General features: G+C 37.0%; 1 protein-coding gene across 1 annotated transcript; it reads left to right on the top strand.

Annotated features, from left to right (window-relative positions):
* The first annotated feature begins 55752 nt into the window (after positions 1–55752).
* LOC141676762 (uncharacterized) lies at positions 55753–56420 on the top strand. The gene is made up of 2 exons (XM_074482473.1): positions 55753–56064; positions 56142–56420. Exons 1-2 carry the CDS (start codon positions 55872–55874, stop codon positions 56261–56263), a joined length of 315 nt encoding a protein of 104 aa, XP_074338574.1. The 5' UTR covers positions 55753–55871; the 3' UTR covers positions 56264–56420.
* Positions 56421–72089: the final 15669 nt, after the last annotated feature.

The raw sequence follows: 72089 nt of genomic DNA, 5'->3' as shown, positions 1-72089 counted from the left end.
TAAAATTATCTAACAGTCCAAAAATTATCAGAAAAATATCACAATTATCTATATTTTATTCTGTACATATAATAATTCAAATACTCAAATAATATCACATATAAACACCCAAACATCAATTTCAATTATCAGATAATCCACCAAAAATTCACATAAACCAAAAATTCACATAAAATTCACATAAATAATTCCAAATAATTATAATAATAATATTTCAAAATAGGGGATATTACACTTTGCCCTTTGCATTGAGGCAGTTGTATGCACCAGGTTCAGCATCCTCTCAGCTTCCTCATTGCCCTGCCCAGGTAGAGTGTGATAAGCTAGAACAGGATGAGTAAATGTCTCAGCATCCAAAGAGATAGAATCTATAACAACTTGATATTCTTGCTGAAATAATCTCTCTTTTTCTGCTTCACTGATATCCATTGACTCACTAGCAATGGCTTCCATCCTTATAACTCTTGTACCTGCATTTCTATCATGTTCTCTCTTTTGTTGCATCAAGGGTTCCCCTTGGCTCACCACCCTCACACCCTCACCTTCACCTACTAAGGTGGAATTCCTCTCACTCTCTTTTGCCAAGCTAGAAGAAATAGCCTGCATTTGTTCACTCTCTAACTTATTTCTCCTTTTGCCTGGGAGCAACCCAGCCTCTAACTTATTTCACTCTCTTCCCTCAGTCCTAAGAGTGATTGTACTACTACTAACTCATCTACACTTGTAACAATTGTTGAAAATTCAGTGTGTATAGTGAGTACCGACGGATTAGAAATATCCATCGGGGTAGTAGTTAGATTAGTCGATGGATGACTGCTGTTAGGCACATTTGTCGGGATACAATCACTAACCGGCGGATGAAAAATATCCATCGAAATAGAAGAAATAAATGAATTTGGAGTGGCGACTATTGTAGACTCTGTGCAGACTGATGAAAATTTGGGCACAAATGTCTCAATAGATCCTGAAAGAATTGGAAAGTGAGCCAACAAATCATCCAAAATATGATGCTCACTTGCACTAGATTTTGGCTTCCCTAACAGAGTTAAAGAAGGGGAATCAGGAATTGATGTGTTGATCATATCCACATCCAGAGAATTTATGGGAGAGTTTTGTGTTTGTGGTGCTTCTATTACTAAAGATTTTGGTTGTGACTCCACATTTATTGGAGTCACATCAAATTGACTTTGAGATGGTGCAGTGCCTGAGTCTTTAGCTTCAGTTTGCACTGTGTGTGTTCCATGTGCATCCCCAGTTGGTTTAGATTTCTTCTTTCTAGCATATGTTTGGGGTGAGCTAGTGTCCCTTACCATTTTGGCATGTTCTTGGCTGAGAGCTTTGTTCAATAGCTACATCTTTTTGGGAGGATACAACTAGAAATAAGTTTAAGTCATTTTTAAGCACTGTAGTTTGTTGGGAAACTGCAGTGTGGCTAGGCTGGGAAACACTCACCTCTCCAACCTTATCCTTAGGGCTTCTTCGATGTTCACCATGTCCCTCACCTAACTCACTCACCTTCACACTCCCTTCTTGGTGTTTGGTATATTTTGCAACTGGTTTCTTTTGAGAGAAACCAGAGGGGTTTTCTTTGATTTGGTTTCTGAGTTTTTATTTTGGTGGCTTGGGTAGGTATTTGTTTGGTTATTGACACAGATTTCATGGCCACACTCAAGGGCAAAGAAATTTGAGAAGTTGGAAGAGTGGAGACAGTGGTGCTTACCTCACTTACCTGAGGGCCCTCCATGAATGGAAAATAAATGAGGGGCACCTCTTTGTGATGGCTTTCTCTGTTAAGATCTGCAATTATTCTTCTTTCTTGAACCCAACAATCCAGTTTGTTGGTTGGGTTCTCAACAACAATATTCTTAATAAGATGGTTAGCAAGAATCATAAAGAATATAGCATAGTAAATATTTTTATTTCCCTTTTAATTTCCCCTAACTTGTAACCTAACTCAAACATTATGATGTCACTGAAATTATAATACTAATCAGTAACTAGCATAAAAAGCATGTTAAGCATGGTAGTGTTCACAGAATCAAAATTGTTCGCTTTACCAGAAAATTCCTTGGTAACTACATCACATAAATATCTCCATTCTTTTCTAAGAACTAGCCTTCTAATCTCACTTAGCTTAGTGGCAGGAAGAGCATAGCCAATAGAATTAAGCATGGTGACTAAATTAGCATCTTTGTGTGGTTCTAGTAGTAGTATTCTCAGGAATTTTAAAGCAAGCTTGAATTGTGTCACTGTTAATGCAGAATTGTTTACCTTTAAGAATGAAAGTTATGGTTTAGTCAGTAGACTGGTATATAGCAGTTGTCCATATCTCCTCCACAACTTCACAGTAGATTGTGGGTGATTTTAGCATAGCATAACTAAGTTTGCAACCCTTCACAAAGTCCATCATTTTGTGAAAATCTTCAGAAGCCGAAATCTCCTTGTTCACAAGAGCTGCGGAATTGTTTTCTCATAGATGAATCCAGACTGAGACATGATTTTGACTACTGGTGCCATTGTTAAGTGAGGAAATTTGCAGAGAGGGAGAGTATTTGCTTAGGAGGAGAAGAGAGTTAGAGAAATTCGATTTGAGAATGATAAAAGAAAATAATGAAAATGAATTTTGCTTTTATACTATCTCAGAAATAAACTGTCAAAAGTAATAAAGTGAAATAAAGTAATCAATCAAAATAGCCTAAAATAGACAGTTTAAAATATAATAAACTATCAAAATTCTGTCAATTATCCATCGTGGTATACTTACAGACAGTAAGTATATCTGATGGATAATGTTCAGAGTTTTAACGGCTAAGATTGAGACAATTCGACGGATGAGGATAAAATAGTTATCCGTCGGGTATAAAATAATCCAGAAAAGTAATTGATTTTTATTAAGATATTCTATTTCGACGGATGATCAAACTCGATGGATAATGAGCATCCATCGAGATGTAAATTTTGACTTAGCCAAAATTTCATCTAAAACAGAAAAGTCAACTAAGTTTATGGCTGCATCATAGCTTGCAAAATTATCAGAAAGGATTCAAGAATAATTAAGCATACCTAACTCAATTACCAACCTAGAAAAGGTGGATTCATCAAGTGGCTTGGTAAAGATATCTGCAAGCTGCTTTTCACTTGGAACAAAATGAAGTTCCACAGTACCATTCATCACATGTTCCCTAATGAAGTGGTACTTGATTTTGAACTGGATTTTTAGTGATGTCAATTGCACTTGTGTTTTCATAGAGAATAGGAATTCTGTCCACTTGTAGACCATAGTCCAACACTTGGTTTTTCATCCATAAAATCTGTGCACAGCAACTACCAGCAGCAATATATTCAGCTTCAGCTGTAGAAGTAGAAACTGAATTTTGCTTTTTACTGAACCAGGACACAAGCTTGTTCCCTAGAAATTGACAGGTTCATGTTGTACTTTTTCTATCTATTTTACAACCTGCATAATCTGCATCTGAATAACCAGTTAGATCAAAGCCAGAATCTCTAGGGTACCAAATGCTAAGTTTTGGTGTTCCCTTGAGATATTTGAAAATTCTCTTAATAGCTACTAAGTGAGATTCTCTAGGATCAGCCTGAAATCTAGAACAAAGACAAGTAGCAAACATTATATCTGGCCTACTGACTGTTAAGTACAAAAGTGAACCAACCATGCCTCTATAGCTTGAAATATCCACAGACTTTTCAGTAGTGTTTAATTCAAGCTTAGTTACAGTGACCATGGGAGTTTTTGCAGATGTGCAATCCATTAGATCAAACTTCTTTAAAAGATCATAAATATATTTGGTTTGACTAATGAATATTCCATCACTAACTTGCTTAACTTGTAAACCAAGAAAGTAAGTTAGTTCTCCCATCATGCTCAATTCATACTTACTTTGCATCAATTTGGAAAACTTTTTGCAAAGTTTTTCATCTGTAGAGCCAAATATAATATCATCTACATAAATTTGAACAAGTATACTAGAGCCATTAACATTTCTAAAGAATAAAGTTTTATCAACAGTGTTGTGAATATGTTGTGTACTTGATGATTACCAAAATAAAACATCTAAGTAGATTTTACTTAGTGAAATAATGTAGCACTCGACGGATAAGAATTATAGTCCCGACGGATAATTCATTATAGTCCCGACGGATGATTAACTTATTATCCATCGAGTGAGTAGCTTATGTAATAATAAGTTTGTAGCACAGTGTTGTATGCACCTTTGTATAGAATCTGAAGTAGCATATAAGTCATGTTGACTTTAACTAGATATGCAGAATAGGTTGATTAACTGTACATAAGCAATGTCTTGTAATTCTGTATAAGTGAAATGAAGTTAAGTGCCAAAATAGCTACCAACGGATGCTTAACAAAGCTTTGACGGATGATCAAATGACTATCAATGGATGTTTAACATAGCAGTCGACGGATGATCAATTAAGTCATCGACGGATGATCTGAAAGTTGACTGATGATCATATCAAGATTCAAACATCAGTTGAACAGTGAAAGCTGACACACAGCCGTTGAGTTGGATACAAGTACACTGTGGAAGCCCATTAACTGGGTAATAGAGGATGAAAAGCAGCAAAGATCAAGATTGTTAGATTTTATATTTGTTCAGTTCTTTTGACTTTGTATTCTTGGTAATATATAAACCAAGAGAGTAGCAAATAGAAAAATAACTGAGATAGCTAAGAAACAACAACAGAGAAATCTTTGTAAGCACTATCTTTAGCATTTCCTGTGTTTTTAGCAGTTCTATTTTGTAAGCAGCTGTGAGCATCTTTGCACACAGAGTTCTCTCGATATATTAAATATATCTCTGGTGGAATTGTTTAAATCCACCAGAAAGTTTTTAAAGCCTCTTGTTTTTAATTACTTATGTTTTGATTCATTCAAGTTTACATTCCGCATTGTGCTAATCAAAACAAATATATCCATAATTGAGTTGAACATTTTTATTTCAAGAAAAAGGTTCAAGAATTCCATTCAACCCCCCTTCTGTAATTCTTGCTATATTGTTAAGGGACTAACAATTGGTATCAGAGCAAGCTCTTAATCTACAAAGAGTTTAAAGATCAAAACAATTCAGCAAGATGAACAAGAAAGATGTTGGAGTCAAGATTCCTTTTCTTGATAAAGATAATTACCATCATTGGAAGGTAAAGATGCATCTTCATATGCTTTCTCAAGATGAGGCCTATGTGGATTACATAGAAAGAGGCCCTCATGTTCCTATGAGAGCTGCAACAGGAAATGAACCATCTGTTCCAAAGCCAAGGCATGAATGGTCTGATCCTGATATTGAACAAGTCAGGAAAGATAAAAAGGCCATGAACATTCTGTTCAATGGTGTTGATGCAGACATGTTTGATAACATCATCAACTGCAAGACTACCAAGGAAGTTTGGGACACAATACAGATAATCTGTGATGGTACTGAGCAAGTAAGAGAAAATAAAATGCAGCTCCTGATTCAGCAATATGAGCATTTTCACAATAAAGAAAGTGAGTCACTCACTGACATTTTTAGTAGATTTAAAAGCTACTAAATGCTCTTAAATTGCATGGAAGAGTCTATCAGACTAAAGACTCCAATCTGAAATTTCTCAGATCTCTTCCAAAGGAATGGAAACCAATGACAGTCTCATTAAGAAACTCACAAGATTATAAGGAGTTTACTTTGGAGAGACTGTATGGAATTCTGAAGACCTATGAGCTTGAGATAGAGCAGGATGAAAGAATGGAGAGAGGAAAGAAGAAAGGAGGATCCATTGCACTAGTGGCTGAACTGGAAAAGGAGAAGGAAGTGGAATCAACTTCAAAGGCCTGTGAAAGCAATGGTAAAGGGCTAGCTGCAGAAAGTGAAGATTCATTGAGCCAAGATGACATGGAGGACATTGATGAGCACCTAGCATTCCTTTCAAGAAGATTCTCCAAGCTCAAGTTCAAGAAGAACTTTGGAGCTGCCAAGCCAAATAGAAACATGGTGGATAAATCAAAATTCAAGTGTTTCAAATGCGGCTTAGCAGGGCATTTTGCAAATGAGTGTAGAAAGTCAAATTCCAGTAAGAAAAGATTTAAGTCTGTGGATTATAAGCAAAAATACTTTGATCTACTCAAACAGAAGGAAAGGGCTTTTATTACACAAGAGAATGACTGGGCAGCTGAGGGTTTGGATGAAGATGAGGATGTCAGCTATGTCAATCTAGCCCTTATGGCCAAGTCTGATGAAACAGAGACAAGTTCCTCAAGCAATCAGGTAATCACTACAAACCTTGCACATTTATCTAAAGCTGAGTGTAATGATGCAATAAATGACCTGTCTACAGAATTTTATCATTTGCGTGTTACACTTAAGTCCCTCACTAAAGAAAATACTAAAATCAAAGAAAACAACTTGTTTTTGAGTGAGAGGAATAATGTGCTTGAGTCTCAGTTTGTTGAGTTTGAGAAACTAAAAATTGAGTGTAGAATTGCCAAGGAAGAATTAACTGAGTCCTTGAAAAAGGAAGAAATTTTAAAGAAGCAGCTCGATCGTGAACAGGAGGTGATTAAAGCATGGAAAACATCCAGAGATGTTCATGCTCAAATCACCAAGATTCAAGGAATTGAGTCTTTTTGTGATGAAGCCTGGAAAAAGAATAAGGAGAAACTAGAACCTATTTTGGTAGATGGATTGCTGACAGATGTAGACTCGACGGATGATGAGAACTATCCATCGGATAACAAAAAGTGTTATCCGTTGAATGATAAAAATCCTCATCCGTCGGCTGTGAGCAAACCCATTAGCAAAGCCAAATTAACCAAGCTAAATGAAAAGTATGGGTCTATTTCCAAGAACTTTGTTTCAGGAGAGTCAAGTCAAGCCAAGAAAGGGAAGAAGACTAATGTTGGTCACATGACTGTCAAACAGTTAAGTGACAGACTTGAGAAGATAGAGGTAAAAACAGAGACTAAAAGGAAAAACAATAGGAATGGTAAAGTAGGGATTAACAAACATAATAACCACACACCTGACAAATATGCTCCTAGAAAAATCTGTATCAAATGTGGTAGTGTAAATCATTTGTCTGTTAATTATAAATCTGCCATGCCTACTCCCATGTCTGTTCAGCCTCAATTCTCTAACATGAATGCCATGCCTCCCATGCCTGTTAATGCTATGCCTACACAGAACATGAATGCACAGTTTGCTAATATGCCATTTGCACCTAATCCATATTATGCTGCATACAATATGCCTCAAATGCCATTTAGCATGCCTTACTGGAATAACATGTTTACACCAAGCATGCCATTTCCTGTTAGCCATAACATGCATGATAATTCTGTTGCATCTAGTGGTTTCAAAGGCCCAACCCAAATGACTAAGGAAGAATCTGAAATTCCTAAGTCAAATGAGTTAAGACCTAAGAAACAGAAGAAGAGAGCTAACAAGGCAGGACCCAAGGAAACTTGGGTACCAAAATCAACTTGATTTGATTTTGATGTGTGCAGGGAAACAGAAGGAATCTTTGGTACTTGGATAGTGGTTGTTCAAGACACATGACTGGTGATTCTACCCTGCTCACAGAGTTTGAAGAGAGAGATGGCCCAAGTATCACTTTTGGAGATGACAGCAAAGGTTATACTGTGGGATATGGCTTGATTTCAAAGGACAATGTCATCATTGAAGAGGTTGCCTTAGTGGATGGTCTCAAACACAATATGTTGAGTATCAGCCAGCTTTGTGATAAAGGCAACTCAGTAACCTTCAGCAAAGAAACCTGTGTTGTGATTAATAATCAAAATAACAAAGTGGTTCTCACTGGTGTGAGAAGAGGAAATGTGTATCTAGCTGACTTCAACTCAACTAAAGCAGAATCTGTAACTTGTCTTCTCAGTAAAGCAAGTCAAGATGAAAGTTGGCTATGGCACAAGAAGCTATCCCATTTGAACTTCAAGATCATGAATGAGCTGGTAAAGAAAGAGCTAGTTAGAGGCATTCCTATGGTGGAGTTTACAAAGGATGGACTATGTGATGCCTCCCAAAAAGGGAAGCAGATTAAAGCATCATTCAGGAAGAAACTTGATTCAGCAATTGAAGAGCCTCTACAACTGCTTCCTATGGATTTGTTTGGACCAGTCAATATATTGTCAATCTCAAAGAAAAGATTTTGCCTAGTAATTGTAGATGATTTCTCAAAGTTCTCTTGGACCTATTTTCTAAAGTCCAAGGATGAAGCTAGTGAAATCATCATCAATCACATAAGGCAAGTTAACAATCATCCTGATTTCAAAGTTAGAAGAATCAGGAGTGATAATGGAACTGAGTTCAAGAACTATGTCATGAGAGCATTTTGTGAGGAAAATGGAATCTTGCATGAGTTTTCAGCAGCAAGGACGAGTAGTGGAAAGAAAGAATAGATCACTTATTGAAGCTGCAAGGACAATGCTTGAAGAATCAAAACTACCAACATACTTCTGGGCTGAAGCTGTAAACACTGCATGCTACACTCAGAACATCTCTCTGATTAATCAAGCAAGATGCATGACACCTTATCAATTGTTCAAGAACAAGAAGCCAACTCTGAACTTTCTTCATGTCTTTGGATGTAAATGCTATATTCTGAGAAATCAAACTGATCAAAATGGGAAGTTTAATGCTAAAGCAGATGAAGGAATTTTTGTTGGATATGCTGTTGGTAAAGCATATAGAGTCTACAATCTAAGAACCAACATTGTTGTTGAATCTATACATGTTGTGTTTGATGATAAAAAGATTGAAGGACTAAAAGATGGAGATTACCATGAGAGCCTCAAATTCGACAATATTGAGATGGTCAGTGATGAAAGTGATGATGAGAGTGATCAAGTAACAGTGTCTAAGGATAATGCAGACAAATCTACTACAAATGAAGCACAAAACTCAACATCCGTCGAGTTACATAATGCTTCATCCATCGGAAGGTAATCTATATTATCCGTCGGGAGACAACCTGCCTCATCCGTCGGTACTCAAAATTCATCATCCGTCGGGTTATCAAAAGGAGCAGGAAGTCGAGGCAGATCACCCATAGAAAGCACCCCAATCTCAAATCAAAGATCCACAAACTCTGGGGGAGTTTCTAGCAATCAAAACTCAATCACACATCAAGACAACATTGAGGTCTCTTCATCTAGGGCTAATCTACCTCAACCAAGAAAATGGACAAAAGATCACCCCTTTGAACTGATTATTGGTGATGTTTCTTCCAAAGTTCAAACCAGGAGAGCAACTCAAGAAGAATGTCTATACAGCAGCTTCCTGTCTAAGGAAGAACCAAAGAAGGTAGAAGAAGCCTTGTTAGATCCTGATTGCATTTTAGCTATGCAGGAGGAGCTAAACCAATTTGAAAGGAATAAAGTATGGAAGCTGGTACCCAATCCTAAAGGAAAGAATCCAATAGACACCAAATGGGTATTCAGAAACAAGATGGATGAAAATGGCATAGTAGTAAGGAACAAAGCAAGATTGGTTGCTAAAGGCTATTGTCAGCAAGAAGGAATAGATTTTGATGAAACATTTGCACCTGTTGCAAGACTTGAAGCCATCAGAATCTTCTTAGCCTATGCAGCCCATGCCAATTTCAAGGTCTATCAAATGGATGTCAAAAGTGCCTTTCTGAATGGAGATTTGGAGGAAGAAGTGTATGTAAGTCAACCTCCTGGCTTTGAAGATCCAAATTTCCCAGAGTATGTCTATTATCTACTGAAAGCACTTTATGGACTGAAGCAAGCACCTAGAGCCTGGTATGACACTTTATCAAAGTTCCTTTTGGAAAATCACTTCACAAGAGGTACTGTAGATAAAACTTTATTTTTCAGAAATGTGAATGGCTCTAGCATACTTGTTCAAATTTATGTAGATGATATTATTTTTGGCTCTACAGATGAGAAACTTTGTAAAAAGTTTGCCAAACTGATGCAAAGCAAGTATGAAATGAGTATGATGGGAGAACTAACTTACTTTCTTGGTTTAAAAGTTAAGCAAGTTAGTGATGGAATATTCATTAGTCAAACTAAATATATTTTTGATCTTTTAAAGAAGTTTGATCTAATGGATTGCACATCTGCAAAAACTCGCATAGCCACTGCAACTAAGCTTGAACTAAACACTACTGAAAAGTCTGTGGATATTTCAAGTTATAGAGGCATGGTTGGCTCACTTCTGTACTTAACAGCTAGTAGGCCAGATATAATGTTTGCTACATGTTTGTGTGCTAGATTTCAGGCTGATCCTAGAGAGTCTCATTTGATAGCTATTAAGAGAATTTTCAGATATCTCAAAGGAACACCAAACATTGGCATTTGGTATCCTAGAGATTCTGGTTTTGATCTAACTGGTTATTCAGATGCAGATTATGCAGGTTGCAGAATTGATAGAAAAAGCACAACAGGAACCTGTCAATTTTTAGGAGACAAGCTTGTGTCCTGGTTCAGTAAAAAGCAAAATTCAGTTTCTACTTCTACAGCTGAAGCTGAATATATTGCTGCTGGCAGTTGCTGTGCACAGATTTTATGGATGAAAAATTAATTGCTAGACTATGGTTTGTAAGTTGAAAGGATTCCTATTTTCCTGTGACAACACAAGTGCAATTGCCATCACTGAAAATCCAGTGCAACATTCAAGGATAAAGCATATAGACATCAAGTACCATTTCATAAGGGAACATGTAATGAATGGTACTGTAGAGTTACATTTTGTTCCAAGTGAGAAGCAACTTACAGATATTTTTACCAAACCACTGGATGAATCCACCTTTTCTAGGTTGGTAAGTGAGTTAGGTATGCTTAATTACTCTTGAATTTATCTGAATTATTTTGCAAGTTGAAAAGTAGCCAGAAATTTAACTGATTTTTAGTCTTGGATGAAAATTTTGGCTAAGTCAAAATTTGCATCTCGACGGATGACCATTATCCATCGAGTTAAGTCATCCGTCGATATACAAATTATAAATAAAAATCAATTACTTTTCTGGAGTATTTTAAAGCTCGACGGATATCAACTTATCCTCATCCGTCGAAGTGTCTAAATCTTAACCGTTAATTCCCTGAACATTATCCATCGAGTATACTTACAGTTTGTAAGCATTACACGACGGATAATGGGTAGAATTTTTACAGTTTATTTTAAAATGGCTATTTTAGACAATTTCTATTGGGTAATTTACTTCTCTTTATTATTTTTATCAGTTGATTTTGAGTAAAGTATAAAAGCTTATTTCATTCTAATCATTTTCTTTTATCATTCTCAAATTCAACTGTGTTACTTCATTCTCTCTCAAGCAAAAATCCTCTTTCTCTTCAAGCTTTTCTTCTCTAACAATGGCACCCGTAGTTAAGATCATGTCACAGACTGGGTTCATCTATGAGAAGAACAACTTAACTGCCTTGGTCAATAAGGGGATTCAGCAATATGAAGACTATCATAAGATGATGGACTTCGTGAACAACTGCAAGTTATGTTTTGCCATGCTGGAATCACCCACAATTTATTGTGAAGTTGTTGAGGAGATGTGGACAACATCAATCTATAACTCTACTGACAAAACCATCACTCTAACCATCAAAGGTAATGATTTCTGTATCAATAGTGATGTCATAAAAGCATGTTTCAAGATTCCTGATGATAATGCAACTGCACCACACACTGACACTGATATTGTCAATATGCTTAATTCCATTCATTATGCACTTCCTACTGCAAAACTAAGTGAAATTAGAAGACTAGGTCTTAGGAAGGAATGGAGTTACTTGTGTGATGTAGTAACTAAAGTCTTTTCTGGAAAAATCAGTAATTTTGATTCTGTGAACATTTCCATGCTTAACATGCTATACATGCTAGTTACAGACAAATATTACAATTTTAGTGACCTTGTTGTGTATGAGTTAGGTTTTAAACTAGGTGACTTAGCCAAAAGAGGAAAGAATATTTACTATGCTAGATTTTTTATGCTTTTGGCTAACCATCTTTGTCAAGAGATTGAACTTGAGAACCCAAACAACAAATTAGCTTGTTGGGTTCAAGAGAGAAGAATCATTGCAGACTTGAACAGAGCCAACCATCACAAGGATGTGCCAATGTTCTATTTTCCTGTAATGCTGACACCTCAGGTAAGTGAGGTAAGTTCATCCATACCCTCAACTATTCCAATCTCTTCTATTTCTTTGACTTCAGGCATAGCTATGGCAACTGTGACAATGACCAAACAGTTGCCTACCAAAGCTGCCAAAATGACTGCAATTTCTAAATCCAAATCAAAGAAAACCCCCTCTGGTATCTCTCAAAAGGTACCAGTTCAAAAATCTACCAAAGCCAAAGAGGGGAGTGTGAAGGAGGGTAAGATAGGTGAGGGAAGGGGTGAACATCAAAGAAACCCCAAGGATAAGGTTGGAGAGTTGAGTGAATCCCAGCCTAGCCATACTGCAGTTTCCCAACAAACTGTAGTGCTTAAAAAGGACAAAAGCTCACTTCTAGCTGCATCCTCCCAAAAGGATGTGGCTATTGAACAAAGCTTTCATCCAAGAGCACAGGCCAAGAGGGTTAGGGACACAAGCTCACACCAAACTTACACTAGAAAGAAGAAATCCAAAACAACTGGGGATACACAGGGCTCACACTTAGTGCAAACTGGTGCTAAAGACACAGTCCCTGCACCTTCTCAGATTCAGATTGATGTGGCTCCAATAAATGTGGAGTCACAGCCAAAATCTCTCATAATAGAAGCCACAGAAACACAATACTCACCAACTAACTCACTGGAAGTGGACATGATAAACACTTCAATTCCTGATTCCCCTTCTTTAACTCTGTTGGGGAAGCCAAAATCTAGTGCAAGTGAGCATCATCTTTTAGATGATTTGTTGGCTCACTTGCCAATTCTTTCTGATTCTATTGTGACATCTGTGCCTCAAATAACTTCAATCAACACAGAGTCAACAATAGTTTCTCTTCCCACCTCATTCATTTCTACTCTCTCGATGGATATTGCTCATCCATTGAGTAGTGATTGTATCCCGACGGATAAGCTTAACAGCAGTTATCCGTCGGATAGCTTTACCACTGACCCGACGGATATCACTTATCCGTCGAGTGTCTCTGCACAACTTCAAACTTCAATAATTTCAAGTGCAGAAGATTTGGTGGTAATACAATCACTCTTAGGACTAAGAGAGGAGAGTGCATTGAGTGAGAGGCTGGGTTACTCCCAGGAAAAAGGAGAGGAAAAGAGTGAATCTCAGCAATCCATTCATTCAGGATTGGCAAAAGTGAGTGAGAGGAGTCCCACCTTAGTAGGTGAAGGTGAGGGTGTGAGGGTGGGGAGCCAGGGTGAGACCCTGATGCAACAAAAGAGAGAATATGAGAGAAAGGCAGGTACTGGAGAAATAAGGATGAAACCAGCCATTGCTAGTGAGTCAATGATTGTGGATGATGCTGATAAGGAAAGACAATTTCAGCAACATTACAAAGCTGTAATTGATAACATTTCCTTGGATGTTGACATTTTTACTCTGGAATAACCCCAATTTTTGGAAATTTTTGAAACCCTTATGAATAGTGTTTTTGCTGAATGAGAAAACTTTTCATGCCCCACTATGTAGGGATTCTGTTATGGATATTCTGAGATTTTATTAGTACTCTATATGGTATATAAGTGTATGTAAAGATCGTCAGAATCCAATTCCGAATACTTTGATTTTTTTCCCGGAAAATCCACTAGATACGGAAAGAATTGAGTATAAGGTAACAGGGTAAAAAGGATTTAAATTAAAGGATTATAAGAGAGGATCATAAAAAGGAATATAATGTATTGAGAAAGGTTAAGGGAACCTAAGTAATAAGATCCCGGGTATGATCCCTCAAACGATAAACGAAAACGAAAGTTAAGCGAACCGTATAACAGATCAGCGGTTATTAGGCAAACAATTAGGAAGTTAATCAAAGAGATTAGAGGGGATGATGTCATCCAACCAATAAGAAGAGGACAAAGAGGGAAGGATGACACCACATGATGACATAAGCATGACAAAGGAAGGAAGGAAATGTGGTTGAATTAGAACCACACAAAGTTTAAGGCTAAAAAGGTAATTAACTAAAACAAAAACCAAAACTACATCCACCAAGCCAAGCAAATCATTTTTCATCAAAACAAAATTTTATTTTCATCACCAAGAATATTGCTCTCGGATTTTCCTAGTTTTCAAAGGGAAAATTTTCAAAATCCAAGATCCAAGCTTCCTAAATTGGTAAGATAATTCCCTAGTGTTCCTTATGCATAGTTATGGCTATATTATGAGTTTAAGCATCCCATTCATTCTCTATCTTCTCCAATAAATCAATGAAGAAGACAATGAATAGTGATTTCAAGGTTTTTAACTTGATTTTCTTGCTTTTCCTTTAAGAACCAAGCATTCATAAGACTCCTCAAGGCTTCCTAAGGCTTCCTAGCTACTCACACCACTTCAAGGAAGGTATATCATCTCCAAACTCTAGCTTTACTTTGTATATTAGGATGATTTTGGTTGATATGGTATTAGAGTAGCTTAGTGATTGTTGGTTTAGAGTTGGGTTGGAATGGTGGTGAATGGATTGTTGAAATCTTATGATTTGGTTAAAGAATGTAGTATAGTTTATATTCAAGTTTTAAGATTAAGTAAATTGATTATAATGAGTTGATTTGGGGCTGTTGTAATGTAGTTTGGATGGAGTTTTGATTGGGTTGTGAATTGGGGTTGAATTGTGGTGGATTTGGAATGGTTTAAATTTGGGAAATCGCGTAAACATAGCCGTCGTAATGTCCGATTTACTTTAGACTGCTTTTGTTCATAACATTAGGACCCGAGAACTCCCTGCTAGATTTTGACCATTGCCATGTTTAGATAGTTCATGTTACGAGCTTCGTTTTGATATGTAGTTCGTTTGATACCGATGTACGGTTTAGGAGAAACGACCGTTTTAAGTAACGGCGTTTCGCGAACAAAACATTTCCCCTCGCCTTACTTTGAAACATAGGTTAAAGACCTTAAAGGACTAATTGGAGTATGAAACAATTACGTTAAGTGGATTAGGCAGTTGGTAAGGTACTCGCGAAGGAATCGCCTTAAAACTCATAATGGTTAAATTATTAAAAATGGTGGAGCCGAGGGTACTCGAGTGACTTAAGAGAATCAGTAAGCGCAAAACGAGCGTTAGAGTCTGAGTTGGTTAGAGTATAGATTTACAAGTGACTTTGGTTTAATTCCAACTTACTTGTTGTTTATAGGTTACCAGACTCGTCCCGAGCCATTCGTAACCCTCAGTCGCTCAGGCAAGTTTTCTATCCGTTATACTGTTGTTGTGATGTATACACTTGTATATGCATTATCTTGTGATAGATGCATAATGGTTATTTAGCAAATTCTTGCGATATATTGTTGCATGTGATATGGTATATATGCATGCCTGTTTCATATTCTTGAAATATATATCTGTTGGTTCAGTTGATAATACCTATGCTAGAGAATAGCGGTTATTTGCATATACCCTTAGTATAGGGACCCCAAGGTGAAAACATTTTCTAAAACCGGGAGTCGAGGATCCCGAGTAGATTTTGTATATATATATATTTATATATATATGGTTATAGTTTTTAAAACTATTAATCGAATAAGGTTTATTCGATAACTTTATTTTATTAATGAATATTATCTTGAATATTCATTCGAGGACTTATGACTCCTTTATATTATTTATTGAATATTACTCAGATATTCATTTGAGGATGTATGACTCCTTTATTTTATTTAATGAATATTATTTATAATATTCATTCGAGGTATTATGACTCCGCTTATTATTTATTAATATTCTTTATTTTATTAAAGAATAATGTTCGATAATCAAACTTACTTTTGATATTCAAATAAAGATATTACTTTCGTATAAGTATATCTTTGATTATTTACTATTCATTTCAAGTATAAGTTTTCCAACTTCTACCTCAATTATTCTTTATGGGAATATTATTTAAATAATAATATTCATATATTTCTTTATAATGAGACTGATTTACTTTATTAAATCAGCATTATTCCAAACACTCTTTAAAGTGTTTTCAAGTCTTTAAAATAATTTTCAAAAGTTAGAGCGAATCCCAAAACTCATTTTTATATTTAAGATCTTCCTTTTAAAAAGGGGATTTAAATACTCGCTCAAAACCGGAGGGATCCGGCTCTATGGTGTATTTTATATTCGCAACAAGGTTGTTGTCTTGATAAAAGAGTTTTTGATTACTTACCCAACACTCGGGAAGTAAAATTCTTGGAACAAGTTAATCCATTAACAGGCATCACCTGGGAAATATCGGTGAGTTTTCCTTTCCAACTAGATACGACTTCTTGGTGGAGCCGTATCAACAAGTTTCTACTTGGGGAAAGTGGGGACGAGCTTTACGTTTCAGAGTCATGGATTTCATCTGAACTAGGAGTGGCGTAAGTGGTCGAGTAGCGCCGGCCCAGCCTTATTATATTGGCCCAAATGGCCTGGAAGTTCCGCTAAGGCGGTCCATTCCTTAGGAGTTCAGTGTTCGGTTGATAAGTAAATCCGACAGGTTCTCCTCTACATGTAGAAAATGGTGGGGTTGCACTACTACGACTGATCATCGTAAGTGGTCTTCTTGGCGCGGCAAACTCCCATAATGAGTTCATCATCCAATTGGATATTTCTGCAACACTACCCAGAGCACTTCGATAGAAAGGCTACGGTTGGGCGATTGTTGAGTGTTGGCAGGGTCAAGTTTTTTTAAATGATGTTTGCATCAAATGAAGTATCTCGTAACTTCATTATATTTTGATGATATTTTAAAAGATTTAATCTATTCAAATCTGGTCTTGTACTCTCATCTATGTGATTAACTTTTGAAACTAATTATAACTTGAACGGTGGTAGTTCAAGTAGTATTTGGAAAAGATATAAGTATATTGGAGTATCTTGTAACTTCACCGTTTTAAACTTATATCTAGTTAATGGTTGTCTTATGAATGACAGAGACTTCAGAAAAATGTTGAGACAAGGTTAGATATATGAGATCACCTTGCAACGATATTTTTTTTATACAGTTATAAACTGGAACTTTGTGTATATTATGCATGGAAGAGGACTTCCAAGATTTTGAAAAGTATATATGTATATATACTGAATATTTTGCGACTTCATCGCATTAAGATATCAAACTTGGTTCATTTCTTTTGACCAAGACTTTCATGAGTACTATGAGAAGGCTCATATATTGTTAATCATATTATATATTATTTTGGTGGGCTTGTTGCTCACCCTTGCCTTCTTCTTTCATCACACAACATCAGATAGACAAGATGAACAGGACCAAGCTCCCGATTCGCAAGCGGTTAGAAAACGTTCTGCAGTCTTCGGGAAGCGTTGATGCCGCTGTAGCTGAGGTAGGAACTACCAATAGGCTAGGCTTTCAACTTTTGATGTACCAGACTCATGTATAATATGAATTGTAATAATGGCAAAGAAAATGTAAATTTATCCAGAAAACCTTTTAAGGTGTATTGGCAGATAATTGTGGAATAAAATGACTTGTGATTATTTTTGGATGTTCATCTCTGAGACTATAACTTGTGGTGTGTGTGTTTATTGTGGGGTCACAGTACAGAGTAGTTGATTAATTATTAAGATTGGGTGTTATTAAGGAAAATGGAACTCGTGACAACCCGGATCCCCGACCCCGGATTTGGGGGTGATACATACTCACCCTGTTTCAGCCTATCAACTGTTGGTTGCTCAGGGCAATGTGGAGGCAGAGCAGACTTTGAATTTAGTGCACACCACAGAATCTCTTCAAAGAGATAAAGCTGCTGTGAACAGAATGCCTTCTCAAGCTGGAGAGCCATCTGAAGAATTTGGAGTAAATTCTGATGATGTTGACTCTGGTTCTTTGGATGGAAGCATGAACTTAGGGGGAGCTGAAGGCCCAAGTTCTGCTTTCAGTTTACCTAAATGGGCATGGGCAAAGGAATTTTCACCAGGGCAATTTGAGGTATCTTTGGTAAAACAAGTAATAGCTATTCAGCAGGCCCTTCAGGAAGCTTCAGATGCTGGTACCAAGGCTGTTCTTCAAGCTCACCTAGACTCCTTACATTTAATGAAGATCCAACACTCAAGACAGAATCTCAGTGTGGATGAATTGAAAAAGGATATAGCTGACTTAAAGACATATAACTCTGAGAAGCTGGATTCAATAATGCCATATGGTACCATGCATGATCTATTACTAAGATTAAGGAGAGAATCAGATTCTGACAAGAAGATAGCCAAGCTGGAGAACAGAGTTCAGGTTATTGAGAATTCAGTGGCTCTACTTCTTCAAAATCAACAGACTCAGACAAATCTTCTTATGCAACTGGCTAAAGCACAAGGCCTAACTCCTCTACTTGATGATAATAAAAAGGGGGAGAGAGAATCAAGTAAGGGGGAGAAAGGACCAACTGAGGGGGAGAAACTTCTAGTTCAAATCAGCAAAGTAATTGTACCTTCAATTACTATCTCCAAGCCACCAGTTGCAGATGGTATAGATCTTATAAATGCAGCAACAGCAAATTTGAAAGATGCTGATAAAGGAGAGTTGACTCTGATCAACTGGAAAAAGATTGATGAGGAAATACAGAAAAAGTTTCAATTAGTCAAGGAACCAGATCAGTCAGCCATCCATCACTCTCATGTCAAGCCAATCAATGTGAATGAGATGAGCATGAACTATCTGGAGAAAGAACAATCTTCCTGCATCAAGACTATAAAGGCTGAGATAATTATTAAACCAAGGGCAAACTATCCAAAGCTATCTTTGAAGAACCCTATGGATTCTGTGTATGAGACACCCAAGCCTGATGAAAAGAAGATTCTGTCAAGATCTATTCTCCTCTACAAAGATCCAGCTGATTCAGCCTCAAGAAAGAGAATTGCAAAGATATTCAGAAATGGGAAGGAAATTTGTGTGGTAGCTGGACATCCACAATTTGCTCATGCAAAGGAAGAAGAAAAAGCCAGATTGAAGTAGGAAAAGAGGCAAGCTTCTCTAGATGCAAAGATGTCTAAACAAAAGAAAGAACAGTTAGCTATCTTGGCCAAGCTACAGGCTGTGAATTCTTCTCAACAAATTCCCTCTCAACCATCTCAAGCTACTGAATCAGAGAAGAAGATTAAAAAACAGAAGAAATCCCCAAGAAAGAAAGAACTGGCTAAAAGAACAAAAAGAAAGTTGGATGTTATTGACAAGGAATTGGAAGATCAATTTCCAAAGGAATCCACTCAAGCTGAAACTCAAGCATCAAAGCCCTCTGTGGTGTTTGAAGACATAAGGGTGGTGGACCCCTACAGGAACATACATGGAGAGCCTATTGTTCCAAAGGATGAGCCAATAGAGTGGGATAAATTACCAATTCCTGACTTCAACTTGCCAATTCTTACTAAGCCAAGAAGGACAAAATCAAGGGCAGTCAAAAAAGTGAAGCTGTCACCTCTCAAATCCAAGTCAGTAGTCAAAACTCAACCCAAGGTCAACAGGGGAGACTACTTGTACTTGTGTGACATCAAAGAATTCTCAGATCTAAACCTTTATCTGGAGGAGCTGGATGAGGTAAGGGCAATTGATGCATACAGAAACCTACCTGAAAGGTTGGTGTTCAAGTACAAAGGGGAAGGGAGATTCAGTGGCCTCTTCACATGATACTTCAAGAAAGTCAAGCTGTGTTGATCAAAGTCTATTCATCCTTCAAGAAAAACTTTGGGTTCAATGTAACTGCAAGAAGATTAGTATTGAAGAAGATTGAAGAGCTAAGGAGTGTTAGAGCCAAAGATGCACTACCCAAAACTCTTATCATCCCATACACAGGGAGAAGAGTGCATCTAAGGCCCTACTGGCTGATGGAATTCATGGATGACAAGGGTGTGAGAAGATTCTTCAGATTAGAAGACCAATTGAGTATCTCTAGCAATGAGTCTCTCTTGGAAATGCAAGAAATGTTAGATCTCTCAGAATCTGATGAATTAGAATTCCACAGACAGCTCCAGAATCAAATTGAAGAAAACAACAGAAAGCTTGGAAGAAGATCCAGACCTTCAAGAAACTAGAAAAATCTGCTCAGACTAGAGGAGCATCTTGAACTGACTGTGAGCTAAACCTTGTACATTTTTGTTTAAATTGAAGCACTTTCAGTTTTATCTACTTATCTTTAAAGATATATGTTTAGGATGTTTTGTTATCATCAAGTATCTCTTAATTTATGGCTACAATTCCAGTAGACATAAATTGGGGGAGATTGTTGTGAATATGTTGTGTACTTGATGATTACCAAAATAAAACATCTAAGTAGATTTTACTTAGTGAAATAATGTAGCACTCGACGGATAAGAATTATAGTCCCGACGGATAATTCATTATAGTCCCGACGGATGATTAACTTATTATCCATCGAGTGAGTAGCTTATGTAATAATAAGTTTGTAGCACAGTTTTGTATGCACCTTTGTATAGAATCTGAAGTAGCATATAAGTCATGTTGACTTTAACTAGATATGCAGAATAGGTTGATTAACTGTACATAAGCAATGTCTTGTAATTCTGTATAAATGAAATGAAGTTAAGTGCCAAAATAGCTACCAACGGATGCTTAACAAAGCTTTGACGGATGATCAAATGACTATCAACGGATGTTTAACATAACAGTCGATGGATGATCAATTAAGTCATCGACGGATGATCTGAAAGTCGACTGATGATCATATCAAGATTCAAACATCAGTTGAACAGTGAAAGCTGACACACAGCCGTTGAGTTGGATACAAGTACACTGTGGAAGCCCATTAACTGGGTAATAGAGGACGAAAAGCAGCAAAGATCAAGACTGTTAGATTTTATATTTGTTCAGTTCTTTTGACTTTGTAATCTTGGTAATATATATACCAAGAGAGTAGCAAATAGAAAAATAACTGAGATAGCTAAGAAACAACAACAGAGAAATCTTTGTAAGCACTATCTTTAGCATTTCCTGTGTTTTTTGCAGTTCTATTTTGTAAGCAGCTGTGAGCATCTCTGCACACAGAGTTCTCTCGATATATTAAATATATCTCTGGTGGAATTGTTTAAATCCACCAGAAAGTTTTTAAAGCCTCTTATTTTTAATTACTTATGTTTTGATTCATTCAAGTTTACATTCCGCATTGTGCTAATCAAAACAAATATATCCATAATCGAGTTGAACATTTTTATTTGAAGAAAAAGGTTCAAGAATTCCATTCAACCCCCCTTTTGTAATTCTTGCTATATTGTTAAGGGACTAACAAACAGTACCTCTTGTGAAGTGATTTTCTAAGAGAAACTTTGATAAAGTGTCATACCAGGCTCTAGGTGCTTGCTTCAATCCATAAAGTACTTTCAATAGATAATAGACATATTCTGGAAAATTTGGATCTTTAAATCCAGGAGGCTGACTAACATAGACTTCCTCCTCCAAATCTCCATTCAGAAAGGCACTTTTGACATCCATTTGATAGACTTTGAAATTGGAATGGGCTACATAGGCTAAGAAATTTCTGATAGCCATTAGCAACCAATCTAGCTTTGTTCATGACAACTATACCATTTCATCTATCTTGTTTGTAACACCCCCAGATCCGGGGTCGGGGATCCGGGTTGTCACGGTATTTCTTTCCACAATATCACTTCACTTAATTAATAATAAATAACCTCATGCTGTGACCCCATACTAACACACACCACAACCCGTTATAGTCTCAGAGATGAAATTGAAATAAGTACAAGTCTTTGAATCCACCATTTAAAAGTTATTACAACCCAAAATGATTACTTGATAAATTTACAGTTAATTGCCATTATCTGCCATAAGTTATAAGTATACATAATTTGATTCTCAAAAGTAGATGGTCTGAACTACAATGGATCTACCTCTGCAGCTATAGCAGCTACAACATCATCGGGAAGACGCGGTACGCTTCCCACGCGCTTGCGCTGGGTCTGCTAGAGTCTGGCCATCTCTCCTAACTGTTGTTGTGTGATGAAAAAATAAAGCAAGAGTGAGCCTTACAGCTCGCAAGATAATACATAGTGATAACAATAATATAAGTATCTAAATGGATACTTACTAGAATCTTTATCGTGTGTAAGATAATTACTTACTAGATATAAGTAAAAACAAGGAATGAAGTTACCAATACTTCACTACACTTATATCCTTTATAAAGCTACTTGAACTACCACCGTTCAAAGTATTATAAGTTTTAAAAAAAAACATCCCATAGATGAGACCACAAGTTAAGACTTGAATAGATTCAATCTTTGAAATATTATTGAATGAAAAAAAGTTACGAGATACTTTATTTAGTCCCGATATATATATATCCACATATATATCTCTTTAAACATTTCCTGGAACCTCTGTTATGTAAAGTATGAACAGAGTTTGAAACATCCAATGAATTTTGGAAAGGAAAAGAATTTTGGCATAAACCAGATATCTTGCTGATCAGGCAAAGATACCAATAAGTAACCTTTTCTACTAGTAGATGGATGAATCCCCCACCGGTCATCACCCTGGCCACATAAGGACCTTGTGCTGGACCGCCACCCAGCCTCTTACGCGTTGATGGACTGCCACCCAGCCACTTACAGTTTCATAGACCGTACCCCGGCCTGTCGCTTATGCCGACTCAATTAGATGGGCTTACTTCCCGAACATTGGGTAAGTAATCAATTTATTTACCAAAACTGCAACCTCGTTGCGAATATAAAATACACCACAGAGCCGGATTCCCCAGGTTTTGAGCGAGTATTTAAATCCCCTTAAAAAAAGGAAGATCTTAAATATAAAAATGAGTTTTGGGATCCGCTCTGACTTTAAAAATCATTTTGAAGACTCGAAAACACTTTATAGAGTGTTTGGAGTAAAGCTGATTTAATGAAGTAAATCAGTCCCCAGAATATTTAGAAAATGACTGAATATTATTATTTAAATAATATTCCCATAAAGAATAATCTTTATAAAAATAATTGAAGTAGAAGTATTAAAACTTATACTTGAAACGAGTATTAAATAACCAAAGATATACTTATATGAAAGTATTATCTTTATTTGAATAATCGAAAATAAGTTTGATTATTGACACCTTATTCTTTAATAAAATAAAGAATATACCTCAGCAAATAATCGGAGTCATACATCCTCAAATGAATATTCAAATAATATTCATTAAATAATATAAACTGAGTCATAAGCCTTCGAATGAATATTCAATAATATCAATAAATAATATAAAGAGTCATAAGCCTTCGAATGAATATTCAAATAATATTCAAATAAATAAATAAAAGGAGTCATACGCCTTCGAATAATATTCGAAATAATATTCAATAATAAAATAAAGTTAAAGTTATCGAATAAATCTTATTCGATTAATAGTTTGGAAAACTATAACCATATATATATATATAAATATATATATATATATATATCCATATCCATATATACAAAATCTACTCGGGATCCTCGACTCCCGGTTTTAGAAAATATTTTCACCTTTGGGTCCCTATACTAAGGGTATATGCAAGTTACCGCTATTCTCTAGCATAGGTATTATCAACTGAACCAACAGATATATATTTCAAGAATATGAAACAGGCATGCATATATACCATATCACATGCTACAATATATCGCAAGAATTTGCTAAATAACCAATATGCATTTATCGCAAGATCATGCATATACAAATGTATACATCACAACAACAGTATAACGGATAGAATACTTGCCTGAGCGACTTGGGGTGATAAAAGGCTCGGGACGAGTCTGGTAACCTATAAACAACAAGTAAGTTGGAATTAAACCAAAATCACTTGTAAATCTATACTTTAACTAACTTAGACTCTAACGCTTGTTTTGCGCTCACTGATTTGCTTAAGTCACTCGGGTACCCTCGGCTCCACCATTTTTAATAATTTAACCTTTACGAGTTTTAAAGCGATTCCTTCGCGAGTGTCTTACCAACTGCCTAACACACTTACCATAAATGTTTCATACATTAATTAACTCTTTTTGGTCTTTAACCTATGTTTCAAAGTAAGGCGAGGGAAAAAGTTTCGTTCGCGAAATGCCGTTACTTGAAACGGTCGTTTCTCCTAAACCGTGCATCGGAATCGAACGAACTACATATCAAAATGAAGCTCGTAACATGAGCTATCTAATCATGGCAGTGGTCATAATCTAGCAGGGGGTTCTCGGGTCCTAATGCTATGCACAAAAACAGTCCAAAGAAAATCGGACGTTACGACGGCTATGTTTACGCGATTTCCCAATTTTAAACCATTCAAAACCAACCACAAACCAACCTCAAATCCAAAATACAACCAACATCCATCCTTATCACATCATAACAACCCCAACCAATTCAATTTAATCATTCATACTTATGCCTAAGCTTAACTTTAATCGTACTTAAGTTCTTTTAATCAAAACCATAACATTTACCATTTCATTTCGCTACCATATCAAATCCCAAACTCTAATCACAACAACAAGCTACAATAGCACCCTACTAATCAAAATCATCTTATAATATATAGGAATCTAGGGTTTGGAGATGGTATACCTTCCTTGAAGTGGTGGGAGGAGCTAGGAAGCCTTAAGAAGCTTTGAGAAGTCTTAGGAAAGCTTGGATCTTCAAGAAAAACAAGAAAACTTCAAGTTAAAGAACTTGAAAACACTATTCATAGTCTTCTTCTTTGATTAAATGAAGAAGATTGAGAAGGAATTAATGGCTTAAACTCATGATATATCCCTAACTAAGCATGAAGATGATTAGGGAATTTACTCACCAATTTAGGAAGCTTGGATCTTGGATTTTGAAAAATCTTGCCTTTAAAAAGTGAAAAAGCCGAGAGCAATGAAGAACTAATGCCTTGGTTTCTTTTTGTTTTGATGAAGAATGAATTATTTGGCTTGGTTGGTTGTAGTTTTGTATTTGATTTAGTCAATTACCTTCTTGCCCTTGAATTTGTGTGGTTACAAAGCCACCACACCTCCTTCCTTCCCATGTCATGCTTATGTCATCCTCATGATGTCATCCTCCCTTCCTTGTCCTCTTTCTATTGGTTGGATGACATCATTCCCACTAATCCCTTTGATTAACTTCCTAATCGTTTGCCTAATGACCGCTGATCTGTTATACGGTTCGCTTAACTTTCGTTCTCGTTTATCGTTTGAAGGATCATACCCAGGATCTTATTACTTAGGTTCCCTTAACCTTTCTCAATACATTATATTCCTTTTTATGATCCTTTATTATAATCCTTTAATTTAAATCCTTTTTATCCTGTTACCTTATACTCAATTCTCTCCGTATCTTGTAGATTTCCGGGAAAAACCAAAGTGTTCGGAATTGGATTCTGACGATCTTTACATACACTTATATACTTCATAGAGTACTAATAATATCCCAGAATATCCATAACAGAACCCCTACATAGTGTGGCGTGAAAAGTTTCTTCATTCAGCTAAAACACTATTCACAAGGGTTACAAAAAGTTGAAAATTTTGGGGTTATTACAGTCTCCCCTCCTTAAAAGGATTCCGTCCCGGAATCAAACAGAAAACAAATGGGGGTACTTTTCTAGCATTGTGCTCTCTAGTTCCCAAGTTGATTCTTCCACATTATGATTCTGCCATAGTACTCTGACTAGCTTGATCACTTTGTTCCGAAGCACCTGCTCCTTCTTATCCATAATCCTTACTGGCTTCTCCACGTAAGTTAGATCTGGCTGCATATCCACCTGCTCGTACTCCACTATGTGCCTGGCATCCCGATGATACCTCCTTAGCATTGACACATGGAACACATTATGAACTTGTTGCAAATTAGGGGGTAGGGCTAGCTCGTAAGCTAACTTTCCAATTCGTCTTAATATCTCAAAAGGTCCAATGTATCTTGGGCTTAGTTTTCTTTTCTTTCCGAACCTCATTAATCCCTTCCAAGGGGATACTTTCAACAGTACTAAGTCCCCTACTTCATATTCCTTGTCCTTTCGGGCTAGGTCTGCATATTTCTTCTGTCTGTCTTGGGCTGCTACAAGTCGCCCTCTGATAAGATCCACTATATCTTTGGTCCTTTGGACCACTTCGGGTCCGAGCATCTTCCGCTCTCCTACTTCATCCCAGTACAAGGGAGATCGACACCTTCTTCCGTACAGGGCCTCATAAGGCGGCATTCCGATGCTAGCATGAAAGCTATTGTTATAAGAAAACTCGATCAACGGCAAGTGATCATCCCAACTTCCTTTAAGGTCTATTGCACAGACTCTCAACATATCCTCTAGTGTCTGGATGGTCCTTTCACTCTGTCCATCCGTTTGGGGATGGTACGCGGTACTCATATTTAACTTGGTCCCCGCACATTCCTGAAAGCTCCTCCAAAATCTGGAGTTGAACCTGGGGTCTCGGTCTGAGACAATGGACGCTGGGACTCCATGTCGTGTCACTATTTCCTTAAGGTAAATGTCCACCAGTCTATCGACTGTGTATCTTTCATTGATAGGAATGAAATGAGCTGACTTTGTCAGTCGGTCTATAATTACCCAAATGGCGTCGTGATTGGCTTTCGTCCTTGGCAAGCCTACAACAAAATCCATCGCTATCTGTTCCCATTTCCATTCGGGAATCTCCAGGGGTCGCAAAAGTCCACTGGGTCTCTGGTGCTCTGCCTTTACTCTTTGGCAAGTCAAACACTTGTTTACCCATTCTGCTACGTCCCTCTTCATGTTGGGCCACCAGTAATATTCCTTCAAATCCCTATACATCTTGGTACTTCCCGGGTGAATGGAATACCTGGAACTATGGCTTTCATCCAAAATCTCATCTTTAAGTTCTTGAACATTCGGAACCCAAATTCGGTAGGAGTACCTCATTATCCCTTTATCATCTTTCTCAGTATGGATCTCCTCTCCAGTCATTGACTCTCTACCTTCATTCATTATTTTCTCCTGGCACAATCTGATCTTTTCCAATAACTCTGGCTGCATTGAGATCTCAAAAAGCTTTTCAGTTCCGGTTCCGGTTACCTTTACTTCTATTTCCATTCTCTCAAAATCCCTTATCAACTCTTCCGAAGTCGTTATCATTCTGAGTCTTTCCTTTCTACTAAGGGCATCAGCCACCACATTGGCTTTCCCTGGATGATAGAGAATCTCACAATCATAGTCCTTGATTAGTTCTAACCATCTCCTCTGGCGCATGTTGAGCTCTTTCTGCGTAAATATGTACTTGAGGCTCTTATGGTCTGTGAAAATCTCGCACTTCTCTCCATACAAGTAGTGCCTCCAAATTTTTAAAGCAAATACTATTGCCGCGAGCTCAAGGTCATGAGTAGGATATCTAACCTCGTATTCCTTCAGTTGTCTCGACGCATACGCAATAACTTTACCGTGCTGCATAAGCACACATCCTAATCCTTTGTGCGACGCGTCACTATATATCACAAAATCTCCTTTTTCCGTCCGGCAATGCCAATACCGGAGCCGTTATCAACCTTTTCTTTAATTCCTGAAAACTGTTCTCGCATTTCTCCGTCCATTCAAACTTCTCTGTCTTACGAGTAAGTCGTGTCAAAGGGGCTGCGATCTTCACAAAGTCCTGTACAAATCTTCGATAGTAGCCGGCCAATCCTATGAAACTCCTTACCTCTGTGGGTGTGGTTGGCCTTTCCCAATTTGAGACCGCCTCTATCTTGGAGGGGTCGACCAATACTCCTTCTTTATTGATCACATGTCCTAAAAACTGTACTTCATTCCGCCAGAATTCACACTTCGAGAATTTGGCATATAACTGCTCCTCTCTGAGTATTCCTAGAGCTATCCTCAAATGCTCTGCATGTTCTGCCTCAGTCCTTGAGTAGATCAAAATATCATCGATAAAAACTATCACACACTTGTCCAAGTACTTCTTAAATACTCTATTCATTAAATCCATGAAAGCCGCTGGGGCGTTGGTTAATCCAAAGGACATTACCAAGAACTCATAATGCCCATACCTGGTACGGAACGCTGTCTTGGAAATATCTTCGGGTTTAATCTTTAGTTGGTGATATCCAGTTCTCAGGTCGATCTTGGAAAAATAAACAGCATCCTTTAGCTGGTCAAACAGATCGTCTATTCTAGGCAATGGGTACCTGTTCTTTATGGTTAGCTTGTTCAACTCTCGATAGTCGATGCACAACCTCATGCTCCCATCTTTCTTCTTAACAAATAAAACTGGTGCTCCCCACGGAGACACACTGGGTCTTATCATACCCTTATCCAAGAGTTCCTGCAATTGGATAGCTAATTCCTTCATTTCTAACGGGGCTAACCGGTAAGGTGCTTTTGAAACTGGCGCCGTCCCTGGGGCCAACTCAATAGCAAATTCAATCACTCTATCGGGTGGTAATCCCGGAAGGTCTTGTGGGAATACATCTTCAAATTCGTTGACTACTGGAATATCTTGTAAGTTGGGCACCTCCTTCTGCGTGTCCACCACATAGGCTAGGCAGGCCTCACTTCCTTTTCGTAGCATCCTTTTGGCCTGAGCCATAGTCAAAAATTTCTGCGTCTGCCTCTTTCCTCTAAATATAACTTCTTTCTTCCCATGGATATTTAACTTAACTTTCTTCCCTTTACAGTCTATCTGAGCATCGTTGCTAGATAGCCAGTCCATTCCCAAAATCACATCAAACTCCCCTAATTTAAAAGGAATCAGATCAACACTGAAAGATTGCTCCCCTATGCCTATCTCACAGACGGGGTGAATCTGGTTTACAGGAATAATTTCATGATTGGCTATTTCTACTTGTAAGGGTTCTATCAAGGGTTCAGCCTTAAGTCTTAACTTACGCGCAAGGTCCTTTGATATAAAAGATTTAGTTGCTCCCGAATCAAATAAAACATTTGCACTGACTGAATTTAGAGAAAGGGTACCTGCTATCACATCTGAATCTTTCATAGCATCCTGGACTGTCATGTTGAAAGTCCTCGCAGTAGGTGGCTTATTGGAAGCAGCCCTGCTTGCTCCTGAAGCTGCTGGTTTGTTCATTGGGCATTCCCTCTTCCAATGACCTGGGCGTCCGCACTGATGACAAGTGGCGGTTGGAACGACGGCAGGGGTTGATGATGGGCACTTATTTGAGTAGTGGCCTTCCCGACCGTACTTAAAACAGGTTACTGGCTTTCCTTTACACTCCCCAGTGTGATTCCTTCCACATATGTTACAGGCTGGCAATGGGGGTCGAGACTGGTTGGAATAGGACATTCTTGACTTCTGGCCGCCCTGGCTCACACTCACACTCATTGGCCGCTTAAACCCAGTGTTCCTTCCTGGTAGGGACACTGCTCCTCGATTAAATCTAGTTGGGAAGCTCCTTCCTGCGGAACCTCCACCCATGCTCATACTTTTCCTCTTTATTCCTTTCTTCTCTCTTTCCTTCTGCATCTGTTCACTTTCGACTTCTACAATCGTTGCCTTTTGCACCTAGAGTGGCATAGTCCGTAAGCTCAAGGATTGCCACCCTATTCTGAATCCACGGTTTCAGTCCCTGCTGAAACCTCCTAGCTTTCTTTTCCTCGGTGCTCACAAACTCCGGCACAAACCTTGATAACTCAGTAAATTTCGCTTCGTACTCTGCTACAGACAAGTTATTCTACTTTAGCTCCAAGAACTTGAGCTCCATCTGGTTTTCCATAAACCTCGGGAAATACTTCCCCAGAAACAACTGACTAAATCTCTCCCAGGTTATAATAGCGTCTGTCTTCATATTTTTCTTGGCCTCCCACCAGTAGTTAGCTTCTCCTTTCAGAAGGTAGGTAGCAAATACAGTCTTCTGTGCCTCCTCGGTACTCAAAATCTCAAAAGATTTCTCCATTTCCTTTAACCATGCCCTTGCCTCAACTGGGTCGGCTGATCCGTGGAACTCAGGGGGCTTAAGGGACTTAAAAGCCCTGAAAGAGTTTGCCACTGCATTGTTACTTCCTTGAGGGGGTGGGTTGGGTTGACGTTCCAAATTCTGCCTTAGGAGTTGCATGAACTGGCTCATGGGATCCATGCCTGGGTTTGGTACTGGTTGCTCAACCTCGGTTTCTCCTTCTTCAGTCTCTATCTCAAATCCCTCAACATCATATGTTTCCTCTTCCTCTTCATATAGGGAGTCATCCTGTTCCACATAATCCTCATCTTCCTCTTCACTGTGTTCTTGGTTTCTATTGTCCTGATTATGGCTTCCCTGGTCCTCAGATCCAGGGTTCGCCCTAGTTCCAATCTTTCTTGGCGGCATGATTCTGATAATAATAAAAACAATTATTGGGAAAATTCAACGTTAGGTCACAATCATATACAACATTGTGCCTTGCACAGCTCTTATAATGGGGAGAACGTATATCGCAATTCTATTATTTTAAGAAAGTTCTAATACGAAGTGCAGTAATAATAATGATAAAAACAGTGATCCCGTCACTATGGAACTGAACCGAAAGGAAACAAATATATACATAATGCGAGAAATACATAGTTTGATCTGGTCAAAAGTATAACAGTGCTATAGTCATCTATCCCAAAAGTGATACACAAGAGTCTATCTGTCTAGTCAGAAAAAGGGATGCTATATACAAGTCAACTATCCCGGAAAATTGGCTCTTACTAAGGCCTCGGCTAACTAGACAACTAGACTATTCCATCATCAATCCTGAATCACACACCGGAGCGGGTCAGCTCCCAAACCCTTTCCATCGCACGACGGAAGATATAGTCGGCCTGCCGCCTGGAGATCCTACCATGCCTGTCCCCCTGGAGCGATCTGAGCCTCGCTCGGGATGTGAGCTCTATCCCCGTAAGCTCCCTCCTCAAGGATCGGGGTATAAAAGCCCTAGTCTCATAAGCTCGGGTACGCCTACCCGCCCTCTCTGTATCCAACTCCCTCCTGGCCTCATCTAGTCGGCCCTCGGCAACAGCCACTCGGGTCCTCAATACATCCTGAACATATCCATGAGCTAACGAAGACTGCCTGTGGGCAGGGTCAAGAGGTGGTGAATCCGGAGCCGCTGAGGGTGCCTCCTCGGTCTGCCTAGGCTCAGAAGTATGGGTCTCTGAGCTGTCATCATCAGGAATCCAAGATAGTGGTGGAGGGGTAGGGGCTCTGACCACCGGAAGTGTGGGTAATGGGATACCAGCATACACTACCATAGGTCCAACACGCTCCTCAGCTACTGGGACCTCATCTGGGTCCTCCTCATCTGGAATAGCAATAACCTCTGTCTCTGACTCCTCTGAGGGGTCCTCCTCATCTGAAATAGAAATGACCTCCGTCTCAGGCTCCTCTGAGGGGTCCTCCTCATCCTCCTCCATCTCAGGCTCCTCCTGATCCTCAACATCTAGCAATGCCTCATCATGCTCACGCTCGAACATCTCAGGGTCCTCTATCTCAGGCGCCTACACATTAAATGAGCTAAGTTACTATCATGATACTTATAAGGGTTCCCGTAAGGGTTTTAACTGTCAGCACTACTTTAAGTAGTCCGACCATGAACTTGGCAAGAGTTCTTATTATCTTTGTGAGTTTGTTATTATATCGACGCATCATCTCTGAGGTTTATAACGCTTAGCTCTGATACCATTTCTGTAACACCCCCAGATCCGGGGTCGGGGATCCGGGTTGTCACGGTCTTTCTTTCCACAATATCACTTCACTTAATTAATAATAAATAACCTCATGCTGTGACCCCATACTAACACACACCACAACCCGTTATAGTCTCAGAGATGAAATTGAAATAAGTACAAGTCTTTGAATCCACCATTTAAAAGTTATTACAACCCAAAATGATTACTTGATAAATTTACAGTTAATTGCCATTATCTGCCACAAGTTATAATTATACATAATTTGATTCTCAAAAGTAGATGGTCTGAACTACAATGGATCTACCTCTGCAGCTATAGCAGCTACAACATCATCGGGAAGACGCGGGACGCTTCCCACGCGCTTGATCTGGGTCTGCTGGAGTCTGGCCATCTCTCCTAACTGTTGTTGTGTGATGAAGAAATAAAGCAAGAGTGAGCCTTACAGCTCGCAAGATAATACATAGTGATAACAATAATATAAGTATCTAAATAGATACTTACTAGAATCTTTATCGTGTGTAAGATAATTACTTACTAGATATAAGTAAAAACAAGGAATGAAGTTACCAATACTTCACTACACTTATATCCTTTATAAAGCTACTTGAACTACCACCGTTCAAAGTATTATAAGTTTTAAAAAAAACATCCCATAGATGAGACCACAAGTTAAGACTTGAATAGATTCAATCTTTGAAATATTATTGAATGAAAAAAAGTTACGAGATACTTTATTTAGTCCCGATATATATATATCCACATATATATCTCTTTAAACATTTCCTGGAACCTCTGTTATGTAAAGTATGAACAGAGTTTGAAACATCCAATGAATTTTGGAAAGGAAAAGAATTTTGGCATAAACCAGATATCTTGCTGATCAGGCAAAGATACCAATAAGTAACCTTTTCTACTAGTAGATGGATGAATCCCCCACCGGTCATCACCCTGGCCACATAAGGACCTTGTGCTGGACCGCCACCCGGCTTCTTACGCGTTGATGGACTGCCACCCAGCCACTTACACTTTCATAGACCGTACCCCGGCCTGTCGCTTATGCCGACTCAATTAGATGGGCTTACTTCCCGAACATTGGGCAAGTAATCAATTCATTTACCAAAACTGCAACCTCGTTGCGAATATAAAATACACCACAGAGCCGGATTCCCTAGGTTTTGAGCGAGTATTTAAATCCCCTTAAAAAAGGAAGATATTAAATATAAAAATGAGTTTTGGGATCCGCTCTGACTTTAAAAATCATTTTGAAGACTCGAAAACACTTTATAGAGTGTTTGGAGTAAAGCTGATTTAATGAAGTAAATCAGTCCCCAGAATATTTAGAAAATGACTGAATATTATTATTTAAATAATATTCCCATAAAGAATAATCTTTATAAAAATAATTGAAGTAGAAGTATTAAAACTTATACTTGAAACGAGTATTAAATAACCAAAGATATACTTATATGAAAGTATTATCTTTATTTGAATAATCGAAAATAAGTTTGATTATTGACACCTTATTCTTTAATAAAATAAAGAATATACCTCAGCAAATAATCGGAGTCATAGATCCTCAAATGAATATTCAAATAATATTCATTAAATAATATAAACTGAGTCATAAGCCTTCGAATGAATATTCAAATAATATTCAATAAATAATATAAAAGAGTCATAAGCCTTCGAATGAATATTCAAATAATATTCAAATAAATAAATAAAAGGAGTCATACGCCTTCGAATAATATTCGAAATAATATTCAATAATAAAATAAAGTTAAAGTTATCGAATAAATCTTATTCGATTAATAGTTTGGAAAACTATAACCATATATATATATAAATATATATATATATCCATATCCATATATACAAAATCTACTCGGGATCCTCGACTCCCGGTTTTAGAAAATATTTTCACCTTTGGGTCCCTATACTAAAGGTATATGCAAGTTACCGCTATTCTCTAGCATAGGTATTATCAACTGAACCAACATATATATATTTCAAGAATATGAAACAGGCATGCATATATACCATATCACATGCTACAATATATCGCAAGAATTTGCTAAATAACCAATATGCATTTATCGCAAGATCATGCATATACAAATGTATACATCACAACAACAGTATAACGGATAGAATACTTGCCTGAGCGACTTGGGGTGATAAAAGGCTCGGGACGAGTCTGGTAACCTATAAACAACAAGTTGGAATTAAACCAAAATCACTTGTAAATCTATACTTTAACTAACTTAGACTCTAACGCTTGTTTTGCGCTCACTGATTTGCTTAAGTCACTCGGGTACCCTCGGCTCCACCATTTTTAATAATTTAACCTTTACGAGTTTTAAAGCGATTCCTTCGCGAGTGTCTTACCAACTGCCTAACACACTTACCATAAATGTTTCATACATTAATTAACCCTTTTTGGTCTTTAACCTATGTTTCAAAGTAAGGCGAGGGAAAAAGTTTCGTTCGCGAAACGCCGTTACTTGAAACGGTCGTTTCTCCTAAACCGTGCATCGGAATCGAACGAACTACATATCAAAACGAAGCTCGTAACATGAGCTATCTAATAATGGCAGTGGTCATAATCTAGTAGGGGGTTCTCGGGTCCTAATGATATGCACAAAAACAGTCCAAAGAAAATCGGACGTTACGACGGCTATGTTTACGCGATTTCCCAATTTTAAACCATTCAAAACCAACCACAAACCAACCTCAAATCCAACATACAACCAACATCCATCCTTATCACATCATAACAACCCCAACCAATTCAATTTAATCATTCATACTTATGCCTAAGCTTAACTTTAATCATACTTAAGTACTTTTAATCAAAACCACAACATTTACCATTTCATTTCGCTACCATTTCAAATCCCAAACTCTAATCACAACAACAAGCTACAATAGCACCCTACTAATCAAAATCATCTTATAATATATAGGAATCTAGGGTTTGGAGATGGTATACCTTCCTTGAAGTGGTGGGAGGAGCTAGGAAGCCTTAAGAAACTTTGAGAAGTCTTAGGAAAGCTTGAATCTTCAAGAAAAACAAGAAAACTTCAAGTTAAAGAACTTGAAAACACTATTCATAGTCTTCTTCTTTGATTAAATGAAGAAGATTGAGAAGGAATTAATGGCTTAAACTCATGATATAGCCCTAACTAAGCATGAAGATGATTAGGGAATTTACTCACCAATTTAGGAAGCTTGGATCTTGGATTTTGAAAAATCTTGCCTTTAAAAAGTGAAAAAGCCGAGAGCAATGAAGAACTAATGCCTTGGTTTCTTTTTGTTTTGATGAAGAATGAATTATTTGGCTTGGTTGGTTGTAGTTTTGTATTTGATTTAGTCAATTACCTTCTTGCCCTTGAATTTGTGTGGTTACAAAGCCACCACACCTCCTTCCTTCCCATGTCATGCTTATGTCATCCTCATGATGTCATCCTCCCTTCCTTGTCCTCTTTCTATTGGTTGGATGAAATCATTCCCACTAATCCCTTTGATTAACTTCCTAATCGTTTGCCTAATGACCGCTGATCTGTTATACGGTTCGCTTAACTTTCGTTCTCGTTTATCGTTTGAAGGATCATACCCGGGATCTTATTACTTAGGTTCCCTTAACCTTTCTCAATACATTATATTCCTTTTTATGATCCTTTATTATAATCCTTTAATTTAAATCCTTTTTATCCTGTTACCTTATACTCAATTCTCTCCGTATCTTGTGGATTTCCGGGAAAAACCAAAGTGTTCGGAATTGGATTCTGACGATCTTTACATACACTTATATACTTCATAGAGTACTAATAATATCCCAGAATATCCATAACAGAACCCCTACATAGTGTGGCGTGAAAAGTTTCTTCATTCAGCTAAAACACTATTCACAAGGGTTACAAAAAGTTGAAAATTTTGGGGTTATTACATTGTTTCTGAATACCCACTTAGTGTCAATTGGATTCTCTCCCTTTGGCTTGGGTACCAGCTTCCAGACCTTGTTCCTTTCAAATTCGTTTAGCTCTTCTTGCATAGCTAAAATACAATCAGGATCCAATAGAGCTTCTACCACCTTCTTTAGTTCTTCCTTACAAAGAAAGCTGCTATACAGACATTCTTCTTGAGTTTCTTTCCTTGTTTAAACTTTAGAAGATGCATCACCAATAATGATTTCAAAAGGGTGATCTCTAGTCCATTTTCTCTGTTGTGGTAGATTAGCTCTAGATGAAAATGCCTCATTATTGTCTTGATGTGTGACTAAGTTTGTGAATCTTTGACTTAAAGATGGGGTTCTTTTTGTAAGTGATCTATTTTGACTCTCAGCTTCTCTTATTGTTCTGACGGATGATGCACTTTGTATCTCGACGGATGAAGCTGGTTGTCTACCGACAGATGAAGCATTATGTAACTCGATGAATGTTGAGTTATATGCTTCATTAGGTGTAGATTTTTCTGTACTGTCCTTAGCCATTATTTCTTGATCACTTTCATCATCACTGTTATCACTAACCATCTCAACATTATCGAATTTGAGGCTTTCATGGAAATCTCCATCTTATAGTCCTTTAATCTCTTTATCATCAAACACAACATGTATTAATTCCATAACAATGTTGGTTCTTAGATTGTAGACTCTATATGCTTTTCCAACAGCATATCCAACAAAATTTCTTTCATCTGCTTTGGCATCAAACTTTCCATATTGATCAGTTTGATTCCTTAAGATATAACATTTGCAGGCCAAAGAAATGAAGAAAAATTAGAGTTAGCTTCTTATTCTTGAACAATTGATAGGGTGTCATGCATTTGGCTTGAATAACCAAGGAGATGTTCTAAGTGTAGTATGCAGTATTCACAGCTTTAGCCCAAAAATATGTTGGTAACTTTGATTCTTCTAACATTGTCCTTGCAGCTTCAATAAGAGATCTGTTTTTCCTTTCTATCACTCCATTTTTTGTGGGGTTCTTACTGCAAAAAAACTCATGCATAATACCATTCTCTTCACAAAATGATCTCATCACATAATTCATGAACTGAGTTCCATTATCACTCCTGATTCTTCTTAGTTTGAAGTCAAGATGATTGTTGACTTGCCTTATATGATTGATGATGATTTCATTACCTTCATCTTTGGATTTCAGAAAATATGTCCTAGAGAACTTTGAGAAATCATCTACAATTACTAGGCAAAATCTTTTCCTTGAGATGGACAACACATTGACTGGTCCAACCAAATCCATGTGTAACAGTTGCAAAGGTTCTTCAATTATTGAATTAAGCTTCTTTCTGAATGATGTTTTGATCTGCTTTCCTTTCTGCCAGGCATCCCCCAATCCATCCTTAGTAAACTCCACTTGAGGAATACCTCTAACCAATTCTTTCTTGACAAGCTCATTCATGGTCTTGAAGTTTAGATGGGACAGCTTCTTATGCCATAGCCAACTTTCATCTAGACTTGAGGATCCCCCGAGCCTGTTGATGATGTTATGGCCCCTGAGCGTGACCCTACTCCCGAGCCAGAGGACCCACCCATTGATGACTCAGATGATGACCCTACTGGGGATCTCTAGGAGGAGGAGACTATTTTCCCTGCCCCCATAGCTGATGATTTGAGATGTCTCAGGGCGATGACGTAGACTAGACAGACATAGAGATGTACCCTCTCTGGACTGTTCGCCCTCCTACACCACACCCAGGGATGCTGAGCCCTTTGCCCTACACTGATGAGGACGAGGATGATGAGATGGATTCACAGACCTATGAGGGTCATGAAATATCCTCTAGTGACCCAGACTAACCTCTACCACCCCCAGCGATCGTACATATAGCAGTGCATGACTGGATAGTGGCTCAGCTTAATGCTGAGATCACCGCGGCATCTGCCCGCATTGTAGAGCTACGACAGGCGCTGACCGCCGAGAGAGCCATCAGGCTAGGATACTGAGGGGAATTTAGAGCTGCTTCCCCGACCATAGCTTGCAGGGAGATTGATGGGATTGAGCTCCGTACCCGAGTATAGATGAGGATGAGAGCGATGGAAGAATACATCCCAGTAGTTGATGCAGAGCTGATGTTGGAAGGAGCGATGAGGAGGGTTCGAGACCTCACGTGCAGTGACAACGACTGAGAGGACAGTGACTATTTATGGACCTTTTAAATTGTTGGGTGACTTATCACCAATTTTGTTAGAATAGCTAGTAGTAGATAGCATTCCTAGCCCTTCAGGGTACCCGGTATATGTATTTGTGTTTCAGTATTCAGGACAAGTGGTGATGTATTATATTCAGGTCATGTATGAACTCGGATAGTTATTTTGTCCCCAAGATATAATCTGGGAGACCCTATGGTATATATCTAGCAGTTATTAAGAAATTGATTTCCATAATATTGCACTTGTTAAAAAAACATGTTAGATAATAAATGACATGCTTACCTATGAATAAATTAATCTAAATGTAAATTTTTTTGCAACTGCATTGACATATTTCCATTATCAGAACGATGCCACCCCGTAGAAGAGGAACTAGGGCACAACCCGCAGAATATGTTAACTGTTGAGTGGCATTTATGACACTTTATAATTCTCTATTAAACTTTGAATTGATGCATTTGTACTCAAGTTGTTGGTATTTTAATGTGTTTTCTAGTATTTTTGCATTTCAGGCATTATTCTAAGAATCAGGTAAATTAGCATTGTTTTGATGCTAATATGGTGTTAGGATGGTGTCCAAAGAATAAAGCTCGGGAAGCCAACTCAATTGCAGCAAGAATTAAAGAAAAGAAGAAGTTTTCCCAGAAGCACGGCGCGCCCGCGCTGGTCTGGAGTGTGGTCACGCCCAAATAACAGGAGAAAAGCGCGCCCGCGCTGATGAAGCGCGCTGGAGGTCGGGAGATTTGAATCCTGATTCTATTTAAATTCTAACTGGGAGGACTTCTACTTGCATGGGATGCTATATATACTTAAATACAGGACGTTTTCTAAGAGAAGGACGTACTAGAGCACAAGGAGAGCCGTAAAAAGACCATGTTAGCAAAATTCAACTGAAGACGAAGAAGATCTTGTGTTTACTTGTGAATCTTTGTTCTAAGTTGTAACTTGGATGTTAGTTTTCTTATTAGTGAACCTTACTCTGTTTCGTACTTGGTTTTATTATTTAATTAGTATAAAGACTACGTTTATTATACCATGCTTCCATCGGAACCCACTGTTGATGATGAGTCCAATTATGGGCTAATCGTTATCGTGGGTATCTAGCGGATTTACTTATGGATTTCTTTAGTTAAATTGTTTCGATACCTTAGTGTGTGGTGATTGTATGATAACCTAGTATTGGTTGTGCTTATTCGTCTTATGAGCGTCGTAAACTTATAAGATAACTGTGTTAATCTTTAATGAAGCGACTGTGAATTTAAGGATTTAGAACTTGCCATGCTAGCATAGGTTCATGTGTTATTGTCATGCATGATTCGTAGGTAATTTTAACCATCTTACTTGTCCTGTGTAATCATGATAGATAACTTGTGCTTTAAACCTTTATGTTATCAAATTCTATAGACATATAGGATCTCAATATAATTGGTGTCTATTCAGCTTCTATCTCTTTTGTGGATGTCTGGTAGTATGTTATTCGTGAAACTAAAATTGGCGTTTAGCAGTTTCGTGTTATCTGATTAGTGTCATCAACATTGCATGCTAAGGTTAAGAACAATAAGGCTATTGAATGAAGTATTTAATGAAGTTAGTTACCCATGTTTGTCTCATATAATATACAACTCTCTTTACTCTCTTAGTTATAATTATTAGTTAATCGTAGTTATAATCAAAACCCCAAATTGTTATCGTCTTAGCATTGTATAATAACCATATCATCGGTGTATAAGTGCATAAATTACTTAGTTAACCAAAGCCAGTCTCTGTGGGAATGAACTAGAAATAATTCTATATTACTTGCGAACGCGTATACTTGTGTGTATTATTAGCGCGTGTTTAGCCCTAACATTAACCAACAACAGAATGGACCTGACCACATAGTAAATGAGGAAAGTAAAGAAGACCTGGACTATAATGAGTCTGATGAGGAAGAGTATGTCGAAGAAGAGGCTGAGGATACCCATCAGGGAGGGAATCCCATGAATGAGTTTATGGAACTTTTAAGGGCAAATCTGAACCAATAGCCCATTCCGCCACAGCCGCATGTTACCCAACAGACTGCGGCCCCTGCCTTCAGGGCATTCAAATCCCTCATACCCCCAGAGTTTCTAGGATCTGCCAACCCCGTTGGGCACGGGCCTGGCTCAAGGAAATAGAAAAGTCCTTCGAAATACTAGGTGTGGAAGAACGACATAAGACCATTTTCGCCTCTTACATGCTGAAATGGGAGGCTAACTACTGGCGGGAGTCCAAATGAAACCTCGAGACTGATGTTGTGATTCCATGGGATAGATTTACCCGATTGTTCTTAGACAAGTATTTCCCTAGTTTTATGGAAACTCAGAAGAAGATTAAGTTTCTAGAGCAGAAACAAGATAAGATGACTGTGGCGGAGTATGAGGCCAAGTTTACTGAGTTATCACGATTTGTGCCTGAGTTTGTGAATATCGAGGAGAAGAAAGCGTGAAGGTTTCAGCTGGGTCTGAAATAGTGGATCCAGAACCGAGTGGCAGTACTAGAGCTGACAGATTACGTCACCTTAGTGCGGAAAGCCTTGATTGTTGAAGCTAGTAGTGAACAAACACTACACCTTATTTGACCTGTAGCAACACAAAAAAAAGTGTTAAAATGGAAAAAAAAATGTTACCTAAAGTAAAAAAATGGGCTATGGTTACATTTTTGAAAATTTGGGGGTGTTGGATTTGCCCCTGCTACAATAGGTGTCTACGGTTACACTTTTTGAAATTTTGATAACACCTCTCAATGTGTTATAATAGAGTACCTATAGTTATATTTTGTATTTATATGGTAACAAGTTGAAGGTGTAACCACAGTTCGGTTGCAACACACCCTACTCTTTAGTAATACCAAAAATACGTTGGAATAGACTCTTTTGTAACACCATATTTGCTATTGTAACACTCAATTCAATCTTTTGGTAATATTTTTTATATCTTATTGTAACATTCTTTTTTAACACTCTGGTATATTTTTTTGGTAAATGAGGTCTAAGCCTCGTAAAATATATAAAAGAGAAAGATTTTACACGAGTCACTTCTCAAAATTTCTCTTAAAACAGGCTCTAAGAAAAATAAAGAGAAAAAACAAAAAACAAAAATAAATTACATAAAAAATCAAACCTAACTTAAAATAAGAAAGGAAAAACTAAAAAACTTAACCAAAAAATCACAGAGGTACATAAATGCTCCAAGAGAAAACCCCAGACTCCCGCAACGGAAGACAATAAAAAGGAAAACCTAGTCCTCGAATTCAATACTTCGAAACATCCAGACACCTGCAAAGGCGAGCTCTGAAAATCTGGAAATTCCTGTAGAAAAAAACCAGACCAAAATCCCCTTCGCAGCATCACAAAATTCATCTACTCGCCAGCAAAAGAACATGACCTCTACCCCTATACCCTGCTTGACTCCACAGACCCAGGAAAAAACCGAGACCACTAAGCATAAAAGCTTACAAAAATGGAGAGAATACCAATCATAAACCACAAGCTCCAGACCCACACTATACTACCAAAGAAACTCCACTTCAACAACCTAACAGCCCCTGTAAACAAATATTTAAACGAAATCAGTATTGCAGGGAGGCTGAGAAACCAAGTGCATCAGCAAAATAAGATATAAAAGCAAAATATGCACAAGTGATACTGCACTTGATGTTGCCTCGAAAATGGTGAAGGAATTAGAGATTACTGACTGGGATTCAACTGACATTGCTGATATGATCAGTGAGGAGATATCTCCCATGCTCCCAGATTGGAAAGAATCCAACTTAACTCAAAACCTTCATCATCAACAACAAAGCTTCAATTACAACGACAATGATGACGAAGATGGTATAATCCACCACCCTTTATATTCTCCCTCCACCCAAAATTCCTCGCATGCTTCCCTTCTAGGCCTTTTCACATCAACTCATGATTGGCCTCAAGGTAATTACAATTAGTTTATATATTAATAGATACAAGGTACAAATTCGATTGAATTTTTCATTAACTTTGAAGATGGTACATATTAAACATCATGTGATTGGTCTTCGACTTCCTCAGATACAGAACTAAACAGGGTAAGATAAGGGTTGTGATATTGCTACAACTACGGTGAGGCTATAGAAAAAATAACATTGTTTGAACATTTGAGCTTTTATACTTGCATCTAAATCAGCTGCTAAATTTATGTATAATCATAATTCTTAACTGATTTCACGTTTGATATTATATTATTTAAAAGAAATCTAATTATTGATAAAAATTAAGAAAAAAACTACCTCCACAGGAGTAGCACTAGCCAACTGGAATAGGTCTGCATAGGTCACACCTGGATACTTGTCTTTGATAGGCTCCAGTAGCTTGACAGCATTGAAAAGCCCTGTAATCCAGCTTATAAGGCAAATTAAATTTCACCAACTTCATAAATAAGTAGGAGATGAATCATATCTGACATACCAGCATTAGCCACATGTTTTTGTTCTATTTTAAATCTTAAACTTCCATTAGCTCCACCTCTCTGTGGCCACTCTTCAATATTCTTGTTACAAGTGCCAGCATCGTGCCATCCCAGACGGACCTGTGAAGATCAAAAAAGAATATGTACAATATATTATGAAGTCTATGTTTCATGTATATACTAGTGCCAACACAACAATAATTTGGATGATGGGATCCTAACAATAACAAGGGAATATTTGGAACAAGTGCAAGTCATTTTTGGTCGACGGAAAGCGTAATTGAAGGCTTTACAATTAAGAAGAGAACAACTTACACTGATAGCAAGAAAACAGAGAGGACGTTAACAATTAAAACAATGTGATAACATCATGAGGCTGAATATTCCACGCGAAAAAATAGCTCATGTTTAATGCAAAAAGACTGGAACTATTGATTTCCAGACCCGTGAATACTAAATGTTCTCTCTGCAACTGTTGATTTCTCGACCCGTGAATCTATACGAATGTCACAGCTTGTGAACAAAACGGGAGAGAGGACGTTAGCAGTTGTCATAAAATCAGATAAGCTCCAGATGGATTGCATGAGAAAGTGAAGGCAAATGATATGAAGATAGGGTTGGCTTATTTCATACAAAAATGCAGTGTATGATTTTAACAGGTATCTGACTCTATAAAGCAGCAGAAGCAATGAGAATGATTACTATAACTAGAATATGGTTACCAGATACATCTATAAGAAAAGGGGCAATCTAGTAGCGTAGTATATTGTGGAGAAAAGGACCTATTGATCGAGTACAATGAGTTATCAGGAAGTGTAAGACTCATTTAGCTAGGTAGATAGTTAGGTTGTCCGATTAATAAATAGAGAACCCTGGGAAAATTTTAAGCATGTAATATATTATTGAAACACCATCTTTGTTTTCCGTCTCAAGGTCATTCTTTGAATACACAGTCTCTTCACTATAGTAAGAGAATGGAGGTTCCCTCAACATACACAAGTCCTCTTATTTTGTAAGTAATGCAAAAAACTCTGTTACTGCTAAAACCACTACAAATGACCAAAACTAAAATCCCCTGAGGTTAACGTAAAAAAGATTAACTCAAATTAACTAAATACGATTCCCTCGTCTCTAAATAAAGATGCACAATCAAAATAACACCTATTGGCCGCAATCAAAATTCAAAAATTCAGCTTAGCTACGATCTTCCAAAGTCACATTCCGCTTAGGGAACAACATAAATCGATATTAATAACTCGAAAATCACTACAATCACTACTCAATTGGTTCCCTATTAGGTAAGAGTTCTGACCCGTATATTTGAAATAATGTTGCAATGGGGCATGTCATGTCATGGTGTACCTGAAACCAATCAACCTGTTATAAGGAAGACACTGTATTGTTTTAAAGGTATATCGAGTTAAAATGCTTTTAGTCCATACTCATGAAGCAGCAGTTAAATAGACGTAAAATATGTTGATAAATGTAAACCAAGCAGAGCATTGAAATTAATTAAAACATACTCTGTGTTTGTAATGAGAGTTTAAAGCATATACCATAATTTGCAAAGAGTCAATAATTTCTAAGTTATATACTTTAATCGAAATGCAACTTCTGCATTGGATGTGGGTTGACATGTGAAAATACCAGCTGCAAATATACGGCAAGCACAAATAAAACATTTAGATAAACCTATTAAGTGCTCCAATACTGACAAATAATAATCATTTACAATAGAGTTTGTCCATTAAATATTCACACCATTGAGTACTAATCAAGCAGAATTCACATTTGCAATTTGTAAAAATGCGCAAAGGACATGCAAAAATCATAATAACAATACATGCTTGTAAGAAAAAAATTTATATATAGTGCATCTTATCCCAATTATAGTGAGTTCAGAATTCAGTGTTCCCTATGAGTAAAAGAAATGTTCATTATAATTTTTATAATTATAAAAATGTTTTATATATCCAAATTCAGATACATTGTACATTGAATTCCCCTGACATTTTATATTATGATAATATACAATATCGAAACTTCAGATGAATCAGGTAGCATTAACTGATAAAAAAGATTGGAAACCCGAAAAACTATGGAATGCCCTAGTGAAGCAATAGGTTCAAATGCACAAGATTTTACAGCATTAACACAAAGCACATATCAAAACACTGATAATTTGTAGACATTTGGTTTCAACAATAAAATCTCACAGATTTAAACCCCTGATTCATGACATAGAACAATAGAAACTTTATGAAAATAATGCAGGAACTACATCAATGGAGATATCAGATAAAAGTGTAAATCAATATGTATGTACCTCAAAAGCTAGTGTATATAATGCAAATGAGACCTATAAAGAGGGTAAAACAAAACGGAAATTTAGTAATCAATTTAGTAGTTGACCAGAACATACAAACGCAAAATGGACAATTCATCATTTCATCTTACGTAGATCATCGACACATCTTTTTTAATAAAAAAATGGAATTATCATCTTATTAATTAAATACTCCATAAATTTACACATACTCGACATACTTTCGAATCAAACACAAAAAAGAGCATAAATAAGAGACTAAATAACAATTATACACAGAGATATGAGCACAGAAGAAGATATACACGCAAATCCGAGAATAAAATAAGGGCATACCATAAACACTTTTGAATTGAACTAGAAGAAAGCTCCAAATTTGAGAATAAAGAGACGGCAAGAACCCTAATTTACTCCAAGAAAGCGACTGCTAGAACCCCCATTACAAGCTCCAAATGTTGAACCCGTTTGAGAAGAAAGCCCCAAATTCTACACACCCTAATTAATAGAACCCTCATTACAATCTCCAATATCTAACCCCGACTTAGAAGAAAGCTCACCTTCCTTGAGCGAATTTAGAACTCTAATTTTGAACTCATCGAGAGTCTTTTCGTTTGAGAGAGTTTTGGATAAGGGAGAGTGTGTACATTTGTCGGTGTATAATAGTATAATAAGTGTGAGAGTATATTTTGGTTTATAATATAAAGTGAGCGGGTCAAAATTTTACTTTTGGGCCGCTTAAAATCTTGTCCAAATTTGGCCCGCCGTTTTTATGCCGCCTAACAATTTTGTCCTACAGTAACACTAGTTCTAATATCAAAAGTAATACTGTATTTTATGTTACAATAGATATTTCGTCATGTCTATGCTAACATCAACTATCCCTATACTGTAACATAAAAAAAGTGTTACCTCAGATCAAATTTTAGTGATTTAAGGCAACATTTATACTTGTAACACCAAAAAAAGTGTTGCTACAGGCCATATATGGTGTAGTGAAAGTTTGAAGGAAAAGGAAAATAGCAAAATAAAGATAGGGACTCAAGGCGGAGGAGGAGGAACCGGGAATATGAGCCTTCCAAGAAGGTTTGTCAGGGGAGTGGTGTCCCAACCTGCGAGAGGCCCCAGATTTAGAAAGGCCCCAAGTGAGAGTGTTAGCCAGGGCGGCGGACAATCTAGGACAACATTTCATAGCCAACCCCACGCCCCAATACCGGAGGGTCAAACATGTGGAAAAAGACACCTTGGAGTGTGCAACCAGGCGAGAGCCCCTCTGAAATGGTACAGGTGCGACCAACCCGAACACCTTGCCCCCAACTTCCCCCGACTCAACATGACGTGTTTCCAATATAGGAAGGTAGGGCACATGAGGATGGATTTCCTGGCATTAAAGCCCCCATCCTCGGGGATGAGCAGAGCCGCATCCAACCAGCCCCCAGCTGCTAGGACTTTCAACATGACCTTTTAGGACGCTGTCTGGAACACTGACGTGATAGCAGGTACCCTTCCGTTAAATTCTGAACATGCAAATATCCTATTTAATTCTGGAGCGACCAAGTCTTTTATATCTCGAAATTTTGCTAAGAAGTTAAAACTTAACGCCATACCCTTACATGAGTTATTACAAGTGGAAATAGCAGATAGAGAAATAATTCATATAAATAAAGTACCCCATAAATGCAAGTTGAAATTAGAAGGGAAAATCTTTGAGGTTGACTTAATCCCATTTGTGTTAGGAGAATTCGATATAATATTAGGAATGGATTGGTTATCTAGTAATGGAGCGCAAATAGATTGTGAGCGAAAGAGGGTAAAGATAAGAGTGTAAAATGGAAAGGAATTAGTGTTTAAAGGTCAGCGACAGACCCATAAATTTCTGACCATGCTTCAGGCGAAGAGATTGTTAAAGAAAGGTAACGAGGCCTACTTGGCTTATGTGCTGATACCAAGAAGGAAGTTCCCAACATACAGGACATACCCGTAGTGAATGAATTCGAGGATGTGTTTCCAGAGAACTTACCAGGATTGCCACCTGACAGAGAAATAGAATTTTCTATAGAACTAGCACCAGGGAAGGCACCAGTGTCCAAGGCCCCTTACAGGCTAGCCCCAGTTGAGATGAAGGAACTAGCTTCTCAACTGCAAGTATTATTAGATAAGGGGATGATAAGACCCTAGTGTGTCGCCATTGGGAGCACCAATACTGTTCGTAAAGAAAATGGATGGCAGTATGAGATTATGCATAGACTATCGGGAGTTGAATAAGCTGAATATCAAGAATAGGCACCCTCTCCCTAGGATTGATGACCTTTTCGACCAACTCAAGGGTGTTGTACACTTTTTCAAAATAGATTTGAGGACATGATATCACCAGTTGAAAATCATACCTGAGGATATACCCAAAACTGCTTTTCGTACTAGGTATGTACACTATGAGTTCTTAGTCATGTCATTTGGGTTAACCAATGCACCTGTATCCTTTATGGATTTGATGAACAGAGTGTTCAAAAAGTACCTAGATATATGTGTGATAGTTTTTATAGATGATATTCTAATCTACTCAAAGAAAGATCAAGAACATGTAGAATATTTGAGGATAGTCTTAGAAATCTTGAGGAATGAAAAATTATATGCCAAGTTCTCGAAATGCGAGTTTTGGGTAAAGGAAGTTCAGTTCTTAGGACATGTGGTGAGTAGCAAAGGAGTTTTAGTCGACCCCGCCAAGATAGAGGCAGTATCCAATTGGGAAAGATCGATTACCCCAACCGAAGTTAGGAGTTTTGTGGGTTTAGCAGGATATTACCGGAGATTCGTGCAAGACTTTTCCAAGATAGCCGGCCCATTGACTAGGCTTACCCGCAAAACGAAAAAGTTCGTATGGACAGAGAAATGCGAGGAAAGCTTTCAGGAATTAAAAAGGAGGCTGGTGTCAGCACCAGTGCTCATTCTTCCCGATGGAAAGGGAGAGTTTGTGATATACAGCGACGCCTCGCACAAAGGACTAGGATGTGTGCTTATGCAGCACGGAAAGGTTATTGCGTATGCCTCTCGGCAGTTGAAGGAATATGAGATCAGGTCCCCAACCCACGATCTAGAGTTAGCAGTCATAGTGTTTGCCCTCAAAATTTGGAGGCACTACTTGTACGGTGAGAAATGTGAGATTTACACAGACCATAAGAGCCTCAAGTATATTTTTACTCAGAAAGAACTGAACATGAGACAAAGAAGATGGTTAGAATTGATTAAGGACTACGACTGTGAAATTTTGTATCACCCAGGTAAAGCCAATGTGGTGGTTGACGCCCTCAGTAGAAAAGAGAGACTCAAAATGATGATGACATCTGAGGAGTTAGTTAAGGAATTTGAAAAGATGGAAATTGACGTGAAAATAACCGGTAAAGAAATGGAAAGATTATTTGAGATTAAGCTAGTGCCGGAACTGACTGAAAAGATACGAGTGTGTCAGGAAAAGAAGATGAATGAAGAATGAGAAACCTTGACCGGTGAGGAAGTCAGATGCGAGAAGGATGAGAAAGGGATCTTGAGGTATGCATCCCAGATTTGGATTTCAAATGTGCAAGAATTAAAGAATGAGTTGCTGCACGAGGGGCACAAGCTCCAGATATTCGATCCATCCAGGAAGTACGAAAATGTACCGTGCCCTTAAGGAATATTATTGGTGGCCTAACATTAAAAGAGAAGTAGTAGAGTGGGTCAACAAGTGCTTGACATGCCAGAGAGTGAAGGCTGAACATCAGCGACCGAGTGGACTATTACGGCCCCTGGAAATTCCGGAATGGAAATGGGAGCATATAACCATGAATTTTATGACAGACCTACCAAGAATGAAAACCAATCACGATTCCATATGGGTTATCATAGATAGACTGACCAAGTCCGCGCACTTCCTGCCGATCAACGAAAGGTACACCGTGGACAAGCTAGTGGATATCTACTTGAAGGAAATTGTAGTGAGACACGGCGTTCCTGTTGCCATAGTGTCAGATAGAGACCCAAGATTCAATCCCCAATTTTGGAGAAGCTTCCAGGAGTTTGTAGGCACCAGACTAAATATGAGTACCGCTTACCACCCCCAAACTGATGGGCAAAACGAAAGGACTATTCAGACCCTAGAAGATATATTACGAGTATGTGCCGTCGACTTTAAAGGGAATTGGAATGAACACTTATCCCTGATCGAATTTGCCTACAACAATAGCTATCACGCTAGCATAGGAATGCCTCCGTATGAATCTCTTTACGGAAGAAGATTCTGCTCTCCCCTATGTTGGGATGAGGTAGGAGAACACAAGATAATAGGACCCGAGTTAGTCCAGCAAACCAGGGAGATGGTGGGACTCATTAGGAAGAGACTGGTAGCAGCTCAAGACAGATAAAATAAGTACGCCGACCAGACCAGGAGAGATAGAGAATATGAAGTAGGAGATTCAGTATTGTTGAAGGTATCTCTATGGAAAGGAGTCATGAGATTCGGAAAGAAAGGGAAGCTGAGTCCAAGATTCATAGGACCCTTTGAGATTTTGTGGAGAATAGGGACCTCTAGATTATGAGCTCGCCTTGCCTCTTAATCTGCAACAAGTGCACAATGTGTTCCACGTGTCAATGCTAAGGAAATACCATGCCGATGCGCGATATGTGATAGAGTATGAGCAGGTAGATTTACAACCAGACCTGACCTACGTTGAGCAACCGGTAAGGGTAATGGACCAAAAAGAACAAGTGCTGAGAAACAAGACTGTGAAGCTGGTTAGAGTCTTGTGGAGAAATCAAAATGTTGAAGAGTCAACTTGGGAACTGGAAGACGCAATGAGGAATAGATATCCCCGCCTATTTTCTAATTGATTCCGGGACGGAATCCTTGTTAGAGGGGAAGACTGTAATAACTCAAATTTTGAGACTTTGTAAAAATGCTTAATAAATAGTAACCTGACAGACGGGGAAAACTTTTTTTCCCACACTATGTTGTGCATGAGAAATTGAGTTTCGGAGTTGATAACATGATTATACGTACCAAATGAGCGTATGTAAACGCTATTAGTTTCTGAAGAAAATGAACTTTGAAAAATGACCGTATTTATGAACCATCAAGGATTACGAGAATCACAATATAATTAAGAATTTAAAACCCTATAGATTTATATCCAAGAACGATACTTAAAAACATAAATAATGTATACGAAAGGATTTTGCACCGTGGACCGTTTACGAGAAATTATTACGAAAACTGATTAAGCGGCCGAACAAACGAGTAAACGAATAATAAACGTATCGAACTAAATCAAAGAAGTAATCATGGCTAGGTTACCAAATAGTAACCTAAGCTAGGTACAGATGATCACCTAAGCTAGAAAATAATGACCATGAATAGTGCAAGGGAGTACTTAGCTAATAATCTAACTTTGAATTTGTGCAAGCTAGCAAATATATGTATTATATATGCATATTTAGGATGAGATATACACACAAACACAATCTTTCAAGAGAAACAACAAGAAGCATCACAAAAATCTCTCTCTCTCCCTCCCAAACCCTTCCATTCGGCCCTAGCAAAAAGGAGAAGAAAATCAAATTCAAAACCCCAAGCTCTAGTCATGGAAAAAATCCCCCATTAATTCCCAAGCTTCATACATCCTAAACTAAGGTAAAAAAAAAATTCAAGCTCATTTTATCAAAGTTTGATGGGTGAAATAAATTCAACAAAGATGATAATGAATAGTATGAATAGTAACTTTTCTTTGGTTTCTTGATTTTAATTGTTGATCTAGTTCCAAAAACCCTCCCAAGCACTCCCAAGACTTCACCATCATCAAGAACACATCTCAAGCTTTCAAGAAAGGTATAAATCTTTGACCCATCTTTAATTAAGGTTTAAGTTCAAGAATCTTTTGAAACCTAGTTATAAACTTAGTTTTAGTGGTTGATTTGTTGTAATCTTGATGTTTAGTTAATTAGTTATAAGGTTGATGATTGTTGCCTCAAGAACATGATGTTCTTAAGAGCAGTTAGTGTGGTAATGATGATTTGATGATTGTTGGTGGTAGTATAGAGATTTAAGACGTAAACGAAACTCGGATCGTAATCGTAATCTCGCTAAAACGAATAAAACACAACATTAAGTTTCTGTAGAAAGTCCCGAAGATATAAACTGTAGTTTCTTGAACAATAATACTTGATTATGATATAAAATGTTATAAGTATCGTTTAGACGCTTTAATCGCTTGATTCCGATTTACGGATCAAAAGTTATGACCGTTTTAGTAAAAGTGAATTACGCGACAAAAACTGCTACGAATTACGAATTTTGGAAATGGAAATGATCGACTTAAAAATATTCATAAATAATAAAATTTCTACAGAGAGTATTAAATAGAGTTCCTCAACTGTGATAAAAATTTCAAGTGAAACTAATGATTTTTCAATTTTATAAAAATATCGGAACCAAGTCTGCGCGATTAGAAAAACCGTTAGAAATCATAAGCGGAGCCGACGATGAAAATATAAACAAACATAAGGTCCTTCGAAAAGGAAGCGACCGTGACATGAATAAGTACTTAAAGGAATAATAACGGTAATATAAGTTGAGAGAGTGAATAATAAGTAGCATATGAGTACGAGTCACCGTAAATTAGAACGAGATCTAACAAAACGATTTATGTTTATGGTTATAGAATTCCGAGCGGACCCTAGAGCATCCTCCACCTAGAAATACCTAGGCAAGTTTACGAACCCAACTCCATATACTGTTGTGTTATGAAATGATTGTTTTATTATCTTTTGCATATATGACATGCTTGCCATTATATGTATATTATAGCGATGTTGTACGATATGTATATGTCGTAGAATGTTTAACGCTGCCATGAGCGTGATGTATAATTATAAGACCGAGAGTCAGTCGGAATTTTAAAATAAAAACCCAGAAATCATTCCGGTGATGTTTTGGACGATTAAAGTCAGCAGTTATTTTATTTCAAAGGACTCGACGTCCTTTTGTGAAACATTAAATACCTCAAACTTTATTAAAACGATTTCTAACGATCGTATTCCCTCAAATATATTTAATTACTTGAATAATGAATATTATTTCATTTATTTTTTAATATAGGAGAATTACTCTCAAATGATTATTTATTTCAAACTTGATTAATTATTAAAAATTATTTTAATTATCTAAACATAAATTAGTTGAGGAATATTATTTCAAATATTCTTTTATAATATAATTATTCGAGGTTTAATTATTTAATAATAATTATTTAATTATTAATTATTTATCAAATAATTTATATGATTTAAAAATCATAAAAACCTGATTTAAAATACTTTCTGAATTTCAGAAAATTATTTGAATAATTTCAGATCGTCGAAGAATATTATCTCGACGTATTTTAAATATTTTGAATATAGTTTCAAAAGAAACTCCCCTTCATTTATTTATCTGTTGACAAAGGTCAACTTACATCCTTAGTACTTCCTCCGAAAATTCTCGAAAGTACATATATATATATATACATACATATGAGACGAGCTGTACCTATCAACAAGCAAAATGTTTGGGGAACTTCGATATAGTTCGATGATTCCAAGTATATGATAGGATTTGCTAAAGGACAAAGGAGGGGTAGGATCCAAGTACTTCGTGTATTTGATAGACTGCCGATACCGTGGGAGACGGTATTATATATACCTAAGGACCTGCGAAGTGTGTGTATACCCGAAATGAGGACACATAGCCCGTATGCGGCAAGGGTGATAACCAGAATACGAAGGTGTCGTCCTTCTACTAGTAGAAAAGGTTACTAATTGTCCGTAGTACAACTGATTATCGCATGCGGTAGCTCTAAGTGAATGTCCTATTCTTCCAATTGGAATTGTGATGTAATACCGTAACCTAAGTCTAGGTGTCGGGTTTACCATTAAGGTATTCACAGGATAATAAATCCACTAAAGAATTGTTTTCAAAAGAAGGTGTGTATCACCAAGAAAAACTATTTTTGAATAAAACGCATTTATCATATATGGTATTATACTTGAGTTTATCATACAGTCATTTCATACTGTACATTATTATGTTGGGCATTATAGCTCACACTTGTTTTCTTAAATTGACACAACACAACAGTGAATCAAGATGCCTATCACGAAACTCACAGAGACGGGTAGAAAATGACCAACTGTTCCATAGGATGTTTGGTGTTGTACCTCTGGTAGATCGAATAAGCTGGATTGGTTTTCAGTTGTTTTTGGTCTGGCTTATTTATGAGTATGACTTATGTAAGATAATAAATAAGAAACGAATATTTGGTCGACGGACTAACCTTAGTTAAAAGGTTATTTCTGCGGTAAGACTTAAATTACTTTTGGGTTGTAATAATTATCACTTTGTGGATTGATTTACTCCAGTAATGAATGGTTCGTTTCCAAGACAATAACCTATAAATATGTGTGTGATAAGTGTGGGGTCGTAAAGGTGTTAGTATTTATATATTGTGATACGAGATAAGTGTTATATAGCGTTCAAGATGGCGTGGCCTCCTAGATCCCTGACCCCGAATTTTGGGGCGCCACAAAGTTTGTATTTATTGCAATAACACCCTCCTCTATCACACCCAAGAACAACATATTTATCTTTCCTAGAGCACTTGATTGATAAAGCATACCCCTGATCTAAGTATAAACTCTTGGTAGAATTAATTAGATCTTCACGACACTTGAATGATGTACCAAGAAAGTGCAATTCCATTTCTTCTAAAATTTTGGGAACTAACTCTGAAATTAACATCAGACATATTTTTATAATTAGGACCCAATATGAATGAAATTTTATAGAAAATATCTCAATAACAAGGATACATAATCACTTGTTTCTCTATTTTAAGTAAAGAAATTTAAAGCATATAAAAAAAGGATTAAACACAAAATTACCTTCACCATCCGATAATTCTTCAGAAGTTTGAGTAACATAAGAATGTATTCCAGTTGCTTGAGTATCATCCATGGCTCAAACTAAGTTGACTGTGATTTTGATTTGCTTATACAATGAGTTTTAGGGTTTGTTTTGCCTATTCTTTAATTAGGAACGAAGCTGTATAATTTGTATGTGTATACGAAGCCTTCTTCGTGTATATATCTTAGGGACACTTTTATCTTTTTGAACAAGTTTGCTCTGGATACAAATATTCTGCTCTGGATAAAAATTTCCCAATAATTAGTAGGGAAGCAAACCGAAAATCAAACCAAAACAGGGAAAAGATGAAGGGTGGTGTCAAATGCAGGTCACTTTTGTCAAATGCAGTTTGGTTAGATTACGTTAAAGCCCCTAGTGCTTAATAAATGATTCAAACCTAATTAATGTATACAGGTGTACTTTTCCTACGTAATGTTGCTGATTACTAAGTAGATTAATATTTAGACTTAATATTCATATAAAATAATATGTGATATTATATTTTATAAATATTTAACTTTTTATAAAATAATTCATCATGTCAATTTTTATTGAAAATATAACACATCAAATTTAAAATAATTTACAATATACATAAATATATTACATAATTTATATATATTACATAATTTAATTAATTTACAATATACATATATATATATATATATTTATTAATTTAATGTTGTATCTTAATTCTACTCGGGCAAAAAAAATGGTGCCAAAACATATATGCATTTTAAAAAATTATTTTATATTTAATGGAGATTGCATAGATTACAAAAAATGCAGAACACTAAAATTTATTTTTTTTGAAAAAAAAGATAAAACAAATAGTGTGAAAACACTACACTTATTATAAATTAGTTGAAAAAAGATAAAACAAATAATGTGAAAACACTACTCTATCTTACATTACATGCATGTATTAGTAGCTATTTAGTATTTATATATATATATATATATATATATATATATATATATTTTTAAATTAGTTAAAAATTAACTACAACACATTTATAACTAGTGACTAAAAAATGACATAAAAATAAAGTTATATATTAATTTATCACATATTATACAAATTTTCCAAGAAAAAAAGAGTACCATCAAAAGTGCATAAATTAGCTAAAAATTTAACTACAATATATATTTATAATCAGTGACTATCAAAGGATATAAATATAAATGTATCTATTAATTTTAACAATACTATACAAATTTTCCAAGAAAAAGATATTACCATCAAAAAAGCATAAGTTAGTTAAAAATTAACTAGAACACATATTTACAATTAATGATTAAAAATGGACATAAAGATAAAGTTATTTATTAATTTAACACATATTATATAGATTTTTCAATAAAAAACAATAATATCATCAAAATAGCAAAAAAATATGAAGTTTTTGTGTATTAAAAAAATGGAAAAGACTTGGAAAAAATGGACAAAATCTTTAAGTCACCTTAGTTAAGGATGATGAAACTCTTTTCTTACTCGCGTTAAATGATGGATTGAAGATGATGATGAAGCGCTTATTCCCCGGATTAGATGATGGATTGAAAATGAGCAGATTATACTAAGATATTTTAAAGAGAGATATAAATAAAAAGGTCAGATGATGGATTTAAAATGAGCAATTATACTAAGATATTTTAAAAAGAGATATAAATAAAAAAGTAAGAGTTAGTCACATTTTATAAGTGAGATAAAATATGAAAATAATATGAGATTAATTGTATAATGTGTAAGATTAAGTTCATTGTATTATTAAGTGCATTGTAAATATAAGTTAATATGAACATTATATCAGATTAAATGTATTTTGTGTAAAATATAAATTTAATAGGTGTATTGTAAATATAAGTCAAAATGAAAATTATATTAGCTTAAATGTATTATGTGTAAAACATAAATTTAATGTATTATTAGTTGTACTATAAATACAAGTTAAATGAATTAACGGTTAAAATATAATATATACATATATATATTTCAAATAAACCGTATACAAAAAACTAGAAGATGATTAACAAAAATCTAGAAGATATTAAATAAGTAAGTATTTATACACAAAATTAAGAGGGTCGTTTGGGTAATCTGGACACGGCACGCTGATCTAGGAGAAGAAAGTTATCCATTTAACCTGTCTCTAAACTCAACAACACTACTCTGCTGAGTCGATCAGATTGGATCAGATCAGGATGGCGTATGTAGATCAATCATTTTCAATCACCGACGACGATTTAATGATGGACGACTTCTCCTACACCATTCACAACCGTCCTCCCATCAAAGAAATCGCTCTCGCCGTCTCTCTCCTCATCTTCGGCATCCTTGTTATCGTCTCCGGTGTCTTTATGTCTCTCTACAAAGTGGGCGGAGATCACGCTCATGGTACCTCAACCCCCCCCCCCTCTCTCCCCCCCCTCTCTCTCTCTCTCTCTATTTACTCTTTAGTTTTTTGCTGGCAGGTGTGTTCTTTGCTATTTTGGGCTCGGTTTTGTTCATTCCGGGGTTTTATTATACACGGATTGCTTACTATGCCTATAAGGGCTATCAAGGTTTTTCGTTTTCCAATATTCCCCCAGTTTGATTTTTCGACTAATTAAACATTACTATGTCATGTGAGCTTCATTTTGTAAATATTTGTATACACAATGTTCATCAGTTGATTACTTTCTCTGTTAGCTTTTGTTGTAATGATATTCCATCCAGTTTTTTATCCCCTCGTATATATTTTGTTAACTAAATACTCTTGTTAATTATGTTTTTACCTAAATAGTAGTACCTAGTGACTTAATTGTAATGTGCTATGTGGTATCATCTGTTTGACAAGAAGAATGTAATTCGACGGAGTTGGATAACTGTGTTTACATTCGTTCTCTGTTTCATCCCTACTGTTTCCAGCTATAGCTTGTACTAACCAATCTGAGGATGAATGCTTCATTCTCCTTCCCACTCATTTTCTTCACAAACGCGTCTTAGAAATTCGAAGTCTTTCATTGTGTTTTTACTCTACAGTCTCTCCTCTTCGCCATTCTCTTATGTTCACGCTTTTCATTCCGTTCCACCCAAGAAGACGGAGCATTTTAGTTGCTTAAGCTAGTTCATTGGTGTTCTATGCAACGAACAGTGTTTTATGTATTAAAGATAGATCGTTAGTGTTCTTAGGCATGGAGCAATACTACTTTACTACATACCAACTTATTCTTAGTTTCCTGATCTTGGTTGCTTCCAATTGCACAACATTAAATCTTAATCTGTGTCTGATTCCACTGTCTATATAGATAACATAACAGCTATGTGAGCTACTGAACTCATTCTTCGTTAGTAACTCCCATATAATTCTTTTCCAATTGTTTAGAAGTTTCTTATGTTGTTTAATTGACATGTATTTTCTAGCCAAAGTGTCTTTGAAAGAGATTCTGAAATTAATGGCAGAGATTTTTTAGAACCTTTATGTACTCTGAGAGTGCTTACGTTTGTATTCAACGTCTTTAAATTGTTATAATTTTTTCCTAGTCTGTAATTTTCCACGATTTGCGTCCAAAAAACAGGTAATTAAAATTTTGGTATTTCATAACGAGAATCCCAGAAGTAGATTTGGACATTAAATGTGGTGCTGGGCTAGTTTGAATTTTACCACAGAACGCTTTAGATTGAATGCTTATGGATTGGTATTCGATCGGTTAGATGTGTGTGTAAGAATCAGATGTCTCTGTACGGATTTGCAGAAACTGTCTCTGCCGTGATTGTTTATGTAGGTATCCGGAAATAATTATCTGCTTCCTGCTAATCACATAACGTTAGGTTAGCCATTTCTCAAGTCGGCTATTGCTGTCCTTTCTACTTGATTTGTTGTAATCTTTTGGCCTCTAAATCCTAGTCAAATGTTGCATTGGCACCTCATGTTGTAGACATATACACTCCTTCCATTAAAATGTGCATATTACCATTTCCAAGATCTCTGTATGACGTCTGTTTGGTACATATACATGTTTTGGACCAAGTTGTGTCCTGCTTGAATCATCAGTTACTTTGATAAATTAGTTCAAAGGAACAGCGATGCCGAATCAAAGAATCTTAAGTCTTGTATTACATTGTGCATTGGATTATGGAAAAGACTTGGATTATCGATTAAAAGATGCCCGTATCAAACTGGCTGTCCTCTCTGTTGTTAAAAGTACTGACCTTTAAATGACCGTATTTAGCTCTCTTTTTTTACAGAGAAACAACTAACTGTCATGTTTTTAACGCATATATCTATAACTTTGGTAAATTTTTTTTTTGTCTTTTTACCAATACTAAAATAGACAGATGAAATAGAACAGTCAAAATAATTTAATTAAAATCTTTTTGGTCCAGATTAATATGGAAGTATTGCCAAGTTTTAAAGGGTCCTCAATTTCTTCCAAGTTTTCCATTGTCTTCACCCAATACAATGCAAGGCCGATGGCCTTAGTAAGAGTTTGCTTAGCTTGTTCAACTGCCTCCTTACTAGCTGGAATAGCAGATTACCCCTGCATTCCTCAATGTGGCATACGCAGCGTTGCATGCACTAAGAAAGACGACCGTTGGCCTTCATTGAACGACAGGACGATGCATCTATAATTGGGTCATGGAACAATCATAAATTGCTTGCAAAGTTGTTGACATGAATTCCTTGGGGACGATGTTAGCAATGCCAGCAATAGTCAATAGGCCACAATCTTGCCAACATCTAGTGCCTTGGTAATGACCGGAGGAAAGTATGGTCTGGCCATTCAGACTGCATTAGCTTGTAGACTCGAGCAAACCGGTCTAAAATGGTTAAGAAATTTGTCTATTGATTTGGTCTGAATTTTGTACGTATAGAATATTGGTTCGAACTAACGATAAAAACAACTCATCCGCTTTGACTCTGATAAAATAAATTTGATAGATGATTGAATACAGAAATTTTAGAACCCGTTTAAAATTTAAAACCGTAACTGAGACAATGAAGTCCAAATGCATCAAAACTGGGTTTGGGAGGGGCACGTTTCAGATTTACACAGTTGGGATGTCACTTATTTGTTTCCGATCGGAGCATCATGCCCTATAAAGATATGTTGATGAAGAGTGATATGCAGAGTAGCAAAGAAACCGTTGCTAGGAGGATGCCAAGAGACTCTCGTATGAGGCAATAAGGCGTGTTATATAAATAGGTAGTTTACTTGCTGTTAATGTATCCGATCTTACCCAACTAGCTTATGGCACCGCAACAATTCAATTGACTTGAAAGAAATCCCAAGTCTTTTGGCAAGACGAGGCACACTTGAAGAAACTTGCTGACAAGAATCAGTGATAAATTATCCTGACGGAGGAAAAGCATATAATTACAATGGCAGAAAGAGGATCACCGGTCATGACGGTTGTCACTAAGATAATAGTTGGAGACGAGCTGTTATGCCCAAATAGGGACATGGCCTCTAAACAAGCCCATTACAAGAATTATTAATAATATTGGGCTTAATAAATAAGCTCAAGAATATGGAAGAGCTCTCTTAATTTGTATATGGATTGGGACCATGTACCGCATGTTGACCAAGACTTTGCATGATGACACGTGAGAATATATAAAGGAGCATAGTAATGTTCACCTTTTATTAGGAGATGACACATGTCCACCTCTAACTAGGAGGTGACGCATGTCCATATCTTACTAGAAGATGAGTCATGTCTGCATCTCCAACAGAAAGGGGCATGTCCACCTCTTACTAGGAGGTGAGTATTGCCCTCCTCTTACAAAAAAGTGAGTTCGGTCCTCCTTTTACTAGGAGATGAGTCTTATCCGCCTCTCCAGCAGTAAGGGGGTCATGTGCACTTCTCAACAAGACTTGAGTCCTGTCCACCTCTGAATCGGGAAGGGAGTCATGTCCACCTCTCAACAAGATAGGGATCAACTCCACCTCTCAACATGAAGGGAGTCATCTCCTCATACTACTAAAAGGGGAGTCCTCTCCTCATACTAAGAGATGAGTCATCTCCTCATATTATGCATGACTCCATATTACCAGATTGGGTGGCCTACCACCATATCACTGTGAGGGGTAGCATGTCCCCATATTAACAGGAGGAGAGTGCTCACCTCATATTTTTAAGAGATAAGTGAGAGTCCACGATCACATGTCAATTGCACAAGGAATATTATTACAACACTTTATGACTACATGACCCTATTGGGGCACATCATGGAAATCTCGGGGGACTATATTACGCTTGGAAGGACCTCTTCGAGGTCAGCACTACTTACATATTTCTGGGTCCACATCACATGACCAGACTCTAATGGGTCGCATGTGAGACCTCTAGATGTTCCCGTGCCCCATTATAAAGCATAATGTAATATAAAATGTAATCGAGGAATTATAACTCAACATGAAAATAGAAACAGATAAAAAATATTAAACTGTGAAGCACAGGAACCCTACATATGAAGACAGGATAAATACAAAGAACCAAAAGATGCAATTGACTCTTTAAGTCCTCAAATAGATCATGGGAAGAAGTTCATTGTCATGTTCAAGCAGCCATGAAGAATAAGACATGAAGGGACTTTAAGCATCAGTTACATGAAATGATTTCAAGTGTTACAGATCAAGGGTTCAATGAAAGAAGTAATGGATAATCACCAATCTATATCAGCTCAGAAACACAAGACAAAAAATGAATTAGGTTCTTTCAATGCTAGTTGTTTGTGAACCATACCAGTGCATCAAACATCAGTATTCAAGAAGGAATTTTGATTCAGTTACAGAAGAAAATGTTGATACAGTGAAGAATGGAAAAACAGAAGCAAAAATATTCTAAGGCTGAATACTCTTCACTCTGGTCGCCGTAGAAGTGTCAGTACTACTACAAGTAGTCTCTATGGTCTCCACAGAACTGGTCGCCATAGAGAATTAATTTAAGGCACCAACTGGTCGCCATAGAGAATTACTCTAAGGCACCACAATGGTCGCCATAGAAAATCACTCTAAGGCACCAGTGGTCGCCATAGAGCTTCAATCAGTCGCCATAGAGCTTCAACCAGTCGCCATAGAGCAACAAAAGATACTGATCGCCATAAAAGTGAAGACACAGAATGTACAAGTCGCCATAGAGCACTTTGTGATTTCCAGTAAATCAAATGCAGCAAATTCAAAGGTTTGAGTGGACACAGTAATGCCACCTGTTCAATGAATTTGAAAGACTGCATTAGCAGATAAATTAATAGAATTCATTTCAGTCATCTTCTTCAGCAATACAGTTTAGTTTACGAGAGCTCCATTAAAACCCCTCATTTATTAAGCTTGTAAACATATTGTTATGCTGCTGAATTTATTGTAGCTAATCAATTTATTGATTAGATTGTAGCAACCTCAAGGATTATATTAATAAAAAAATATTCCTCAAATTATTTTGTGTCTAATTTGATTCCGTACTTTTAACGAAGAACTTGTAAACGAATCGAAAAGATTGTAGGTATCGTATTCAACCCCCCTTTCTATGATACTTTGGGACTAACAATTGGTATCAGAGCTTGTTGATTGACATACAAATCAAGATCCGGAGAAAGAAACAAGTTCTTGAAAATTTCTTGAATTTTTTAATTTTCAAAAATTCTCATTTCTTGAAATTTTTGAACTTTAAATAATTTAATTCCGCCAAGATGATGAACAACCAAAGAATTGGAAGTATAAAGGTTCCCCCATTCGATAAAGATAAGTACAACCTATGGAAGAAAAAGATGATGTTGTTTGTGAAAGCTTCGAATCCACTTTACATTAGGATATTACTGAATGGCACTTATGTTCCGATGAAAGTAGTTGTTGAATCCACAACCACAACTGGTGTGAGAATTCCTTCCTCATCCACTCCCAGGGATCCGTTAAATATACGGAAACTGACAAGGAGTTGATAAATCTGGACACAAGCCTTCAACTCATAATTGTGGAATTGACCGATAATGATATGAGTCATCAACTTCTAGGATGTAACAGTGCAAAAGATATGTGGGATACCATTGAGCTTTTAATGAAAGGTACAGAAGAAGCGAAAGAAAACATGATGTATATTCTGACGACTCAGTATGAGGCATTCAAAATTCAACCCGGAGAAGCACTGTCTTCACTCTTTGAAAGATATACAAGACTGTTAAGTGAATTAAAGTTGCAAGGGAAAGTTTACCTTATACGAGAGTCCAATAGAAAGTTTATGCTGACACTCCCAGTTCACCTGAAATAAAAGAACACATCAATCAGGGAAAGAACAGATTTTAATACTATGTCTCTGGATGTTATCTATGGTAAGCTAAGAACACATGAGCTGGAGCAAGAGTAGAGAGCTAACATTTATGGACCTGGTTCTATTGACAATAAGAGTACGACACTTGCAAATAAGGTTCACCCTCCTCAATAATTAAAGAAATTGTTGTAGCTGAAATTGCTCATGGTGAGCCAGAGGATGAAAGTGAGTTTTACACTCAGGTGGAACTTGAACAGTTGGAGGACAAATCTATGGCATACATGGATGCAAAATTTAGTCATGTTAGATTCAGAAGAAAGCCCAACTATAAACCAATGGGTTCATCAGGGAGATTTCAGAAAGGAAGCTACTCATCAGGGTCAAGCTCCAAAGGAGGCTACAAGTCAAGTTGGGTAGACAAGAGCAAAACAAGATGTTACAACTGTAATGAGTTACAGCACTTTGCATCTGATTGCAGAAAGCCCAAGGCAGTAAAAACAAATGACTCCTATGAAAAGAAGGAAACTTATGAAGATTTGAAAATGAAGTATGAGAAGCGGAAATAGAAGCTGAATGTTTATGTGGTGAAGGAAAAGGGAAGAGCGTACATTGATGAAGGAAAAAGCAGGGATGATACTGATTCAGATGAAGAGGAAGAGTATGTAAATCTGGCTCTTATGGCAGACTCTGCAGAGGAATCATCACAATCATCTCAGATTCCTGAACTTACCACTATAGATATGTCTGTGTCTGAATACAAATCTATTGTGCATGAACTTACTTTAGAATTGTATAATGTTCATACAAGCATGCTTGCATATAAACTTGAAAATGATAAGTTAGTTCTTAAATCTGAGAGTTTAATATCTAGGAATGTAGAACAAGAAGTGCTTGTAGTTGGACTAGATGACCTTAAGCAAAAGAATGAATATCTAGAGAATAAGGTTAAGTGCAACACAGACATAGAAGCCATTCTTAGAACCCAAATTGCTGACTTAGAAAAGAAGTTACAAGTGTTTAAGAATGCAGCTTTGAATCAGAAAGAGATAATAGATAGTCAAAGATTTAAATCTAAGACTTCAATAGGACTTGACTATTCTAAGCTGAACAGTCGGAAACATAGTGGTACATTTGAAATAAACATGTTTGTCTCGGAAAAGGTTCCATACGTTATTAAGAATGTTGTATCTCCGTTATTCACTGAGCCTATTTCAGAATCTTTGGATGAAGTAAGTTTGCTAATCAATGAGGTGATTGCTGAAGATAGAGAGAAGGAAGAGGAATCCCCTAAGACTCCTAAGGCTCCAGCTAGTAAAGCCAAATCCATAGTTGACCTAGGTAATAAGGTGGATAGTAAGGACCCTGACTCACTTAAGAAACTAGACCCTATAGTTAACTCTAAGACTGGTAAAAGTGCTAAGGTTAAGACTAAAAAGAATAGAAATGGCAAGATAGGTGTAAATAAGAAATTTGATTTTGCATCTTCCTCATCTGAATCTAGGAAGTTATGTAATAATTACAATTTTGCTACACACCTTACACATGCATGCACTAAAGCTAAAGTACAATCTGTTGCAACTTCCAGTATGTCTGCCATGCCTAACATGCCTAGTTTTCATGAGACCTATGGTGTAGTTGGATGTACGCCATGTGCATATGTTACCATGCCTGAATATTTCAAAGCTTTTCATGCAATCGCTAGCACTTGCATTAACACTAAGACAAGCATGAGTAATGAGCACTCACATGCCAAAACTGTTTCTCCTATTTCTAAGTCTGACAACTCTGTTGAGACTAATACTGAGAAGAAGCCAGTCAAAGTGAAAGCTAAGCCTGTTAAGGTTTCATTTCTTGATTCTGTTTCTACTCCTAAACCTTCAGGACCCAAGAAATCTTGGGTACCGAAGTCTTCTTAATCATTATGTGTTTACAGGATAATGTAAAAAAGGAAAAGATTATGTGGATTCTGGACAGTGGGTGTTCTAGGCACATGACAGGAGAAAAGTCTCTGCTCACAGGTGTGGTTGAGAAAGTTGGCCTTATAGTTACCTTTGGAGATGACAACAAAAGATTTACTAAGGGATATGGCAGTTTGGAAATTGGCAATGTCATCATTGAAAACATCTTTCTTGTGGAAGGATTGAAGCATAATCTTCTGAGCATAAGTCAGTTTTGTGACAAAGGATACAATGTTAATTTCAGATCAGAAAGATGTTTGATTACTCACAGGAAAGATGAAAAGCTTGTTTTACAGAGAGTGAGGAAATGTAATTTATACGTAGCTGACTTGAAGTCTACCTGTGATCGAGTAATCAGACATTTCTACAGTAAAGCTTCATCAGAACAAAGTTGGCTATGGCACAAGAAGCTCTCGCACTTGAACTTCAAGACAATGAACTCTCTGGTTAAGAGAGAATTAGTGAGATGACTAACACAGATGGAATTCTATCAAGAAGGACTCTGTGAAGCATGTGAAAAAGGGAAATCAAAGAAAGCATCACACGGAAGCAAAGAAATGACAAGCATAACTGAACCTCTTCAGTTAATTCATATGGACTTATTTGGTCCAGTGAATGTGTTGTCACTATCAAGGAAAAGATATGCTTTAGTGATGGTTGATGACTTTTCCAAATACACATGGGTGTTGTTTTTGCAATCCAAGGATGAAGCACCTCAGCTGATAGTGGCTCATATAAAGAAGATTGAGTTGGAAGCGAAATTACCTGTTAGGAAGATTAGGTCAGATAATGGGACAAAATTTAAGAATGCATTTCTAAATGAATTCTGTACAGAAAAAGGTATTTCGAGACAATATTCAGCTCCAAGAACTCCACAACAAAATTGAGTAGTAGAAAGGAAGAATTGTACCTTGGTTGAAGCAGCAAGGACTATGCTAAGTGAATCAAGACTTCCTACTTATTTCTAGGCTGAAGCTGTCAACACAGCATGTTACACTCAAAATCGCACCCTGATTAATAAAGATCATGACAAGACTCTTTATGAGATAATGGCTGACAAGAAACCAACACTGAAATACTTTCATGTGTTTGGTGCTAAATGCTTTGTGTTGAAGGAAGGAAATGAGCATCTGGGAAAGTTTGATGCTAAAGCAAAAGAAGGCATATTTCTTGGCTATTCTCTGGAATCTAAAGCTTACAGGGTTTATATGATTACTGATCAGAACGTAATTGAAAGCCTTAATGTAACATTCGACGACACCAAGTTGGCAAGCCTGCAAAGAGATAAGGATTCTGAATCTCTGGAATTTGAAAATCTATCAGATGATCCTTTGGATATAGTAGAACCCGAGATTGCTAGAGCCATACCTACAGCACATGGCAATGCTGATTCAGGATCAAATGGTAGTAATGGTGGAAATAATGATTATGATAATCATATCAAAACTCCTTCAAGAACCACTGCACAAAGATCAGAATCATCTAGTCATGGTGACAGCAACTCAGCGGGAACAGGAAGATAATCTACAGTTCACACTCAACATCAGGATGAACAAGGGGAAACATCAAGATCTTATTTGCCTCGAAAATATTTGGAACAGAGACCATTCCTTTGAGTTGATCATTGGTGATCCTGACATAGGAGTGAGAACTAGACATGCCACTCGGAATGAATGTCATTTTTCAGGGTTTCTTTCAGAAATGAAACCTAAGAAAGTGGATAAGGTACTTGTAGATCCAGATTGGGTTATTGTTATGCAAGAAGAACTCAATCAGTTTGAGAGGCATAAGGTATGGAAGCTGGTACCCTGACCAAATAATAAGTTAGTGATAGGCACTAAATGGGTATTCAGAAACAAGTTAGATGAAGATGGCATTGTAACGAGAAACAAGCCCAGGTTGGTAGCTAAAGGTTACTCTCAAGAAGAGGGTATATATTATGATGAAACCTATGCACCAGTGGCTAGACTTGAGGCATTCAGGATGTTTCTAGCATTTGCAGCACATTCAGAATTCAAAGTTTATCAAATGGATGTGAAGAATACATTCCTGAATGGGGAGCTAGAAGAAGAAGTGTATGTAGAACAACCTCCCGGCTTTGAAGATCCAAATCTGGCTGATTTTGTATACTTCCTATTCAAAGCTCTCTATGGTCTTAAGCGAACTTCAAGGACATGGTATGACACTCTCACTCTCTCTGAGTTTTTACTTGAAAATGGTTTTACTAGAGTCGTCATAGATAAAACCCTGTTTCATAAAATACATAAATATGATATGATATTAGTTCAAGTATATGTTGATGATATTATATTTGGTTCTACTAATGATGATCTTTGCAAGAGATTCTCTAAGCTAATGCAGAGTAAGTACGAAATGAACATGATGGGAGAGCTGAACTACTTTCTTGGATTATAAGTGAGTCAAAGGAATGATGGTATATTCATTTGTCAATCCAAGTATATTAGATAACTTCTCAAGAAGTACAATATGGAAGATTCAACTCTAGCAAAGACTACCATGCCAACAGCCTCTAAGCTTGATCATGACAAAACTGGTAAGAAAGTTAACATCACAAGCTATAGAGGTATGATAGGCTCATTACTTTATCTCACAGTAAGTAGGCCAGATGTTATGTTTGCAACATGCTTATGTGATAAATTTCAAGCTGAATCAAAAGAGTCTCATCTTATAGCTGTTAAAAGAATATTTAGGTAACTTAAGGGAACTCCAAATATTGATATTTGGTACCCTAAAGGTACATGTTTTGAACTAGTTGGCTATACAGATTCACATTTTGCAGGTTATAAGATTGACCGAAAAAGTACATCAGGAAACTGTCAGTTTCTTGGGAGAAGATTGGTATCCTGGCATAGCAAGAAGCAGCACTCAGTATCCACATCAACTGCTGAAGCTGAATACATAGTTGTTGGAAGCTGTTGTGCCCAAATCATGTGGATGAGGAACCAACTCCGGGATTATGGTCTGTTGGTATTGAAGATTCCAATATTTTATGACAATACAAGTGCAATAGAAATCTCAAACAACCCAGTTCAACACTCAAGAATAAAGCACATTGATATCAGGTATCACTTTATGCATGTCACAAATGGCACTGTGGAGTTATATTTTGTACCCATAGAGGATCAAATTGCAGACATCTTCACAAAATCACTTGATGAAAACACTTTCTCTAAGTTGGTTAGTGAACTTGGGATGTTAAATCTTTCTAATTAATATATTAGAAGTCAAAAACTGCAATTTGTCCTGGTTGAATTCACTTGTTATTAAATTTCAATATTTCAAGGACATCTGAATTTACATGCCATTAATTATTTCTTGTAATTAAATTACTTATGTGCTTGCATCCAATAAGATATATGTTTTGGCACATTCATATTGATAAAGCTATGAAATTTAATTTCAGTGGACTTTAAATAATTAATATTTAAAGGGGTTCATTGAAATTAATTTAAAAATGCAGCATAATCATTTTTCACAAAAATATGGTATTATCAATTTTATGATAATAATTGTATAGTGGTGAAAAATAATTGTGATTTATCAATTTTAACATCTTTAGAATTTACAAATATTTAAAAGAAATTGTTAAAATTTTAATATTAGGAGCACACAATTCTCTTTTGTTAAAAGGAATTGTAATTTTTTGGAATGAATCTTCAAGTGTGTGTTGTGGTCGCCACAGAAAATAAACTTAGAGAATTTTAAGTATCAGTTCTCCCTGTGGTCGCCACAGAGAACTGACTTAGAAAATTCTAAGTGTATGTTCTCTTGTGATCGCCACAGAGAGTCCTGACTTAGAAAATTCTAAGTGAGTATCTCCTGTGGTCGCCACAGAGAGTCCTGACTTAGAAAATTCTAAGCGAGTCTCTCATGTGGTCGCCACAGAAAGTCTTAGAAAATTTTGTGTCTCTCCTATGGTCGCCACAGGAGCATACTTGGTTCCCAAGTTGCCACAAGAGATCTCTAATACACTAGTCGCCACACATCACTTAAATGTTTCAGGACTTGCTGTTTATAGGTATATACATATAAGTAGGTTTTTCTTCAGTTATATACACACAACACCAAGTCGCAAGGGAGAAGAGGAATTTTTATTTCGATCAAAACCATAACAAACTGCTGCCAAAATTTGTAATTTTTGAAGTTTTTAAAAGCCCAGATCACAAGGAATATTTTGATAACAAAATCAACAAGTTTCACCGTAGATTTGTGGAGATCAAATTGCTCTAGTTTTTGGTTTAAGGCTTTGTTTGGTATAACTTGTTAATTGGAGTTGATTTTAATTTAATTTCTCCTTAAGTCTTTTTTTGGTTAATTTATCAAGTGTGCTAAAGGTTTGTTCAATTTGTTTTATTTTGTAATTCGAAGGGCACAAATTTATTTATTTTAAATCCAAATTTTATTCTCATTTTTAATTAAATGGCGGATAATATTCAGATTCTAAAAACAAATTTTATTTCAAATATTGAACGTGATCCAGTTAAGATGACCTATTTTGAGACATGGATCCGTTTTCTAAATGAACACTCCATTGTGCGCTTCTCATTAACTACTAATATCAAATTAAATGTTCAGCTTCTCAGGCATGTGCACAAAACAGCAACAAACTCCTCTGATGATGAACAACTGGCTTTTTCTTTTGTTATTGGTAATGAGACCATCAGAATCACAGAAGACGATTTAAATGAACACCTTCAGCTACCTCGCGATAACTTTGATGCCATTCCACTTGACTGGGAAATACTCAATTTCTTCAGAGGTATAAGAAACACATTAACATGGAATGCCAATTTTCCTAAACACTTCAACAAGATTCATCTTCCCAAGGAATGAAATCTGTTCTTCAACATATTATCTTACTGCTTGGCTCCCAAGACCGGTGGATTCCATGGACTGACTCATTTCAATCAAGTTGTTGGTGTTGCTATCCCAAATAATCTTCGCATCAACTTTGGGCGTTTATTCATGAAGCACATTTTGGAAAACCAATCTCAGCATCAAAACTTTATCTTATATATAAGGTTTCTTCAGATTGTGCTCAATGGAAAACTGTCAGAGGCACAAAATGCATTAACTTACAGTGACATCCTGGAAGATTCCCCCATCATGTCCCCATTGATAGTGACTAAATTGCACAGAAAAAGAAACTATTCAAATACAAATGTTGCTTTCCTAACAGAGTACATGATAGATGTCTTTGCAATTATCAATGCTCAATATGAAGATGAAGACAATGAAGGTGAGCCTCAAGCTGGTGATACACAACATGAGAACATTGCTCATGCACCTGAAGAGAATGCAAATGAAGAAGTAGATCAACCCGAGCCTGAAGATGTTGATCAAGCAGAGGTTAAAGTTGAACCACAATAAGAAGCTGTACCTGACAATGCTCAACAACCTTAACTTGAAGCTACTAGAAAACCTCCTGAAGCTGTTGAGTCTACTCACTCTAATACATCTGTCTATAGACCAGCTTTCTCATGTATGGGTACATCTGCTATGAGTAATACTTATGAAGCATGCTATGATTTCATTAGTATAGATCAATTACATCTTGACCCTCATCACACATAGTTACTTATTGAATAAGTAGATAGGAGAGGTAGTGAATTTGGCATACCACAAATTCATAACCACCCTTTAGAGCCCAATCAAACACCTTTAACTCTCCTAGCCCAAACCCTGGAGTATAAGGACCCAATGCATATAGAGGGAGAAACTGCACTATATGCAGCAAATAAGGACGGTACTTTGAGAGAACCCACAGCTCTGTCTCCACTGAAGCAAAGCAGTATATCTCCTGAGACAACTGTAAACCTCCAGGTATCTTCTCAACAGGATTCTCTGGTTAAAAAGGCAACTAAACTGTTACTAGATCTATCTTCTCAACAAGGTAGATCTATTGAAATTCGCCCGTCGGCCACGACATCCTGTAATGAGTCAAACACACTCTCCAATATCCAAGCTCTTGAAGCTTTAAATGAGTCAATTAGAAGAATTCTTTTTGGTGAGGAAGTATTGACGGAAACAGGGTATTCAACCATTTTACGGTTCGAATATCCTATTCAAGGTCCTTCAATGGATCAACTGCCTTCACAGGTGTTAGGAGAGAGCGCTGTAAATGCTGCTAAATCTAGCATAACATTTACTTCCCCAGGACTGATAACCCTGGATGCATCTGCGGATAGTGGATCCGACATAGGAGCGGATCGACAACCCATTGGAGATGAACTAGTTTTAACTAGTCAGCCTAAGAGAAATATATCTTCACAGATACAAGGCGAAGCTGGGGATCAGATGCCAAATATGACAACCCCAGTGCTCCTTCCAGAGATTCTAATTCTGGATGAGTCATCTAATGATGATAGGTAACTTGTCTTAGACAAGGATCGGGAATTGCGAACTCCCATTGCACCACTGCTGACCTCCTTAAGGATGGCTCTAGTGTCTTCTGCAAGTACATCTGGAAATTGGAGCTCTGAGAGGAGTGTACATCTGAGAACGAGTGACACACATCACCCCAAACGAGTTTTTAAGTGATGAATGATATATTACGAGAAGCCTGTGAGACACCTACCATCCAAAATACCCCCATAGATCTATCAAACTATGTCACCAAATCCTATCTTAAAGAGCAGCTGACTTTCAAAGACAGTTATCTCAAAAACAACTGGCTCTTAAAGACCAACATTTTCAGAAAGAATTATCTCTCAGGGATCATCAAATCGTCAGTCTTTCCGATCAACTTGAACATCAGCAAGCAGCATTCGCCAGTTTATGGGAATTCGTTGTGCGATCTCTATCTCACACAGGAAAATGAAAGGCAGTTTCCAACACGGAGCCAAAACTCTTAGTTAGCAAGTAAGAGCCGATCCCGGTCTCATTTGAAGCAGCTTTTTCCAGTACTGGGCAAATGACCTCAGTCAGCAAGCAACTGCCTGTTTCTCTTGAGATCCCTGTCTCGACCTTACATGCTCAATCAATACCAGCTCTGAAGGATAACCTAACTGAGGGGGAGAAAAGGGTAGTAGAATAAGAAAAAGTAGACATTGCTGTTGATCTACTTCAAGATGCCTTTCAGGCTACTGGAGCTTCCTATGATGAATTTGGAGTTGAGATAAAGGAAGAGCAAGAAGAGAAAATTAATGAAAGGGTGCTCCTCATGGAAATATTCACTAAGGAAAGTGCAACATCTTAGGGGGAACAATCAGGACATTTGAGCCAAATAATTACAACTCAAAAAAATCTGTTGTCTCAGATATATGCTCCAAGACCCTTATTCTCTGATGATGAACTAGAGGAAGGTGAAATAGATGAAAGTGATGTTCCGATGGGGTGTGAGCCAAGATTTGAAAAAGTGGCTACAGAAGAAAGAAAGATCATTACTGAGGACGAAGAGTTTGAAGATGAAGATGACTTCTCAGACGACTGTTTATTCTATGGCCTGCCAGAGAAAATCAATCGCTCTTATATAGAATTACAAGAAGAAATGGAAAGATCAAGAGCAAAAATTCATAGAGCCAATCAAAGAAGGGAGAATAGAGAAGCAAGAGAAGCATATCTTCGAGCTAACATGAGAGGAAGTAAATGGGAAGAAATAAAGAATAAAATGGACAAATAAGAAATATATCACTATTCAGACCCTGGTAACTCTAATCTGTTGAGAACTGTGGAGCATTATAGAAAGGAATATGAAAACATCCATGAGTTCTATGATCAGTTCAGCAAAATAATTACTGGAACTACTGTGAACATTCTGAAGAATGGATGGAAGATCACTATCAATCACAGAGATGGTCTACAGATGAAGGTGTCTACCAGTGTGCTGAAGAAATTGAACATTGTTGAACTGTTTGTCTTAGCTTCAAAAATCCCATGGTTGAAATCAAATGAGAATGAATATTTCAGAGACAAAATTTGGAGAATGATGATGGATGTATCCCCTCAAGCCTTTATGTATCCATTCATGATCAAAGTATTTGTGGGTGGTAGGATGCAAAACATCAACATGTCTGACCAAAACTTAAGAACCATTCATTTTCTATAAATTACTTTCCTGGAAAGTCAACTCAGGAGCAAAAGAGCTAAACTGGAAGCTCCAGGTGTTAAAAGATCAGAAGCAGATTTTTAAAACTACTGAAGTTCTATATGCTTATAGGCTCAATGATAAGATGATCAGAGATTCAGAGAAGG

This window comes from Apium graveolens, chromosome 8, assembly GCF_009905375.1.
Source record: "Apium graveolens cultivar Ventura chromosome 8, ASM990537v1, whole genome shotgun sequence".
Taxonomy (NCBI): domain Eukaryota; kingdom Viridiplantae; phylum Streptophyta; class Magnoliopsida; order Apiales; family Apiaceae; genus Apium; species Apium graveolens.
Note: the sequence above shows the minus strand (reverse complement) of the source record. Positions and strands in the feature narration are given on the sequence as shown.

What these genes read in the sequence shown, in the direction of transcription:
- LOC141676762 (XM_074482473.1), top strand. Translation starts at nt 55,872, where the DNA reads ATGGCGTATGTAGATCAATCATTTTCAATCACCGACGACGATTTAATG. An exon ending in GGGCGGAGATCACGCTCATG is followed by an intron (nt 56,065 to 56,141) that starts GTACCTCAACCC and finishes TTTTGCTGGCAG; the next exon opens with GTGTGTTCTTTGCTATTTTG.